At 36.3% G+C, this 69,905-nt stretch overlaps 10 protein-coding genes across 13 annotated transcripts; 7 read left to right on the top strand and 3 right to left on the bottom strand.

Annotated features, from left to right (window-relative positions):
* LOC18789721 (nodulation-signaling pathway 2 protein) lies at positions 6,780-9,045 on the top strand. The gene has a single exon (XM_007226685.2). The coding sequence runs from the start codon at positions 7,047-7,049 to the stop codon at positions 8,592-8,594; it is 1,548 nt and encodes a 515-aa protein (XP_007226747.2). The 5' UTR covers positions 6,780-7,046; the 3' UTR covers positions 8,595-9,045.
* LOC18793089 (probable N-succinyldiaminopimelate aminotransferase DapC) lies at positions 12,836-15,714 on the top strand. The gene is made up of 2 exons (XM_007223216.2): positions 12,836-13,164; positions 14,414-15,714. Exons 1-2 carry the CDS (start codon positions 12,943-12,945, stop codon positions 15,560-15,562), a joined length of 1,371 nt encoding a protein of 456 aa, XP_007223278.1. The 5' UTR covers positions 12,836-12,942; the 3' UTR covers positions 15,563-15,714.
* LOC18788881 (inorganic phosphate transporter 1-4) lies at positions 18,780-20,528 on the top strand. The gene has a single exon (XM_007226680.2). The coding sequence runs from the start codon at positions 18,780-18,782 to the stop codon at positions 20,382-20,384; it is 1,605 nt and encodes a 534-aa protein (XP_007226742.1). The 3' UTR covers positions 20,385-20,528.
* On the top strand, positions 23,939-26,464 carry LOC18790776 (MORN repeat-containing protein 1). Its single transcript, XM_007222320.2, has 3 exons — positions 23,939-25,156; positions 25,746-25,974; positions 26,075-26,464. The coding sequence occupies exons 1-3, from the start codon at positions 24,252-24,254 to the stop codon at positions 26,237-26,239; spliced, it is 1,299 nt and encodes a 432-aa protein (XP_007222382.1). The 5' UTR covers positions 23,939-24,251; the 3' UTR covers positions 26,240-26,464.
* On the top strand, positions 33,980-35,911 carry LOC18793818 (E3 ubiquitin-protein ligase RING1). 3 transcript variants are annotated; one of them, XR_002269881.1, is made up of 4 exons: positions 33,980-34,460; positions 34,605-35,285; positions 35,559-35,681; positions 35,822-35,911. XR_002269881.1 is itself a non-coding variant. In XM_007224305.2 (3 exons), exons 1-3 carry the CDS (start codon positions 34,091-34,093, stop codon positions 35,591-35,593), a joined length of 1,086 nt encoding a protein of 361 aa, XP_007224367.2. In that variant the 5' UTR covers positions 33,980-34,090; the 3' UTR covers positions 35,594-35,843. The 3 variants fall into 3 exon arrangements, 1 of the variants encoding a protein (XP_007224367.2); XR_002269882.1 differs by having other exon boundaries at positions 35,825-35,870; XM_007224305.2 differs by having other exon boundaries at positions 35,559-35,843.
* Positions 36,003-40,267, bottom strand: LOC18790218 (prolyl-tRNA synthetase associated domain-containing protein 1). Of its 2 annotated transcripts, none has more exons than XM_007227415.2 (12): positions 40,050-40,253; positions 39,362-39,421; positions 39,208-39,261; positions 39,017-39,077; positions 38,778-38,854; positions 38,522-38,571; positions 38,043-38,125; positions 37,351-37,421; positions 37,118-37,274; positions 36,664-36,806; positions 36,488-36,586; positions 36,003-36,271 (listed from the first exon to the last, which is right to left on the bottom strand). In XM_007227415.2, the coding sequence occupies exons 1-12, from the start codon at positions 40,086-40,088 to the stop codon at positions 36,197-36,199; spliced, it is 969 nt and encodes a 322-aa protein (XP_007227477.1). In that variant the 5' UTR covers positions 40,089-40,253; the 3' UTR covers positions 36,003-36,196. The 2 variants fall into 2 exon arrangements, with proteins under 2 accessions (XP_007227477.1, XP_020411227.1); XM_020555638.1 differs by lacking the exon at positions 36,003-36,271 and adding an exon at positions 36,283-36,402 and having other exon boundaries at positions 40,050-40,267.
* Positions 43,080-44,338, bottom strand: LOC18788771 (ethylene-responsive transcription factor ERF012). Its single transcript, XM_007223741.2, has one exon. It carries the CDS (start codon positions 44,135-44,137, stop codon positions 43,412-43,414), a length of 726 nt encoding a protein of 241 aa, XP_007223803.1. The 5' UTR covers positions 44,138-44,338; the 3' UTR covers positions 43,080-43,411.
* Positions 49,524-52,725, bottom strand: LOC18792444 (aminoacylase-1). Its single transcript, XM_007222202.2, has 4 exons — positions 51,732-52,725; positions 51,499-51,636; positions 50,123-50,362; positions 49,524-50,036 (listed from the first exon to the last, which is right to left on the bottom strand). The coding sequence occupies exons 1-4, from the start codon at positions 52,581-52,583 to the stop codon at positions 49,947-49,949; spliced, it is 1,320 nt and encodes a 439-aa protein (XP_007222264.1). The 5' UTR covers positions 52,584-52,725; the 3' UTR covers positions 49,524-49,946.
* LOC18789548 lies at positions 58,491-61,433 on the top strand. The gene is made up of 3 exons (XM_007226033.2): positions 58,491-58,840; positions 58,940-59,029; positions 61,214-61,433. The coding sequence occupies exons 1-3, from the start codon at positions 58,568-58,570 to the stop codon at positions 61,289-61,291; spliced, it is 441 nt and encodes a 146-aa protein (XP_007226095.2). The 5' UTR covers positions 58,491-58,567; the 3' UTR covers positions 61,292-61,433.
* LOC18789801 (WAT1-related protein At4g08290) lies at positions 64,452-67,261 on the top strand. Its single transcript, XM_007223035.2, has 7 exons — positions 64,452-64,857; positions 64,951-65,013; positions 65,306-65,422; positions 65,519-65,756; positions 65,863-66,021; positions 66,165-66,316; positions 66,824-67,261. Exons 1-7 carry the CDS (start codon positions 64,658-64,660, stop codon positions 67,047-67,049), a joined length of 1,155 nt encoding a protein of 384 aa, XP_007223097.1. The 5' UTR covers positions 64,452-64,657; the 3' UTR covers positions 67,050-67,261.

Here is a 69,905-nt window from a genome sequence, read left to right as displayed (position 1 = left end):
TCAGTTTAATTTATTTATCAATTATATATAAAGCAGCTGATTTTTTTTTTATTGGATGAGCAAGGGTATGTAATTTAATATCTTTTAAATGCACAGCGAAGCTCAAACAAAGACAAACTGAAAAACAAAAAGTTCAAGTTCCCCAATGTCTTCTTCTAATTAACTAATCAAACCTATGAGCTTGTTTGCGCTGATGATCTGCTGGTTGTTTGAGGAACAGTACCCGATTTATGACTCATTCATTCCATCCATTGAAATCATCAACACCCGTGATTAAGCTAATCAGTCCACCTTAACATGTTTAACTAATTCAAAACTTAATTAATATTTTGGGTTCAGGAATTGCTTTTGAGCTGGCTGGCCATATATGACCACTTGGTCCTTCAACATTAAGTCAGTAGCATGTTTCTGCGTTATGCAGAAGTGTAACCCACGAGAAAAACTTGGGTCGCGAGTGCTCATATCATGTGTCAGGTATTGTCTAGTTAAAACATATCACGCAAAGTAGAGCTATCTTTAAACTAGGATGGGCTCTAGCCAAGTGCAGAAAATTTTAAACATTGAAATTTGATGCTAAATTTCAAGGAGTCCGCTCCATTTGTTGGAAATTAGGTCACCTCAACCAGTAAAAATTGGCAAACTCCACTCTAGTAGCTCTAAGAAAAAAGTCAATAAACCATCCATACATAACATATGGAAAAAAAAAAAAAAAAAAAAAAAAAAAAACACCCCATTTTGATTTTCATTCATAGTTTTGCGCTTGATGTCACTTTCAAATTTTATAATGCATGATAAGTTTTACTATACGGTACTTATCACTCAAATGGTCGGTGCATGACAAAAACACTGTGACACAAATTTTTCTCATAACCCACATATCACAATGATTTAATGATGCATATGAAAAGCTAGAAACAAAGTTATATTTCGAAGAACACAAAGGTTGGCCTAAAAGAAAGGGAAAGAAACAAACATACATTTTGATGTGCTCAGAGGTTGACCTGGGGTCTTCCTAACCAAAAAAACTAAGGGGGAGGTCAGATTTTGCCACCTGCATTGAAGTAAAGAACTAAAATGGATGGATATATCATATATGAACATGCTATATGCATGTACTAGTATTGTACTATAATTTGCTTCTTGATTGATATATTATTGTATTGAAGGGAATCTCATGCCATGGGAACCGACAAGGAATCTACATCTCTCCAGTATAACTTGGGGTATATACGGTTGCATATTTGTATTGGGTGAATTGTTTAATTATTGGATCGGAGTTGACAATAATTAAGTTCAAGAACCAATATATTATTCCGTATACGTCCATATATATTTGTGTAAATCGGCCAATAATGGAGTGCTTTGACTTGGGTTAATATAAAATGGCTCTTACCATGTTGCTCTCGTCACCCTCCATTCTCCATCAATGTACAAAGCCAAATTTTATGAATTGGAAAATTTGAGTTCATAATCTCTTCCAATATTGAAATCTAATATTGAGAAGAGAAATATTATTAGACTGTTATATTACGAATTAGTGATTGAATGAATTTAAACCATCTAAAGAAAATGAGGATAGTCAAATTTGGACGTTTGGGTATTCATGCATTCAACATAAATATGCACAACTCTATTGTATTTTGGGCCAGTTTAGGATTGTTGTCACTTTTTTAAAAAGATGTTTTTGCTATGTTTTGAAAATATTCAACTATGAAATAAAGCAGTTTCATGTTTGGTAAATAATGTTGTTAAAGTATTGTTAGTGTAAAAAGCAGTGTCAAAACCATTTGGTAAATTTTATTATAAAACTATTGTAACTGTGAATGATGACAAATAGACATGATGCTGAAAGTGTTATGTGCTAATCATATGGTGGTGGTGGTCTAACTACAAATACTAATTAACCTATTTTGTCAAGTACCAATCTCTACACATGTCGCAATGGACCCCAAATAAAAGAAAAACTAGAAAACAAATTGCTTAATAAAATGATATACGTAACATAGCCAACAAATGCATGACTGGTATTACCACTTTCAACCTTTTATTTACATTTGCTTGTTCCCGCTTGACCCAACCTTGGTTTCACATTGTAACGACATCATTTCCAACTTAATACGTTACGATATCCAATTTAACTTGTACTTTTACATTATACCGATATAATTTTCAATTTAATATGTTACGACATTCAATAATGTAATTTTAAGTAAAAAATTCAATGCAACGTAAGATATTTGTTTTCGACACTCAGTCCAATTTGACCATAATACTATTCAAAAATGAACAATGAAGCTTGCAACATTAGCAACTGACAATTATTCATATATGCGCGTAAAATTTTTACTTCTTAAAAAATCAATACAACATAAGATATTTATTTTCTACACTCAATCCATTCCGACCCTAATACATATTTGAAAATGAACAATAAAACTTGCAACATCAACAACTGACAATTATTCATATATATATATATGCAAATAACTGTGTCTCCAATTTTATCTTGAACTTGCCTCTCATTCAAAAACACAATAAATAAATAAAACGTAGAGAGAAAAACTGATGTTTTAACTCTCTTTGACCTATCTCTCTGCCGTCCCGTAGGTCTGAGATTAGCGTCCCCGAAGAATGCGCGTGCTTCTCTTTCAGAAACATGCAGGCCTCTGGATATTATAATAGAATTGTGATCCAATCATGCAACTGTTTATTAGGTCACTTATGACGTAATTCATTGAATCCGTAATTTATGCTCTCCATCAAAGTAACATACACTTATAAGAGAAGGGTCACTGTCTTTGTCAAAGGATTGCCATGCTGACTTTCCACATCCATCTGTTGACTTTCTGCTTGCGACTTCATCTACAAAAATCCTGGCCATGGATTTAGTTGACTTTATTGAGCAACTATCACTTCCATTCGTTGGTCATGAGGGATTTACAAATTGGAACAATTATCCATACGAAGAGCTTGCAGTTAAAGTGATAAAGAGCAGTTATTCATGCATTTGAAGTTTTGTGTTCGAATTTCTTTATCTCAATATCGCTTGTATATAAAAAAAAAACCAATTCTGTTTTTTCAATCAATAGGGATTCTTTTTTTATGTGTGACTTGTAGGTACACAAAATGAATCTTTAGTGGGTCTAATTAAGAGGTAAAAATTTGCTTTGAAAAAAATAATTAACAGTACAAAGTTAAGGCATGCATTGGTAAAGTAGTAATGACTTCTAAAATTGCCTGGTCATGCTGTGTTTTTTTTCTAATCCTAAAACTAAAATCATAGTTAAATGCGTTAATTTCTGTTTAAAAATGGGTATACATATCCTTAATCATACAAGTTTTTAGTACTCACATATTAGTAATGATTCACCATCAGATACAACAAATTAATAGAAAATAAAAATATGGCATGCACCTCACATGCAAGTTATATAAGAAAATAAAAATATCTGTCTCAAAAGAATATATAAAATGATAATAATTGTGATGAAGATCAAGTTTACCATTTGAAAGCTATTTATAGATGTAAACATGTCTCTTCGCTTGCTTGAAGTTTTCTAATGCTAAATTCTAAAGTGTCTGTTTAAACTTTAAACCAACAAATTCATCCTTTTAACTATCACCACATCTTAAATTAACTGTTCGTATGTGTCCTTTCTTAATTTAGCATATATAAATTTTTGTTGTTGTTGTTGAAGTTAGGAAGGAGAGGAGGAAAACTCACACGCACGAATACCATGTGGGCTTAAACCGAGAACCACTAATAAAGTGCCAGAAAACTCGTGATCAAAGCCTCTGTGCCATGTTGAGAGACATGCCTTTGGTGTAAATTTTTTTAGGGCAACTCTTTGTCTTATTTTTATAGTGAGTAATATATATAATTATTTGTATGAAAACAAATATACACTTTCTAATAAAGATGTGGCGCCTATGATACAAATATAGTTGTGTATTTGATTCGAGTACATTTGTGTGTGCTTGGATTGATGAATCACAGTGTTATTTGTCAGTTCATATAACATGTTATGTTATCGAACTCGAATTTAGACAATCCATTTAAATAATAAGGTACCTAATCAACAATTTACAATTCAAATTCATAAAGTAACAACATAATATGTGAAATTGTATAATAGGGAACCAAAGGCCGGGTGCCCTAAATGAACTCACCCAACCATGTTTCTTTGCCCTAGAAGACCCCATGAGGTGGTGAAGCCTTTTAGTGTTATCCAACCAACACACAAGACATTCTCAGTGTAAAATTTGCAATTGAAAGTGAAAGAAAGCGAACGTAGTGGCTCAGTGGGTAGCAAACAAATCAAGATTGAGCAAGCCTTAATTTATTTAATTCAAATTAATAAAAACCCATCTCTCTCTCTCTCTCTCTCTATTTTTTTTGTTTGTTTTGGACTGATTAAATCCCATCTCTTTCTCGCCAAAAAAATTTGAAGTAAGTTGAGCTGAGCCGGTCGAGCCGGCAAGATTGAGGTGGCAAGGATGCTGATATGGTGAAAAAGCAGGGCAGTCAAACTCTGAGAGGAAGCTTTTGAACTGTATGCAGCAGCTGAATCGTAAGTGACACAAACAAAGGCTTCATGTGTTGTCGAGTTTAATCTGTATATGGTTAAAGCTTTGTCCAAAAGCCCTTTTCGCAACAGAGCTTTCACTTTGATGATTTCTACGCGAATTTAAGTGGTCGCTCTCCTGAAGTAATTGGTTGTCGGGAGCTTCATTTTGCTGCCATGCACTTGTTTTCTCTCATATCTCCACTTTTTTCCATTATACTTTTTTATTTTCAACACTTTCCCAATCCAAGATTTTTATTATTTTTATTTTTTTGTATTCTCACGGAGGATGAATGTACGTGAGTTTAATTACGTAATACATGTAGATTGCGTATAAAGTTTTAATCAATATGAGAGAAGAGTTTTGAACTTCTTCTTTTTTAGTACAAGCGAAGCAATAGTTTAAACTAGATAGATAGAAAGAGGATTTCTCATACACACACACAACTATGATGTCGTGAAGATTCAAACTTTAAACATCTGGTCTGCAAGTTAAAACTCTTTTTCATTAAGATAGACCCTGTTGGCAAAATAGTTTTGAACTTAATATCTCATCAAATATTACAAAGAAAATATTACTAAACTACAAATTAATTGAGAATTTACTAATGACAGTCCCGATCTCTTGGACCACAAGAGTCCAAGAGATTGTGGTCACTCACCGTTGGATATTAATCCAATGGTTCAAAAAAGTTTTTTAAAAGGAGTGCAAGAGTGAGTGAACCATTGAATTTACATCCAACGGTGAGTGACCACAAATCTCTTGAACCCCTGTAGTCCAAGAGATCAAGACTGTTACTAATGATTATGTATATAGGATTTATCCTAAATCTCTTTGTACCCACTACTCAAATTGGCCTGCCGTTGGGAAGCACATGTTGTTGAGTACATAATCTGACAGAAAATATCTGTTTTGTTTATTGGTGGTACTTTTATCGAAGTTTGAGGAAAAATGTTTTCATTTATCTTGTATATAATACTAGTTAGCTAGACTCCATTGACTGAAGAAAAAGGAACTTGCTAGCTAGACTCCCTCGCACACGGTTTTTTTCTCGGAATTTGAAAAAAGATAAGAAAAAAAAAAGTACACGTTTTTTCTGTTATTGATCTTCTCTTTGTACACGTTTTTGGTATGCTGGTATCATAAAAAGGTACATCATTATTTAAAAATATTGAAATGATAAAAGGTTATGTTATTTTATGTAGAGAATTAGGATTTGAACTGAAGAAATACAGTAATATTTGAATTAGGTAAATTAATTTTTTTGGAAAAAGAAAGGGTTCATTTGATTTAGCTAGTCTCAATATGCAATCTTCTCAACTTCAATAAAAAGAGTTCTTAATCTTAGTTTGAATAAGACATCATTAGTTTCGTGTCGTTTTTTTGCTTAAATTGTCAAATGATGATCAACTTTCTGGAGACTTTTGACAAAAAATAAAGAAAATAAGAAAATAATTATTCAATAAATTAACAAGTACATCTTCACTGTGAATTCACAATGTATACAAATGATAATCATAAGTCTAATGTTCAGTAGAAAAGATGAACTTCCAACAAGTAACAAGAGTACTATTCAAATTAAATGCATGTTTGCATTGTACAACTTTGCGAATGAACATCTAATTTCAGCATCGTTGAAACCCATTTAATATGTGAATATATTTTGTAGAAAAACTAATTGAACCTAATAATGAGTGGAAAGGAAAGAGTTGTATTTGGTGAACATTTAACCTCATCCAATCCGATTACATCAATCAAACCAAAACGATGTCATGAATTTGAATTGAAGTTTAATTCACTAAAAAAAAAGTAGAAAAAAAACTTTTGTTTTCACAAAACCCTGGAGGAATTGTAATTCGCACTTTTATTGTTGCATCATAATGTTTCTCAAATTTTCTTTCCTTAAATTGTGATTGAAAACTATGGATGCAACGAATCTTGTGTTGGCCACACGCATTAATTCAGTAAACTTGGGAAAGAGCCAAGGATTCTCTTATCACTGATTCTTGAGCTATCCCCTCAGCAAAGTGAATCAAGTAAAAATAAATAATTTAATTAAACCAGCAAAGTATCTTTTAGTTAGGCTGCTAGCTAGGAGAGAGCCTATATAATACGTTGAAGTAAAAAATAATAATATTAAAATGAAATGATTAACTAAAAAAGATACTCAAAACCCAATTACTTAATTAAATTAAATTAATTAGGAGGTTGAAAGTTAAGAATGTTAAAACTTAGGGGGCAGCAGAGCAAAAAGTCTTTAAACATATAATTAATCAAGCCTGATTAAGACCTGCAGTGTATAAAACCAAACTGAAGCTTGGGTTGATGATCAGATGAGCCCATCAATTAGTCGATGATTAAACTCTTAATTATTAGCTTACATACTCCAAACTGTCTCTTGCTCTATCTCCTTCTCTCCAATCCCCCTTTAAATCTACCACTTTTTCATCACCCAACTAAGACCCATTAACCCAAGTCGCATGACCCAGTTGCTATTGAGTTCAGCTATGGCTATGGCCATTGATCAAACACTTGGTGGGCATGCGTTCGATCTGGATTTATCTGGGTGCAGCACCACCACCAACAACACCATGTCCTCCGATCACTGGTACGACTGGTCGCCTGTGGTCGACTGGGACGCGCTGCCTCCGACGGACCAGCTCGCCGGCGACGACTTCCACGAGCTCATTGAGTCGATGATGGAGGACCAGGAAGGCACTGAGCTGAACTCGTCGTCGGCGCAGGACGAGGTTCACGAATTAGAAGCGTCTAACGATACCACGTCGTCGGGCGAAATTATGATGCTAACGGAAGAAGACGGAGGCGCTAACGGCGAGGACTCGAAGGGGCTTCGGCTGGTCCATCTGCTGATGGCGGTGGCTGAGGCCCTGACCGGCGCAAACAAGAGCCGAGATCTGGCTCGGGTGATATTGGTTCGGCTCAAGGAGTTAGTCTCTCCAACTGACGGTACTAACATGGAGAGGTTGGCAGCGTATTTTACTGAGGCCCTCCAGGGTTTGCTAGAAGGCGCCGGGGGTGTTCAGGGTAAGCATTTGATTGGGAATGGGACCCACCGAGATCATGGACACCATCCGACGGACGTGATCGCTGCGTTTCAGCTGCTCCAGGATATGTCGCCATATGTTAAGTTTGGGCACTTCACAGCCAATCAGGCGATTCTAGAGGCTGTGGTCCATGATAGGCGGGTCCATGTTCTGGACTATGACATCATGGAGGGGATCCAATGGGCCTCTTTGATGCAGGCCTTGGTATCTAGGAAGGATGGCCCACCAACCCCGCATCTTAGGATCACGGCGTTGTCGAGGGGTGGGAGTGGGAGTGGGAGGAGATCAATCGGGACCATCCAAGAGACGGGCCGCCGTTTGACCGCATTTGCCGCCTCAATTGGTCAACCGTTTTCGTTTCATCAATGTAGGTTGGATTCAGATGAGACATTTCGACCGTCTGCTCTCAAGTTGGTCAAAGGAGAGGCCTTAGTGATCAATTGCATGCTAAACCTCCCACATTTTGGTTACCGGTCTCCGGATTCGATTGCTTCCTTTTTATCCGGAGCCAAGACCCTAAACCCGAGGCTGGTAACTTTGGTAGAAGAAGAGGTCCGGCCCACGGGAGACGGAGGCTTTGTGGCCCGTTTCATGGACTCATTGTACCACTACTCAGCTGTATACGACTCACTCGAGGCCGGCTTCCCAATGCAAAGTCGTGCTCGGGCCTTAGTAGAGAGAGTGTTCTTGGGGCCCCGAATAGCCGGGTCATTGGCCCGAATATATCGTGCCAACGGGGAGGTGGGTTGCTCTTGGTCGGAGTGGTTAGGCGCGGTAGGGTTTAAGCCAATGCCAATAAGCTTTGCCAATCATTGTCAGGCAAAGCTCCTGTTGGGTTTATTTAATGATGGTTATAGGGTGGAGGAGGTGAGCAATCATAGGCTGGTTTTAGGTTGGAAGTCCCGTTGTTTACTATCAGCTTCTATTTGGACGTCACCCTCAGAATCTGATTTTGTCAATTAGCTTCTTCGACTTCTTTATTTGCTCTTCAGCCCCCTTTTTTTTTTTTCTTTTTTTTCTTTTCTCTCTCACTGATCTTTCTTCTTTCCAAATTTAGCTCCCAGTCCCTAGAACCCTCAACTTGGTTTTCAAATTGTAGCAAAGTTTTGAACCAAATGTTGGTCAAAATTGTAACCAAACATAATTTTGGGATTTCGTTTCAAGCCAATGTAGTTGAGCTCTTTTAAGTGTGTCTTACGTTGTTGTGTTTGGGACTTTTTAAAGTTTCAAGAAAAAGAATATGGTTCTCTTGAGAATGATGTGAAGGACATTTGTAAATATAAATAAATGGCAGTTGCCCAATGTACTTGTAAATATAAGGTATGTTTTCAAAGCTTGTTATACATGTAGCTTCGCAAGTTAGATATGCATGTTCAATGTTATTATTAGTTGTTCACGTTAATAAAGAACTAATTTGTTAGTCTCTGAAAGGAAAGTAAATAATCTTTGTCTCTTTAGTTGATTTTCCTTAAAATACTACTAACAAACATTCCCACACACAGATCTTGCAAATAATTAAGCTAGTAAAACATTGCTCTCCATATTCTATCATCCCAATGGGTTAATATTCTATTTCATTCCTGTCAGCTTTGGTCATTTACTATTGACTTCAAATCTCCCCGTGTACTTCCATGTTCACATTAGGGCCAGATAACTTATCCCCTGTGTTTGTGTGTAAGTATATCTGTGTTTTTCTTTTTCTTGAAAAATTCATTTTTGATTTGGCCTTTAGCCCACAAAAAGAGTTTTTCTTTAGCAAACACATAACTAAGAACCAGTGAAACAAATTTATTTATTTATTTTTAAAGTACAAGCGATAGTTTAAATTATAAGGCCAAGTAACCATGGGGGTTCAAATCTGAAACTTCTGATCTACAAGTTAAGACTATTTTCCCATAGACTGAACTGAACCCCATATTGGCCATATTTTAAAAATAAAAATAAAGAAAAGTGAGCAAGTGGGATGAAGCTTCAAATGGCAAAATTTGAAAATAAAACTGAGTTTTGAACCTAGACACACAAGAAAATAAAAGTAAATAAAGATTGATACAACTAACATAGGTGCTGGTGGTTGGCACATACCAATCTCTTCCATGTGTAAGCCATCCCTAATTATGGGACAAATAACGTAGGCAAAGGAAGATTATTCTCCAGAATATGCATTTAAACAAATTTAACTTTTGGATTTTCATGGCACTTGAGTAAGGTACATGACAAAAATAGCTTGAGATGCTCTCTTAGTCTCTCACCATCCAAACGTTATATTTTATATAGGCCGATGTCGTAAGACGTCACCAGAAAATTGTTCACCTGGACAATTGTTCAGAGAGCCTGAGACATTGCAGTGCGCAATCTCCATAGATTAATGGCAAGTAGGGGAAGTTAAATAACATATATTGTTGACGTCAAATTTTCGTCAACTGTAGATGACAACAACCCTAAAGTACAACGTACATATAGCCCTCTGCCCCCATTAACAACTCAAAAGATGTGTGGTGTAACTGACATTTAGGTTTTGCATGCAAATAAGTATCTTGAGAGCATGGTGACAAAGTGCATAGTACCAAAGCAAGGGGGAAATTGGTATACAAATGATGGGTTTTGATGCTGTTTGTTTTGAGGGAATGCATGTGGATTTCACTCCAAAACAAGGCTCCAAGTGTGCTTCCGACTTGGGGGGCTGAGCTCAAACGGAGGTTGAGATGCTAATATATGTTATGGGGCTGAGGTCGATGAAAGTTGAATGACTAACGTACCGATCTAATGCCGATGTCGATCTATAAAAGTGATCTCAGTACTTTTTTGTTTGGATGATTCTTAATACGAAAGATATAATACGTGTAAGGAAAATACAAATGGTCTTATTTTTATATAAATGATAAAAATGAAGCAAATTCTTTTAATCACTAGAGCTACAAATATCTTGCATGAACCTTTTGTCGTATTAACTATTTTAAGTTAGAATATAATACCTTATTGAAATGATGATGTGTAAATGCCTTAAACATTACCTTTTTTTTTTTTTCTTCTTCTTCTTCTTCACATGTTCAAGTGAGGTGGAGGACGAGGATCGACTGTATAATGAGTCATGTGGATGCAATTAAGTATTCTATCATTAATGATATAATCCCCACATCTTAACATTAATGCTATGCAAAACATAATAAAATACATGCGTACACTTGGTTATGTATAAAGAAATAAATTATACACATCCTCTTCAATAATACACAAATTAAGTGATTCTAATTTCTACACACGCACCTATATTACAGGCCATGAGCCCAATGTTTAAAAATGATCTAATCTATCGAGAAAGACAAATTTTATATTCAAAACCCAATATTTATAGATTATTTTAGTAACAAATTGCAAGATTGTTATTCAAATCTAATTAGCTATGACGTTGTTTGGGCTAGATACACATGATGAAACTCGTTTAGGCATTAGAGAAAATATAAAACCCAATGTAGGGACTGTTCATTCATATATTATTGGGCTTTGCCCTCCTTTCAACCAAAAATAAAATAAATACTTAACTCCATCTATTCATTATTAGGGCCTAGCACCGCAAGAAAGATAGAAGAAACCTTTTTATGTGATAATGAAACGAACTTTGCCCCTTTAAAATGCCTAGGGAGAGAGAGATACCATTAACGTCTCACTGCAGAATCGTAGTAGTACCTACTACTTACTATATATGACTAGTTATTATTGCAGGGTCAGTGACGGAGCTAGGATTCTTAGTATTGAGGGGTTAAAATTTTAAAATCACTTACATATAGTTTTTTCATCTTCAACTGGGAAGGGCATCACTAATCTAATTGCAATAATTATATTACTATATCATATATTTTATAATATATTATAAGAGATTAAAAATTAAATAGGGGGCCAAGGCCATGATAGGCCTTGCTATGGCTCCGCCCCTGACAGGGGCCACCTTTTGAGAGTTGCTGCTAAACAAGTTTTCAAGGTCACTCTCTCCGATCGAACGGACGGTTGACGAAGAAATTTTAATCTTTGTTTCGTTTAATACATAAACATGATACTACTAAATCAAAAATTAACATAAATAAAACTAAACGACTAAGATCGAGCTAATTATTCATATGGATTTAGTTTGGGAGGTTATATTTTGTTATAAATACTTTGCTTCACTTGTAAACTGATTAAGAGGAAAATGTCAGAGCTAAGGATTCATCTTCTCTCTAATTTTCTATGTATGTATTTTCATTTTGTTCACTTTGCTTACCATATCTGTCATCGTTTCAGAGCAGGAACTGCTTGCGCCACGTACCTAGGAGTCTAGGACCTATCCATCAACAATTTTGAAACAAGACAAAGTTGCCCAACCAAGTCCAAACAAAACTAGACTTGCCTGTGCTGCCAGTCTCAGTTGTAGGCCGTCGTAGGCCAAATGAGTTCGAGGCCTATGACCTTGTCTTGTAAATGGTTGGTTTTCCTTAATCTCAGGCCCAAAGAAAAAGAAAATGGACGCTTGTCATTTCTTGGCTTTGGGTGGGCAGGTGAGATTTCCTAATCATATGAGATATGCGTCACTAATTTTGTACAAGAAGAAATTTTAAACAAATTTATGTTATTTTAAGATATTGTTTAAAATTGGATTGACATTTTGCTTTTAATTGGGACCACATACTACAACCCTATACTGTTTGCCATAGAAATTGAAGCCTTGTAAACTAATGTTCTTTTAAAATAACCTAAATTAAATTGTAATCAATTTCGACGATCCATGACGTTGTTTTAAAAATATTTTATTCTATGAAAAAAAAATCGAGCCTAGCAGCATCGGCTTGCAACTCCATAGAGCATTAAAATGGCTGATTTATATGAGTGAAATGTAACTAACGGTATATTTGACAGGAAAAACAAGTCATTTGGGATTATAAAAGCATTTTCTATCTAAAGTAGTGTCGAACGGACTCTAAATGAGGTGTGATAGTCTTCATTTTGTTCGTTTTGGTGAAGTCGGACAAAGTACGCTCTTGTATTGTACCCGCTTGTTAGAAGGCCCATAACCACAATGGGTTGGTAGCAAACCTCAAAAATTGAATTATCTATTCACGCATAGCAGCATGATCCATGCGTACCCAATAAAAATTCATAATAGTCGACTAAATTTACGGCATTGGATTTGGGCCAGTGACTATGAAACCATTCCCGGCAAACCCAAAAATCTCTCTCACAAAAATAGTCGTTCACCTCTGACTCTCACCGTCGCTTAGAATAGAAACCCTTTCACTTTTGGAGACTCTGTTTGCCTTCATTGCCATTGTGTCTTTTTGTCATGCAGATTCAATGCACCTGGCCAGCCAATGAAATGCGCTTCGGCTCTTCCTCGTTGATAAATTTGTCCAAGCATTTGTACGCAGACTTTAGATTCGTTAAGACTAAAACAGGAGCCACTCCTCGCCCATCTTTCTCAGCCGCCATGTCCACCGTTTCCACCCAGAACGATGTCGTTTCAGGTCAAAGCGAGTCGATCCAGAAGACCCAGCAGCCTTTACAGGTATGTCATGGACCCAATTTGTGCTTAATTTCATGGCGTACTGTAAATGGTAGTGGTTTGAATGGAATTGGGTTTTGGGGCATTTAGTTATTGGGCAATTTACACATGGCCAAAAGGCTTCATTTTTAGTTTTATTTTTTATTTTTTATAGCTTGGATGAGATGCCTTAGGTATGTAGAAATTCATAGGTTTTCTTATGATCTGCAGTAGGATCTGTCTGGTGAACTTGATTTTTGTTTACAATTTACTCAATGCTTGTAGAATGACTGTCAGGCTGTAGCCACTGTACTGCAATGTCTTACTATTTTTTGTTACATTTTCTTAATTTTCTTAATTTTGAGTGTTTTTAAAAGAAATGTAGAGAAAAATAAGTGATGTGAGGCTGCTTAAGAAACCACCTGAAACTCAATTGTAAGGAATTGACAGCAATCCAAGTATGTTTTGTAACTTAATCCTGCTGAAGCAATGATAATAAATAATAGTAATGTAATTACATGATGCACTTATATTATAATATAAGTTTACCATTGGATAATGGGTTATAACTTATCAGTGATGTATATTCTTAATGTGACAGAGTCGAAGACTCCATTTTTAATCCCAAGTGAATGAAGTGCCTGTTCTGTCAACTGTAAGGTCAAATGTGTTGAGTAAAAACTAAACAGCGTTGGAAATAATAAAAATAAAGCATTAAGTTAAGATGACAATTAGTGGTCACTAATTAGAGTTATAGTGCCGTCATTCTGGGTTTTACAAATACGTTATAATACAGCTGCTTTGATATTAGAGGGTGGAGTTTTATGCCTCCTAATTTGTTAGTATGCAACTTGGTGAGTTTTTATCTTCTTTTGCTTATTCTTATAGGCTATCCCTCTTTTTTTCCATCCCTTTTTCCTGCCTTTTGGACTTCAGTTGTCCTCTATGAAGACTTTAGTCTTGCCTCATACAGTATATTCAGTTGTTGCTTTTTCTATCTATATATCAGTCCATGGCTGCTTCCAAAAGCTTTTGACATGTCTGTAGTGCCAAGTAATTGGCTGGGGATCCTGGGTGACAATGTCATGGGAAAAGTGGTATCCAACTGAGGTGAAAATATAGGCGGTGATCATTGACTTATACCATGTCTGTTTTGATCCGGCATGTTGCATATTCATATATGATTGAGCTACATTTGTATGTACTACATCCTCAAGTTGATCAACAGTTGCAGAGTGTAAGTCTCCCTAATGTTTTGGTCTTTGTTTGTCAGGTGGCAAAGCGCTTAGAAAAATTCAAGACGACAATCTTCACACAAATGAGTAGTCTCGCCATTAAATATGGAGCAATAAACCTTGGGCAAGGCTTCCCCAACTTTGATGGTCCTGAGTTTGTGAAGGAAGCAGCAATTCAGGCCATCATAGATGGGAAGAATCAATATGCTCGTGGATATGGGGTTCCGGACTTAAACTCTGCCATTGCTGAGCGATTCAAGAAAGATACTGGACTTGTTGTGGACCCTGAGAAGGAAATTACAGTTACCTCTGGCTGCACCGAGGCAATTGCGGCAACTATGCTGGGCTTGATAAATCCTGGTGATGAGGTTATACTCTTTGCTCCTTTTTATGATTCTTATGAAGCCACTCTATCCATGGCTGGTGCTAAAGTAAAAGGCATCACCTTACGCCCTCCGGATTTTTCTGTCCCCATTGATGAGCTCAAGTCCGCAATCTCAAAGAATACTCGTGCAATTCTTCTAAATAGTCCTCATAACCCTACTGGAAAAATGTTCACTCGAGAGGAACTCAATGAAATTGCATCTCTCTGCATTGAAAATGATGTGTTGGTGTTCACTGATGAAGTTTACGATAAGTTGGCTTTTGAAATGGATCACATTTCACTGGCCTCTCTTCCTGGGATGTATGAGCGCACGGTAACCATGAATTCCTTGGGGAAAACATTCTCCCTGACCGGATGGAAGATCGGTTGGGCTATAGCTCCCCCACACCTGACATGGGGAGTGCGGCAGGCGCACTCTTATCTCACTTTCGCTACGTCCACTCCAATGCAGTGGGCTGCTGCAACAGCTCTCAGAGCCCCAGACTCCTACTATGTGGAGCTGAAAAGAGATTACCAGGCAAAGAAGGCGATTTTGGTGGAAGGATTGAAGGCTGTAGGTTTCAAAGTGTATCCATCAAGTGGCACCTACTTTGTGGTTGTAGATCACACTCCTTTTGGACTGGAAAATGATGTTGCTTTCTGTGAGTATCTGATCAAGGAAGTTGGGGTGGTGGCAATCCCAACCAGTGTGTTTTACTTAAACCCAGAAGATGGAAAGAATCTAGTAAGATTTACCTTCTGCAAAGATGAAGGAACTCTTAGGGCTGCAGTTGACAGAATGAAGGAGAAGTTGAGAAAATAATTCAAAGGCGCCCGGTTAGAATAAGTGAAAACTCAGATTTGTAATCAAGTATTTGAACTGAAAGCAAGTGTCCTTCTGCCCTGCTATTTGAACTCATGTTTTCTAGACATCTGATTAATAAGATTATTTAGTTGTGTAGCGTTTTACTGGCATATGTGGTTTTTTCGCTGGAAATTTGGTATTTTCTTTTATACAGAGTATAGGGTGTGTACAAGATACCATTTACAACGGGCAAATATACCACAACAAAACTACACTAGCACTAGCACAACGCTGTAATTAACTACCTTACACTAATGGTTGTGAAATCATTTTTTAAAATTGTTTGTTTGAAATCGTCACTTTAAATTCGTTAATTATTTTGAAAAAGGAAAATTGTATACAACCCACGGTAGTAACTCAAGTCCAACACGATTCCAAACAAAAAAAAAAAAAGAAAAAAAAAAAGAGTCCAATAAGATTTCAAAAATTCCAAATATTATTGTGATTCCGTCTCATCCTGATTTTGATAGGATAGAAATTTCGTCCAAAAGAACAACTCCAAGCCCAAGTTTTCGAGTCCATAAAAGAATTTAAAAGAATTAAATACTATTTACTAAGTAATTTCTGAAATTAATTAAAGTATTTAAATACTAATTATTCACTAAAGAAATAATAATTAAAAAATAATTTCTAATTAAAGTAATTAAATAAAGCTAAGATATTACTTAATTATAAATATTAAACTAAACAAACTAACCAAAAGTTTTTTTAAAAGCCCACAAAATAATTTAAAATAATTAATTACTATATATATTGAGTAATTTGTGAAATTAATTAAAATATTTAAATACTAATTGAAATATAATTAGTAATTAAAGTAATTAAATAAAGCTAAGATAAAAATACTAATTTTTAAAATAAATAAAAAATAAATATTCGATGTATAACCGCACGGCTATACTATTAATACTGGAATATATTTAAAGAATCTGGCCGAACTGCTATACTGTTAAAATATTGGAATATATTAAAGCGTATAGCCGTGCGGCTATACTATTACAATATTCGAATACATTTAACGCGTATCGCCGCGCGGCTGTAATATTTAAATATTCGAATATACTTAAAGTATATAGCCGCTCGGCTATACTATTACAATATTCGAATATATTTAAAGAGTATAGCCGGGCGGCTGTACTATTTAAATATTCGAATAAATTTCACGCGTATAGCCGCGCGGCTATACTATTTAAATATTCAAAGCGTATAAAATGGCAGCAAATAACAGCCAAATAAAACTTAATCAACCGCAGCTAACCCGAAAACAGCATCTCATTCCATTCGCTCTTCATTACAACTTTCCTTTCCATTCCATTCTTTTCAAAAATCCCAAAATAATAAAATAATCAGGAACAAATCTCCAATTACAGATTTGACAGCATTGAACATTGCTTCTAAAGCATCTGGATTATTAGACTTTTGGCTCACACGTCGTATAATTGCCAGCGCCCCAACCCTTCTGCCTTCATCTGCATGCCCAGCCTGTGGCAATGCCACTGAAATAATTTCGACCGCATACTTGCTTAAATCAAGGTTGACTGAATTCAAGAGAATCCCAACAGATTCCAGTACAATCCCAGGGTTACGTTTCAGCATTTTAACAGCAGATGGAGGCACAATGTTTTGGAAATCTTCATGTAACTTATGTCTAAAAAGTGGATGAAAAGCTACACTAAGAGTAAGACCCTTAGCTGGCTTTTCCCTTGCATTTAAAATTGCCCTAAGATATATATCCAGAAGCGTTGGCTGTGAAAAGCAAAGGATCAGTTAAAAACTTTGGCACATAAAAATTACATCAAATCAATTTGAAGAAGAAAAAAAACAGAATAAATATCCCCTTTCATACATGATCATGAGACAAATAATCTCTCACCTTGCATTGCTCAAACAAAGAAGATGATTTGCTTGAGGTACTGGAGAACTCCATCAACAACCATACAAACTCAGGACTATCTTTGTATGGGATACGTGCATCTTTAAGTTCCTCTATGTACATTTTGTAAATGTCTGGTGACCGGAAAGGAAACAAGAAATATGAAATGCTATGAGCAAATAAGAATGTAAATTAGAGAAGGTTCAACGGGCTAAACCTGAGAAAATAAGTGACCAAATGTCTTCTTGCAAGCCCTTCGCTCACGGAAAGATCTTTGCATAACAATATGAATTAATGATGCATGCACTGTGGCAACTTTACACAATGCATTCTTTGAGACTGTAGCAAACTTACTCTTACTGAAAAGAAGACATGACCACTGGAGAAGTCTGTAGCAGCCAACATGTGATTGCACCCTTACTTGTCGTTCCATGACCTGAACAAGGGCTGCTGCAAAAAATTTCATTGTAAACCTTTTGTAATGATGCCATCAACAGGTTTCCTTGACCCACGATCATCATAAATGTACAAAAGCAATGCAGGCTCTGTATCCATTTCTGCAGAATTCAAAATGACAAGTAATTTAAGAACATGTGCAAATGATCAGCCCATATCAAAACTGAAAAATATTATGTAATACTCAGTAAGCTCAATCTAAACGTGGTATCGAATTATCTAAGGCCCAGTAGTTTTAAATGTCAAATGCATTAATATTCAAAAAGAAAACGTAACTTTTTGTTTCTCAAAGATATAATTGACATAAAAAGCATTAGTTCCATATAGCATTTCCGGAAAGAAACTATTATTTATAAAAACGAAGAAAATTGATGTCCCAAATTAACAGAGCTGATGAATTTTCTAGAGCAATAAGGAGGGAATTATGCATTACCTGATTTTTTTATATATAAAATAATGAAGAGGAAGGTTTATGGTTAGGGTTCGAGGGTTTAGGCTTATGGTTAGGGGTCGAGTTACGTGAAAAACAAAACCAAAAACAAAAAAATCGTAGGTTTATTTAGGGTAATTATATTTGAAAAAAATAAAAGCATTTTATTCAACTTGTACAGATTCTAGAGGCATTTTGACTCGAAATAGGAGTTAAAACCCTTATGTGCACATCCTAAAGGCAGTTTAAATCCAAATAGGAGTTAAAACATTTATATCCTAGTACTTATTGGACCTGGATTAATTTGCCTCCCAAAAACCCTTATAAATACATAAATCACAACCCACTTTTTTCAAGAAGTTATAAGATTAGTAAAGAAGAAACTTGATCGAGAGAGAAATTCACAAACTCCAACCATGGCGAAGGAACAGCAACCTGAGGTCCTAAAAGTGCTGGACGTAGCCAAAACCCAATTCTACCACTTCACTGCGGTTGTGATCTCCGGCATGGGCTTCTTCACCGATTCTTATGACCTTTTTTGCATCTCACTCGTCACCAAACTCCTCGGGCGCATTTACTACCACGTCGAGGGCTCAGCAAAGCCCGGCAGCCTACCGCCAAACGTGGCAGCCGCAGTCAATGGAGTTGCCCTATGTGGTACCCTAGCCGGCCAGCTCTTCTTCGGGTGGCTCGGGGACAAGCTCGGGCGTAAGGGCGCTTATGGCATAACCCTAATGCTCATGGTGGGTTGTTCCATTGGCTCTGGCCTCTCTTTTGGTAGCTCCCCAACTTCTGTCATAGCCACTCTTTGCTTTTTCCGATTTTGGCTAGGTTTTGGCATTGGTGGCGACTACCCGCTTTCGGCGACAATTATGTCGGAGTATGCCAATAAAAAGACTCGCGGGGCGTTTATAGCGTCGGTTTTTGCAATGCAAGGGTTTGGGATTTTGGCTGGTGGGATGGTGGCTATTGTTGTTTCTTCTATCTTTCGCGCCCTATACCATGCTGACCCCTACTCAGTTGATCCGATTGGATCGACTGTGTCTCAGGCAGATTACGTATGGAGGATTATTCTCATGTTTGGAGCAATTCCTGCCGCATTGACTTTCTATTCACGGATGAAAATGCCGGAGACCCCTCGTTACACTGCCTTGGTAGCCAAGGATCAAACCAAGGCTTGCCAAGACATGGCCAAAGTGTTGAATGTTGAGATCAAAGAGAAACAAGAACTAGCGCAGCCACAAAACAACAGGTCCTCGAAGTTTGCTCTATTTTCCAAAGAGTTTCTTAGGAGACATGGGCTACATTTATTGGGCACGGCCTCCACATGGTTCTTGCTAGACATTGCTTACTATAGCCAAAACCTTTTCCAAAAGGACATCTTCAGCGCTGTGGGATGGTTGCCATCAGCAAGCTCTATGAGTGCCCTAGATGAGCTTTACAAAATTGCTAGGGCACAAACCCTAATAGCCCTATGTGGCACAGTTCCCGGGTACTGGGTCACGGTCTTCCTAATCGATCACATTGGCCGATTTGCAATTCAGCTAATTGGGTTTTTCTTCATGACTGTTTTCATGTTTGTCTTGGCAATTCCATACCATCATTGGACTAGACCTGAAAACAACATTGGATTTATTGTCATATATGGCCTAACATTTTTCTTTGCCAATTTTGGACCCAATAGTACAACATTTGTTATACCGGCAGAGATTTTCCCAGCAAGGTTCCGATCCACGTGCCATGGGATTTCAGCAGCTGCAGGCAAGGCGGGGGCGATAATTGGGGCATTTGGGTTCTTGTATGCATCACAAAATCAAGACAAGGCTAAGACTGATGCAGGGTATCCGCCTGGCATTGGAATGAGGAATTCTCTCATTGTGCTTGGTGTGATCAGCATTTTGGGGTTCTTCTTTACGTTTTTGGTGCCGGAGTCCAAGGGAAAATCGTTGGAGGAGATGTCAAGAGAGAATGAAGATGAAGGTGATCAAGTGCAGCCCAACAGAGTTGAGGTTACTGTTTAGGAATGCAGTGTATTAGGGTTCGATATTTGTTCTTTTTTTCCCCCCTTAGTTTTGCTCTAGTTTCCTTTTGTTCTCAATAATTTGATTGCACAGCTAGAGTAGTATTTTTGAAGTTAGAATTAATGAATGCAAGTCTTTATTTTATTTTTTATATGATGTTAATTGTCCAACAAGTCATGAAATTTTTATTTTCTAACGTCAAGAACCAAAGTTATCGCTAACGAAAGTTACAATTTCGTATCAAACAATCTTGAAGCATCTATTTATTCGGTCAAAAGATATGGTCTATCTCTGAACAACCAATGCCAGATGAACCAGAGTCTAGCGGAAAGTACTATAGCTGATTACTGCTGCTCGCAGACTTCATAATGAAATGTCTGATTTTGTGTGTGTTTATTTATACACACAAATTTGGACCACCACAACCTTTGACCAAAAACAACCTTTGATTGTGTGTAAGTAAAATAAACCTTTTTATATTATTTGAAATTTCCTTACCCATAAATGAAATGAACCTCATAGACAAAACATGTGGCATGATACCTTCCTTCTTGGAACATCTGTCTATATGGTGCAGTACGGCTTATATATAGAGGAAACCCAATCCTACAATAATGGAGTAGCTCGGACCATTCTAGAAAGCTTAAGCTGCTTGTACTAGCCAACTAAGCTTATTATATGTATTCAGAAGATGGAAAGAGTTATAGATTGGTTGCATTTTAGTATAAATGATAATCTAAATTATTATGAATTAATTTATGGAGAGAGAGATTTGAATTTGAGTGTAAGAAGCAGACTCACTCTCTTAGGGCCTATTTGATAACTATTTTAATTTTTAATTTTCATTTTCCAAAAACTGAAAATTGAAAACTTGTTTGGTAACTAATTTTTGTTTTTGTTTTTTTTATAAAAAAAAGTGAAAAGTGAACAAAAGTTGTTTGGTAACTGATTTAAGTTTCCAGTTTTATGTGAAATTTAGAAATGTAATTTTTTGGGTCAAATTGTGAATTTAAGATCATAGAATAAAAGTGCATGTTACAAAGAGTTCGTAGCATTTTGTCGATGAATTTTTTAGAATTAAGATGATTTTCGGTGAATTTTGCATATAGAGTTCTCGAAGCTTGGTCTGGGTATGTGGCCAAACACAAGAATTGAGCGGCCAAGTCTAGGTTGGGAGGTCCCAACTACCGAGTTTTGGTAATTGGTTTGTATTCCATGTGTGGTGATGTGAAATTAATTAATGAAATATGAGCGCAAAAAAAATAATAAAAAAAAACTAAAACTAAAAACTAAAAACACTTTCAAGATGTTTAAAAAAATAAGGGTGATTTTGAAAACTACCAAACATGTTTTCAGTTTTCAAGAAAAGTAAAAATGAAATGGTTATCAAACAACTCCTTAGATTTTTCTTTTTCAAAATCTTTAATCAGATTGCCATTTTAAGATGAGGACCGAACACTTATATATCTTAATCCTCTAGAACATAACCTGATTTTTGTGTTTGTGTCTTTTTCTATGGTCAATAATTAATTACTATCGCTATTTTCTCAAGAAAAGGACCCAAGCGAGTGATATTTTTAATGCACCACAAAATTGATGAAAATATATGGTTATCGTTAATTTTATGTATTTCGGATTTTATAAGATAAAAAGGAAAATGATGTGTCAGGTGATAAACATTATCAGTTAATTATCTGTTGTAATTTTCAATACGAGATTACAAAGCATTTATTAATTTTCTTTGATAGTGTACAAGTGAGTGATAGGTAATATATGGCCGATTAGATGCCCATTTCTTCTTCCTATACACCACAACTAACAAAAAGTAATTTGAAAATAAGTCACAGATAAATACAATAAATACATAATTAATTGTTTCGTGCCAGATTAAATCGTGACCGTACATGTGATTAGCATGACGCCAGTTAAAGTAACATCAATAGTTGATTTGATGGTGATTTTTCGATGAGTTGTGGTGCAGGTAGCCTGCAAATTTTGACAAACAAGATCTGCTTACATAATTATATATACCTATAATTTTCGTAAAAAGTAAACAAATTTCACTATTTTTCTAGTCAACTAAACTACAATTTTCTACCTCGTCACTTGGTAGAAAAAATAACAGGAAAAGGTTGAAAATGTTATTTTTGATTATATAAGGTTAAACCCGATTCATGCGTGTGCAATAATTCTTTTAGGCCCGTGGACGAAAAAAAACTAGGTTTAAACAATTTGTTCTTGTATTTGTCCAGCGCATTGCATTGGTTACGCAAAAGGTTGAAATTCATCGTAAGCATATTGAGTTTCATATACTCTATTGTGAGTGAGAGCCCGACATAGTATGTCAAAATACACATGACAATTTGCAAAAGCGGAAATTATCTCTCTTTTCCAATTGGCTCATTTGGACCCTATTTTTATTTCCTTATTGGATGGTTCATATCCTTATGCCTTATTGTCATTTATGGCTGATTTGCTGGCTGATATATGTATGAGGCACAATGCTCAGCCTCGAATTGGCTGATATGGGGATTGGAACTTCTCTCTGTTAAACCTTTATTTAAGTTTGATTTGTAATATCTTAGTTGTTTTACAGGTTGTAGGTCTTAATTGTAGGTGGTTATTTTCTCTATAAAAGATGCTAAGAAAGAGAGAATGTACGAAATGGAAACAAAGCTTTTCTTTAGTTTTTAAGAAAGAAAGGCTCCGCAATCTATTCATCATTTTATTGGAGTATGTGTTGAGATGAATTCCAGATACGTGTGCACGTATCGGAAAATCACACGTATCAGGTAAATTAAACTGTTTGCATATTCTTGAAAGTTTAAATTCAGATTATTCGTAATTTATGAGTCATCCATTCCTCCATTAATTTAATCATGCAAAATTAATATGAAGAAACTATATATTTTGGGTATAAGGTAGATGCAAATTGGTCTCAATCCTCATAGGTTGGGGGCTTTTTAATTTAAGTAAATAACAAGAAACCTATATGGCAAAACTAGACAGGATTTGGGGGAATTTTACAAGAAGGGCCATTTTACATGCATTGCATTTGCAAGGTTAAATATTTTGGTGCAGTCCATTCCATGGAAAGAACTTAGGTTGTGAGTTGTTGTGACAGATGTCAAATTTAATTTACTTTTCTTTTTTCCTTTTTATGCAAAGTAACTTTAACACTTTAACACTTGAAGCAGTGATAGAACCTAAACCCCATGCATTGCATCTCCAAGAACCAGTAACATCAACAAATTAATAATTCATCAAGCCCTACTCTAACATTTCATGGGACTGCGTCACAGGGGAACATCGCTCAGGTGAATGCTGACGTGGAAGTGGCACGTGCCGGCCTGCACAGTAAAGCGAAAAGGAGCCGAAGCCGAATCTATATCCGACGACCACATCTTCCCCGTCTAGACCGGGACTTTCCCAATCCAATCCAACGGCTACTACCACATCCTCATTCTCCACCGCGTGATGAAAATCCAACGGTGAAGATTAAATGTCACCCCCCCCTCTCTCCCCAATGCAGCATCAATAAAACCAAAAGCCCGAAGCCGGTCCAGTTCTCCAGACAAAATCTCCAGACTCACTCTCTCTCTCTCTCTCTCTTTCCGCTCTGTTTTGAATCTTCAGAGAGTTGGTTGTTTTTCAGTTGGTGCTAACCTGGGCCGGTGGTGGGGCCCAGAGCTTAACTTACGCAGGAGGTGTCTTTTGCGTGTGAGATGGTTCCGGTGGGCTCGCGGCCAGCGACGTTGGTGATAAGAATCTCGCGATACAGGAGGTCGGTTTAGAATAACCTGAGAAAGAAAAAGGAAGACTCGATCATCGGACGGTTGGGGTTGAATCAATCAATCATTCTCTGAAATGGACGGTCAGAAAAGCCAGGCGAAGCTCACGAGGACCCAGTCGTCGCTGCTGCGGTCGTCGCCGACCATCCGATCCTCCATTCATAGCCTCTCTTCGGTGACCGAGGAGGACGTCATCGCCGCCCAGCAGCAACAATACGACGAAGAAGAGCAGAAGCCCAAGAATTACAACCCCGGTTCGACTCAGAAACCCGGTTCGAACCGGATCAGCCACCAGCACCTGGCGATGGCTTTTCTCACTGTCTTCACCCTCTTCAGCTTCTCCGGCTTCTTCTTCTTCTTCTATCTACGAAGAGAAGAGATACCCACTTCCGAAAATCTCCTCCTGGCTCTGGTCTTCGTCGCAGTCACCCTTTTCTTGGCGAACAAGAACAGGGGCCTGATCAACCACAGCGTCTCCGTTCTGAAACACTCATGGGACGAGAATGCGAAGCGGTTCCGGTTCTGCAAGACGAACGGTGGGTCGAAGCCGGTCCAGTGGTTCATTGGGTCCGACCCGAACCCGAACAAGGCCCGAAAGGAGAAGAAGATTATAAGGGAAGGGGTCGAATTTTACAGCAATGGCGATTTCTACGAGGGGGAATTTCACAAGGGCAAATGCAATGGGAGCGGAGTTTACAATTATTTTGTGAATGGGAGGTATGAAGGCGATTGGATCGATGGGAGGTACGATGGGTATGGGATTGAGGGGTGGGCTAGAGGAAGCAGATACAAGGGTCAATATAGACAAGGATCGAGGCATGGGTATGGGGTTTATAGATTCTACACAGGGGACTCTTATGCTGGGGAGTGGTGCAATGGGCAGAGCCATGGCGTTGGAGTGCAGACTTGCTCTGATGGTAGCTGCTATGTTGGTGAATTCAAGTATGGCGCTAAGCATGGCCTTGGTTGCTACCATTTTAGGTAAGTTCTTCAAATCTTGTTTTCGAAATCTTTATTCGGTTGCTTTTGGTTGGATTTGTGGTAACTAAATTTGGGTTACTTTCCTTTTTAGTTATAATACAGTAAAGATTCATTATTTTTCCATTTTCTTGATGAGAATTCTTGGGTAGCTTCAATTGGGTTTTCTTGGGTTGCTTGAGGTTTTGAATTTCGTGATTTTGGTTTGACCTGTATTCTTGTGGGGTTTACTATTTGTGAACTGTTCATGATGAATAAAACAGTGGAATTTGGTTGTTGTGTGGTTGGTTGATTTGCAATTAATACATCTAAGTAAGAATTCTTACAGGTCTCTGTTTTTCCATTATGGCTTCCTTGATGATTTTGTTATTATCATCTCGAGAATTTCATTTTGTTAGCCAATTTATTTCCTTATGTATGCGTTTAATGGTGTGTTTTCGTATTCAATTGTGCACCTCAGTTGTCTGGCATTCAGTTGAATTTGATGCTGAAACTACAAGTTATTTAATACTATGCGTCTTTTCTTGGTTAAATTATTCATGTACTTTGCCGGAGGAACCTGAAAATGATGATAAATTTGATTTTGCTGCAGAAATGGAGATAGATATGCAGGAGAATATTTTGGAGACAAAATCCATGGATTTGGGGTCTATCATTTTGCTAATGGTCATTGTTACGAGGGTTCATGGCATGAAGGCCGGAAGCAGGGCTATGGTGTCTATACTTTTCGAAATGGCGACACAAGATGTGGTATGTGGGATGGTGGCACCCTTAAGCACCCTCTTGTGCCGCTAACGGATGCAGTTGTTCGAGCAGTTAAGGTATTTTATGACTAGTACTTAGCACATTCACCATTACATGACAAAAAAAGGTTTGAATAACTAATTCATTGTTCATTCTTTTGTTGTTATGAAATTGCAGGCTGCTGGGAAAGCTGCAGAGAATGCTGTTAACCTCCGGCGGGTAGATGAACATGTGAACAAGGCAGTCATGGCGGCAAACAGAGCTGCCACTGCTGCCAGAGTTGCTGCTGTCAAAGCTGTTCAAAACCGAATGGATGGAAAATTTTGTGATACAAATGTCTAAAAGACATCTTTTGTTTTGGTAGTGTAAATTTTACTAATTTTAAGTGCTTTCGAAATGTCAACCCGGTGAGCAAAAGCTCATCGGAGGTTGAGAGAGCGAGAGTGAGAGAGTGAGTGAGGGAGCATGTGTTTGAGGCTTCGATCATCACACTGTAACTTGTAAATACACCATGTAAATCAATGGAAGATGAAAATTTCAGAGAATTTTTGGCCTTTTCCCTTTCTATTGTTTGTGTATTTGGAATCAGTAGTGGCTTGTGGGGTTCTTCTTTCTGCATGAAGTTACATTATTGTGCTCTCTAGACTGCAATAATGAGATCAATTGCTTGATCCCCATTTGTCTCTTATTCTGTAACATCATCATCATCATCAACTTATCTGCAACAAACGAGAAAAAAAAAAAAGGCCTTATCTTCAATTTGGGGACCTCATAACCATTGGAATGCAAACTGTACTTGCTCACCCTAATGTATGTATCTCTGTCTGTCTCTGAGCCTCAGGAATGTATCTGTCTTTCAAATTTTGATCCACTGAACATAAATTGGCAGGGAAAATAGAGCTGAAGAACGTATCTATCTGTCCTTCAAAATATTAAATATTAGATATTGTAAATCTAAACAATATTTGACTTTCACTTGTTCTAATTCAAATAGTTAAGAAAATGATAGAGTCATGGGTGGGTGAATGCTAGTCGTTGATACATTGAATGCTCCACGAGCAGCGGTTAAGGTTCTCTCACTGATCCATAACAACTCACTTGTTCACTGATCTAAAGATTATAAGTCTCAGTGAGAGTGTTTGTCTGGTAAGAGATTTCCTCATATGCATATATTCCTTTCTTTTCAATTTATAGATATGTTTGTGCTTGCTCTACCTTTTCCGTACAAAGAAGTTCCCGACCAATTCATAGACAGAAAATGTCAAACAAAGAAGTAACGTGAGAAGATGGGAAAGATCAAGGCACCATAACTTATCACACTATTCCACTATGCCAAGTTGCCAACACCACCACCCCACATGTGGCCAAAAGTGACCCTTACTCAAAACACCTATCTCAACCCTCATCTAAAAACTCTTTTTTCTCTTTTTAAAATACTCGGTTCGTTATTTGTAAATCACAATTTGACATATATTCTTATTTAATTATAATTTATAAGTAATAAATAATCGATTTGTACATGTAAAGAGCCAAGCAGTATTCGGTTTATAATTATAGGGGTCCCAAACAATATGTGACAAATAGATGAGTCCCTATTTGAATTGGCCGGACTATCTTTTTGATCAAGAACATAATTTACTAGAATTCCGATAGGCTCAACACAGATTTGATTAAATTAATGCTAAGTAGCCATGTGCACTCCTCATCCAGTAGGATAATGTTAGGAGATTGCAATATTTTTATACGAAAATAGCACATCATGTGGGGGGTGGTGGGTGGGGCTCTTTGTCCTGGTGTAAAAATCTTTTAACTTTTCATGCTTGCTGGATCCACAATCTCTGTTGCATATCCAATATAAAAATGAACCCAAAAGACCAGAAGAAGAAGAACTTTCTCTGTTTCTTTTTATTTCTTTTTTCAAATTTTAAAATATAGTATGTGAGATTCTTTTTCTCTTTGCTTTGTTTATTTTGGTCACAGGGGGGAGTAATAATACCCCCTCTCCAGATTCAAATGTCTTCTTAGGTTAATTTTCTAACAACTCCCACATGCATTTTTTCACAAAAGAGAGAAAAAAAGGTACTTATTTTCTAATATTTTTAAAGTGGTTGAATTTTTTACAATCTTTGACCAATCCTCTAGGGTTTTGGTTTTTAAAAAAATCCCAATGGATAGAAGCTACATCATCCCTGACCTAACATATATGCTGCTAGCCTGGTTTTCGTTAATGGTGGGGATTTGGGAGAGAGAGAGAGAGCTGCATTAAGATTATGCTTAATTGTTAATTTGTTGTGTTTTTTTATGTCTCTTGGAGTATGTTATGTCTCTCCATTGTTATTTAATAGGCTCCCATCTGGGTGTGTCATAATTTGGTCCACATATAGTTATAAAATTGCAAATTTTCTTCTTTTGGTTTCCTTGGGAGGGCTCAATTTCTGACCCACTGTGGGAAGAGATTGAAATATTATATATGCATCTCTAGGCCTTTGTTTCTTCCTTCATTTTGAACCAATAATCTAGACTTCTATAGTTTCCAGTCAAATTTTCTTTGGATGAATCCCCAAAAAAGTGTTTTATTCAAGACTGAAGTGCCTGTGTAGTTGGTGGGTTCATGCCAATAATCAAATCACAGAAAATTAAAATGTTAAAATTTTGAATGTATCGTGAAACCGTTATCAAGTTGAAAGTTCGAATTTTTAAATCTCAACTGATGTGATAGTGTTTTATTTATTATATATGAACTTATTACGAATCAATTAAATATGTTGTTAGTTAATTAAAATTTGAGAAAAGTTGTGATGGATATTAGATTTAGTATCCTAGATCTTCCTTTTCTGTTTTACTATTTTCTCTAGCTCGCTTGTTGATGTTGAAAGTTTAAATAGTAAAGATGCATGTGGATCTTAACTATTAGCTTTATTATATTCTAACATTTATTCTTTTGTATCTAATAAGACATGGGTCAAGTCTTGTTTTTGTATTCTAACAAAAAGATATGTTCAAATCTACATCTCAAGATCATATATGATCTCAAGTACATTAACTGGGTAAGAATAGGACATAGAAAACCTACAATGCTTATAGAGGAAGGGAAAAAACTATGAGATATTCATAGGGAGAGGGACCCCCTAAGCATGGAGTGGTGTTCATGGCAAAACTTCCTCTACAAATAAAAAAGGTTCAAGCATTTCAGAGATTTTCCCATCAGATTCTGTAAATTTTTTATTTTTTTAACAATGGACAAGATATGAAAGGCATGTCTGGTTCATGCATTGATTATCCATTATCACACTGAGCAATCCTCAATGTCCATGTCCCCCTCAATGTCATGATTTCTTTATAATGTTTGAATAATAATCTTGGTAATAAATTCCTTTCTGATCAATTTGACCTTTCTTTGGGAAATTGCAACTTCGATTTGGTCAATCAGTCATCTCATAGGTAGCTCATCTTTAAGTATCACGAACTTATTCTGCAAACCGTACAATAATACAAAATGTGTGAACCTTTTTATTTTATTTTTTTGTCTTTGGAAACACACAATGTGTTTAAACATCAATAACATGGATGGTAAAGTATGATTTGTGAGATGGCATCATCATCTTGGTCCAAACTCAACAGAACTTGAACAAATGACTTTACACGTACAAACTTCATTTTTCTTTGTTATTTGTTCAAACATTAGAATGGTAAGAGTTCAACTATTTAGGGTAGGTGTAGGCGTGAAGCTATAAGTCACAACTAACTTCAACATCATATCTTACTTGATCCTTTAGTTGGGGAAAAATTTATCTCTTTCATGTTAAACCCTCTTGTTCATATTTTACACATTTCAACGACATGGTGTGTGAGATTAGACATGTAAATATTTCTTCTTAATAAAATAATTGATTTTAACGAAAAAACATACATATCTCGGTGCATATATTCCTCTTCTTATAGCACACATTAATTAAGTGACTACTTAAGTAGTATGTTATGAGAAGAGGAATATATGGTAAGTACCGCTGTCCAAACTTGAGTCTTATTTTTGACCAATTAGTGACGGGTTAGCTGCCCACCTGTTGTAGCAAAACTATTAGATTTTATCTAAATCTTAATGATTAAATTTGAAATACAAAATCCGTAAATATAGAAAAGATTTGTGCACATAACTTTGTCTTGTAATTTTATCTACATGCAAATTGCAATAGCAATTGATTGATTTGAGAAAGTGCCACGTTCAGCGAACCCTCTTTAGGTCTAAACAGAAATTTCCAAAACGATGTATAAGTCATACGGCAAGTGGTATAATTGCAGTGACAAGGAGAAGAAAGAAGAAGAATTATATAAATTATAAATGAATTAATGTCCATATCAGCTTCTCCTTTCTTGTTTGACTCCAAATCAACCACACCATGATGTAACCTACATCTTCTTTTTGGTAAAGGACATTTCTATAATGGAGTGGCCAGCTAGTGCGTTTGGTTCCACAATTAGCTTAGCCTGCTCTCAGAACAATTTCCACACAAAGTAATGTTTCCAAGGATAGATTGGAAACCCATGTTATCTTTTTGCTGGTTTTGTAACTTTGCTGCCATATATAATCAAAAAGTGTATTTGTTGCTTTTATTAATTTGAAATGGCAAACGGTATCTTTGCCATGCAAATGACTTAATATGACAAAAGCTTATATACTATCACCTTTTTTCTTTAAAGTTTTAAACTAGTGGTGCTTATGTTAACTTTTTTTTTTTTTTTTTTCCCTTGACCAAATATTGGGTTGCATGTTTTGTTGTTGATATAAGCGATATTGGGGAGAGATGGGGTTTTCTAACACATACATTGTCAAGGTATTATAGAAGTTCGAATATGAGACCACTAGTCTGCAAATTAAGACTTTTTTCCACTTGACTATACCCATTAACAATATTGGTTGCATTTGATTTCTAATTTTCTACCATAAATTTATACACAAACAAAAGTACTTGTCCTTATACACCAAAAGAGAGGAAATTAAAAGAAAAAAAGATTTGAGAGAGAGAGAGAGAGAGAGAGAGAGAGAGAGAGAGAGAGGGAGAGACGTGACGAACATATCAAAGCACTCTAGTCTCTTAGAGTTGCCTTCAAATTTCAAACACCAAAAAGGTCCTGAGTCTCCCGACCTTCGATTTTCAAAACAGACTACCGGGGTCCCATGCAAACACCTAAACAAATTTGACTTTGAAACCTCTCTTGTGATTTAATTAAATGCTACACCTGAAAAGGAAGTTGCAAATATATATATATATATATATACACATATGCGAACACCTAAACTGTACTTTTTCATTGGCAAATTTATGAAACAAGTTGTGAGAGGTTTTAGTCACCTAATCCCGGTCTTCTTTTTTGACCTATTAGTGCCTTTTTTTTTTTGGGGCTCAGAATTAGTGCCTATGTTGTTTCTATTTGTTTGGTTCCAAGTTTTTAAGTTTCTTTGACTTTGGTCATTATCAAAGACAAATGTCCACATCAAAAAATCTCAAAACTTAGAGTTAAAATTTGTAACGTACACGTTAGTAGGAGGATACAATGTGAGATATACACTTGTATAATATTGTGATAATTCGTTTTTAGAGATATGATGATATTTTTCTATGAAAATGACAAGTTTAGAAATTAAATATTTATACGTAGAATATAATAATATTTAAAAAGGTCTTGAACTACACCAACTTATATATTATCATTACTTAGTTTAGTTAATTGCATATTGTAAATATCGCACACGGGTTCAAGGGAGTTTGCAAAACCTAACGCACACCATTATGTCATCAATGGGGTGTTAGTCGGATGATTCATGCTTTTTAGTGTGCTTTCAAGTGGTTTTGGATTCAAATCCTCCATGGTGGTACCCGTGTGTGTGAGTTTTCCCATCTCCCCCTTTCTAACTTTGACCCCCCAAAAAAAAAAAGCAAGCTATTACGTCATTTAATATGTATATATAAATTCAAGAAATACTCTCAAAAAAGAAAAAAAGAAAAAAAGAAACATATGACATGCATATGTTTTTTTTAATATTATTTTCTATTTCATGTTGAAATTCATTTCTCCAACTATAGGATTGAATGAAATGAAAGGGCACCATAGGTGTGATGGTCCTGCCGTCCAACTTGAATAGAATGATTGATTGAACATTCTATATTTAAATTCAAATTATCTATTGAATTTTATGAGAAATTGTATTCAAAATTTATGGTGATCATGAAACTTTGTCAAAGGGTTGTTTTGCATTATTCAAGTGTACCTTCATTAAAATATATATGTGTTTCCTTGGTGTTTACTTGGGAAAGAAGCTATACAGGGCCAGTGGGAATATATATAAATTATTTATTGAATTTTTAACTGTAGAGGTCCTTAAATTTTATCTCGAGTTTCAATTGAGTCTCGAATTTTTTTTTTTGAGGTAATTACATCATTTAACTCCACAAGTAGTTGCAATTAAGTTCTACCGTCAATTTGATTGTCAATTTAAGAGTTAAAATTATTCATTTAGATTAAAATATTTTAAAAAAAGTATGCAATATGAAAAATCAACTAAAGACATGTTGTCCAAAGTCTGAATTACCCTTCAAATAAACATATTACGGAACTCAATTGAAACTTGAGATAAAATTCAAGAACCTCTACAATTAAAAACCCTTATTTATTTATAATGATCATGCATACACAAACATGCATGAGATTGTATGATAAAAATAATTATTGCAGGGAGCGGCAGAATGGGTTACTAATCCTTCAGATTTCTCACATGATGTTTTGTTCATTGATGCTATGTAATTTCCTTGTTGTGTACGTTTTTGGGCATCTGTGGTATTCTGTCCTATCCTGGGGTTTTTCCCTTGTGGTTTTCTCCAAGAAGGTTTTAACGAGGCCACGCATTACATGCCTACTATTCCTCCCTTCTAATGGAATGAAATCAACCTTTTCAAAAAAAATAATTATTGTTCCCAATGAATAGAAAGATAATTATCTTATTGTCGACCATTCCTCTACATGTTAAATCTTCTTTTGGTAAAAAAAATAATAATAATTAAACAAGTTGGGGAAAGAAAAAGTAAAATAATAGAACTGAACCAAGAGCAATGATACTCGGTTTGGACAGGACTTCATATAATCTGTACAGATGAGTGCACTAGTCTCTAATTATGCCATTGTTTGGGTTCATAATTAAGCTCACTTTTATCTCGTGGTTGCGAGCAGTGAGGTGAGCATGACTTGTAACTTCTTTTCCACTGAATAATGTGATTATTAAGGCTGAATTTAATTAATTAATTAATTTTTTTGTGGTGAAAATGGGGCTGAATAAATTTGTGACCTAATGAAATTAGCCCCTTCTTTTCTGGGCTTGAGATAAAACAATGAATTCATCATGGGCCTATGGCCCATTTTAATGTGATTAAAAAACGAAATGAAATTCGAATCAAGATATTGGGATCATATATAAGTTAGGCTTATTGTGTTATTCACTTGCACGCCCAGACCCAGAAGTGTTACAAGTCTTCTCTTTTTCCCTATTACCTTAGCATGCACAAACATTATAAAATCAAAATCAATATTAATGTAAGTTGTATCCCTTGGAGAATCGAAATCATGCAAACATTCCCACGTTGTATCCCAACCGTAAATTTTTGTTTCTTACGTATTAATAAATGTAGTGAAGTCAGGAATTAGAGTATGTGTTAGTAAACATCGGAAAGATTAGGACTCGAATAATTTTACTCCTAGGAGGCTAGGCCCCATAATATAACAGAAGGGACTTAAAACATAAAACAAGAGTCCCAAAGCTTAAGAATATCCAAATTCCCTTCAATCCAATTTGATTGTTTTTATTTTATTTATAAGAATCCCCCCTCTCTCACACTAGGAAACCTCATTTGCGTCATTTTGCATGCATGATATTGAATTGATAACCAATATCTCACTCATCCCTTTCTTTGTTACAACGAAAGTCTGAACCCTATATACAAACCCATAAAGAAGCAAACTTGATGCATCAGAATGCAGAGAAAGAAAGAAAACAAAGAGGATTGCTTTGTGTACCCTAAAAGCCATTCTTTGTTTTCACTTCTACTCATTCATCTTCAATTTCCCATTTGATAGTTCCAAATAAAACCCTATCTGAACAGAACCATCTAATACTTTTCAATCTCCAACCTCTCCCAATCAAACATGTCTCTGAGCCCACCTCGCGAAAGAGACATTGACATCAACAATGGCAGCACAACCTACCAGCTCTACTGGTGCTACCAATGCAATCGAACGGTGAGGATCACCTCCACCACCAACCCATCAGAGATAGTCTGCCCTCGTTGTTTTGGACAGTTCCTCTCGGAGTTTGACATGTCAATCAGGCCTAGAGATCTCCTAGACTACACCGACTTCGATCCTTCCCCAGAAGCTCGTTTGCTGGAAGTACTTTCTCTCATGTTCGACCCTCCTATGGGTGCTTTCAACCATGGATTGGATGACCCAGAAGCAGACGCAAGAGAACGTCCCTGGTTTTGGCGACGCCAACTTGGTCAAGAGGGAAGAGGCATGGGTACGTAAAGTTTGAATATGAACAAATTCAATGGTGATCATGCACCTACTATGAAAACGTGCGTTCCACAAAATAAATTGAGAATTGTTTCATGAGTTTGTTTAAATATGTTTGACTACAATTTAATTATTTTATTTTAAACAGAAGCAGAAACTCAAGAGTCGAGGACAAATAGGCGCAGGCGACGCAACCCTAGCTTTGATGGTAGAGAGAATTGGGACCCAGAACCCGAACCCCGTGCTCGAAATCGTCCTAGGACTTGGATTATAGTCCGTCCCATCGAGGATCCTCCTAGTTCGCTGGGCCCCATTCCCAGCTCACAAGAAAATCCAATACTACCAGTGCCACGTGGAGTCGAACTTGGAAACTACTTTTTTGGGTCGGGTCTCCAAGGACTAATCGAAGAGCTGACCCAAAACGACAGGCCCGGCCCGCCTCCAGTACCGGAAACAGACATCAACGCATTACCAACAGTGAAAATCACAGAGACCCATTTGAGCAACGACCCTTGTTGCCCAGTTTGCATGGAGGAGTTTAAAGTTGGCGCAGAGGCGAGGGAGTTGCCATGCAATCACATATACCACAGCGACTGCATTGTTCCATGGCTGAGGCTGCACAACTCTTGCCCAGTTTGCCGGGTCGGGATTCCGGTTTGTGGCGACGGGTCGGAGGAGTCGGAGGGTTCGAATAATGAGAGGAGGAGTCAGAGGTGCTTGAGTTGGAGTAGGCTGAGGTCTCTGTGGCCATTTCGAGCAAGGTATAGAAGAATTCAACCACAGGGGGATAATGAGCAACATAGTGCTGCTACTTCTGCTTCTAGAGTTGGTTAGTGTTGAATTCCCCCAAAGCTATTCTAACAAAACATAATCAAACTACTGAGTTTCATACATGATTGTGATGTGCTTGATTTCTATATTGTTAGTTTAAAGTATCTGTACCTGTTACCACCAAAAAAATAATAAAGCTATTGCAATTTGCAACTCTCATTTCTTCGAGTCCAGAATGCCTTCAATTTAATGATAAAGGTGGCCATAATTCATTCTTTACGGAAGCTTTGCATATATTCATTCTTCATGCTGAATTCTAGTTTTGTTGCAGCTGAGCCATGGTGGCGTTCTTGCACTATCCTCTAAACCCCCAAGTGGATCTGGACAACATTACATCAGAGATTCATGTTCCAATAATTTTGGAGGCTCTTAGGCGCTCACCTCTATCCCTCAGGTGAGCAGAACAATATAACCACCAGCACACATTTACGTTTCAGAATATTGGAATTATCACATACAGCAGAAGCAAGGGCTTCCCAAAACTTGCTTAAAAATCAAACTGGCCCCATGTTTAACCTATAATAACTTATTCAGCAGGAGCAGACTGGTCCTTCACGTCGTAACTGACACTCAGCACTGCAGCAATAACCTTAAACTTTTCACCTAATTACCCTGTATCTAAAGCTCTGACTATTTGTCTGATATTGTTGTGAATGTCTTAACTATGTAAGTAATTAGATGTACATAAACAACTGAGATACATAGATTCATGTTCTAATCCTCCAAATACGCTGATTTGTAATTGAAAAAAACATAAATAATTTTGAAAATGAAGCATCCCAGACAGTTAAGATGGTTATACCTATTCCATCGAATGTTGTACAGAATATTTAGTATATCAGATCATAAAATTGATTGAAATCTGGAAGGAACATTGGAACAGTTTGACGCTGAACTCTAAAACAATCATCAATATGTACGCTTTGCATGATGGTGCACACCAGCATGAAACCCTTCAGTATATGCTGAGTTTTTGAACGTCATCTGCCAAAAAAAAAAAAAAAAAGATCTCGTGATCATGGATTGGAACAATTCTTTCAAAAACTTCAGAATTGGGCATGCACCAATGACAGTAAACAGCCATGCCTCAACATGTAATCCATGTGCTCTATAAACTGCCATTACACAGTAAGAGCTTTCAATTAATAGGCAATAAATGCTTCAGAATAGAGCATTCAACCATCAAAGCAAAATACATACAATGGTGCTCTCCAACTCTGCACGAAGATGGCTTCTGATACTATTTGATATCGCAGCTCCCAGCTGTGCTCCATGTTTCTTAATAGTCTCCTCAGTGGTCTGCATGACCTGATTTCATGAGCCTAACAAAGTAATGCAAAAGTTGAAACTCAAGAGAACCATAGTATTGTTCTAACCTCTGAAAGCAGTAATGCAGATGTTTTATCCAGTAAATCCTCAACCAACTTTCCAACATCTGTTACGGACTTTGATACATGAACACCATTGACTGGTTTGTCCTTAGTATTTTTTGCATTAGTGGATGGCTTAGTAGCATTTGCTGCAGCACGAAAGAATATTTTACTGGTTAACATGAATAACAAAAAGGAAAAACAATCTATCTATACCCAGAATCCCTTAATAAGAAAATGCTAATATTTTTTTAAAAAAATCTTAGTAATTTAAATAAGCAGCTTAAATGTATAAATAAAATAACACAATGTCAGTTTTATCATAAAGAATCAATAGAATAGAACAATATTGACAAGTATAATTCATCCGGGCCAGCCTTGCTGAGGAGAAGTTAATCTAGAATCAATTCTCATTCTATTTCTACATATCTACAATGAATTGCACTTTTTCTTGATATACCTGTACTTGTCGTTGACTTGTTACTGACCGAAACTGGATTTTCGATGGAATCTTTTGAGGAAGCTGCTGCTTCTGGAGGATCAGGCAACACTGTGGAACCAGATGGAACAAGAGAAGCAAGATCTGGCGGTTGATCTTTCCCAACTGAAGGGTTAGCCTGCATGAGCCGAATAATGTTTGAGGAAATGATCTAGTGTTCCTTAAACATTACTGACAAGCTTAATTCTAATTACCTCCAAGTCAACATATGAGGGGTCTCTCCCAATTGATTTAAGGAACTTATCGAGATCATGGGTGCTAAGTGCTGGAAACAGAAAATTTTGTCATGAATCAGGGATAAACTTATTAAGAACAATAACATAAAATACTCATACTGAGTGCAGTTTCTGAAAAATCACACTTTCTTTTTTCTTTTAAAGATGTGGATGACATGATTAAAAATTAAAAATTCAACAAATTATACGAGAATCAGAAAGTCTTCACAAACAATATAAATTTTTTTTTTTTGGAGTAAAAAATGAAAATCCTGACACACAACATAGTAATACAGTGTAAATTCTAATCAAGGATGAAAAGCATAAGTTAACAAAAATGGAATGTTTCTCTAACACAGGAATTCAACCACACTAATTAAAACAATAAGATCAGGAGAAACTTTACAATTGAAAGTGTGTTCCTTGCCTAGACTATTCTTAACCTATCCCAAATAACTACTCATCCAGCTAATTTCCTGCAATTGACTTGGAACATCATGCTCAATCTATAAAAGACATCCAAGGTAAGACCATATGCATAATAGATATGAGGTTTATAAAGTGAAGAACAAACAACTAAATTAGTAAACAACATGAAAGTTCATCAGAATATACGAAAGAAGAGAAGACAAATATATCATTTTCGCTCATCAAAAACCTTTATCACTTACAGATTGATGTGTCATTCGACAATGGGTGGAAGAAGCAATGTTCCTGACTTTTAAATTTTTGATCCAACAACAGAGAGACATGCCTTCACCAAAAAAAAGAAAAGAAGACAGAAGTCAACAAAAGAAAAAGATATGAAAAAAAGGAGTAAAGTATCAACATGCAAAGGCTAAATAACATTAACTCCGCTGGAAAGAAAGTTATTCCCACCACCTAAAATGGTAATGCTGGTCATGGAACATTTTCCCACAAAATCAAAATGGTCAGAATTACGACTTTTATTCAGTCAATTGTTGATTAATGTAAAATTACATAGGCAAAACAACATCAATCAAATGGTAAGAAGTAACTGATTCAAATCATTTCACAAGCTTTATAAGTTCAAGGCCAAGAGTAACAAATGATAATGCGTGAATGAAATATCAAGAAGAGAACCATATATAATTTTAATATCTTAATTAAATGAAAGAGTAATGTATACCGTGCAGATTCATTCACCAGCGAAAACGGAGTAACACAACCCAGTGGGACCTTGCAATAAGAAACAGAATAGGAAAGGAAATTACATATTACATGACATTTTTCGTAATAGCATATCTCTTTTTGTTTTTTTAAATATACATATGAAATATAGCCAATAAATTCGAAAGCATAAGCTGACATGCCAGAAGATCTTAGAAATCAAAGAATCAATATCATTTTTAATCTTATTAAATTGAAGATTAGCATATGCCAACCTGAAGTAATTCTCCGAGTGCTTCTTCAGGAGCCATTCTCAAACCACCTTTTCCCAAACCAAGCCTTATAGATAGAACTGCTCAGCTTTCAAGTTGTAAATAAAGCTTAGAGATGTTCAGGCACACTCCAAATGGTGCATAAGTAAAAAATCATTTATATGATAGCTCAGAACCACTAGTTTGTGACATTCAAAATGCTGATACATAACACAATGATCAGAATCAGGAAACGTGCATACCTTTCAGATCTACTTTGGTATCTGCCAAAGCGGAAACAATATAGAACCTGTTCTTCTTGTCCTGCATTTAATTAAGAAACAAAAAACTGTAGGTGCTGTTCCACACAGTGGAGAATGGAAGATAACAAAAACTGCAAAATTTACTATTATGCAATGCAAATGCTGTTTCCCAAAGTATTAGAATACGATACCTTCAAGAATAAATTTTTACTCAGTCCACCTCCCAGATGTCCAACATATTTCGCCTGATGGAAAAATCATATGCTTGCCTCAGAATACATAAAACAATTGATACAAAAAGATGGAAGATAAATTTTTTTTCCCTTTTCTTTTATCTTCTTTTACCTGGGCCTCAACTGTCAAAACAACAGGATGTTCATACTGGGAAAAACCAATTTGAAGCTCCTAACAAAACCAACAGTATAAGTTAGTTCCAGGAAATTAAAGAGATGCAGCAGTTCAAGTTTAAAAACATAGCCATACGCGACAATGCAAGCACATTCTAGTATCAGAAAACAATTTTCTCTGTAGTTTCAGAAATTCACTACTTTAGATTTTCATTCACAAGATGAACCAAATGCAACTCCAATATATATAAGCCCAAATAGTTGCTACACTAAGTATCACATTGTTACCAGATGATTATATCTTATGATTTGATATACTCTGAAACTCAAAGACCTTGAAGCAACCAAAGTAAATAGAAACTATTGCAAGCTATGAAATTGTTATCATCACAGCTAAACAAGGCATGGAAGAGTGCTTAGCAAAAATATGGGATTGTAATAACTTTCACTATTCTTCACAAACTTCATCTGGGTTCCTTTGGTTAACACTCAATATATGGCTTATCACATAAATTGTAAAGAATCAAAGACGCCCATCAACGACTGTGATTATTCTAGTTCACCTCCAATATTGAACTCTGACGCAAAGCAAAGAATTCCAGATCAAATTCAATGGCATAGTCCAATATACAGAGAAGTACACCAAAATGAAACACCCAGAGAGAGAGAGAGAGAGAAGGTAGAACCTTTAAACGAGCAAGCAACTGTTCCTTGGAAAGACCCATAATTGCTTCACCGGTTTTGCAGAGCCAAAGGCAAACCAGAAAGACTTTGCAAATAGAAGACGGCGATGAGGCGCAGGACCAGATTCTGTGCGTGAAGGCTTCTTCTCTTTTTCTTATTCGAAAAACGGAGAAAGTAATTGGTGCTCTTAACTCGGACTCGGGTTGTCAAGATTAATCAAATGGGTTCCTGGGTTGGAATTTGATGAGAATTTAGACCCCCAATAGGCTACAATGAGGAGGGTGCGCAAGCCCAATACAAATTCTGAGTTATGGTTTTGTTTGCTTAACAAAGGCGTCAAAGTGTGTGGGCCTTGGAGCTAGAGCTTGTTCATCTCATTAGAGCATCTTCAAGGGAGACGGAAGACGTCAAATACAAAATACCAAATTTAAATTTAATGATTGATGTGGCAATTTATCATTTACACAGTTTTACACTCCACCCGATATGTCAAATAAATAATTATTGTAACAGTCAAATTATTTAAGATAAATAAGAAAAAAATAAAAAAATAAAAAAAATAAATGGAAGTAACAATCAACTATCTTTAAAAAATAATAAAATATTCATTTGACATCTTGCTTTTGGAATGTCAAAAGTAATAGCTGAACCTCCAGCCTTCATTCCGCATCAGCTTTGACAATTCGGTTAGAGTGATGTGAGATGTTATTTCTAACCGTTAAATGTCTATGTGACACTTTTGACATATCAGTTGGAGATGCTCTTAGATTCAAGCAATATTGGAGAATTGAGGATTCAAACACATGACTTCAAATTCAGGGACAACTGCTCTTAACTACTTGAGCTACAAACTATTTGTTAGATCATTGTAAGTAAATAATTAATAAAATATTATTTCTCACTTGTTATTACTTGCTTAATTTCTTTACACTCAATCCCTCAGATTATTAATAATCAATGTGTTGTTTTGGATGCAAAGAGACCTTCAACAGAACGCGTTAATGAGCTGGGCTTAGGGGTGAAAAGCTAAACATCATTTTCAACGCGTCAAATATATCAAATGAGCTGTAAGAGTAAGCCATGTAGGCATTGAGTTTAGCTAAGCATAGAACTCCAGTAATTAAATGCGCAAGAGATTTATAGTTCAAGTGATTAAGAGCAGTTATTCTTGCACTTAAGATTATGTGTTCGAATTCCTCATTTACCAATATCGCTTGTAAGCCTTGTATAAGAAAAAATTGGTAATGAAATGCCACATCTATCGGTCCAAGTTTAGAGCCGTTAAAAAAATTTGTATGTGTTTCTGGAATTGCAAAATCTGTATAATGTCTTGTATATTTGTGGCTTAAACAAATCCTGGGATTGATTCTCCAAAACCAAAAAATAGAAAAGAAAGAGACAAACGCTGGAATTAATCAATCAATTATCAAGCTTCATTTGGTTTTGTCCTAATGAGGCCAACCCTAAATCATTGAAGTCATGCCAATGTTGGATCTAACCCCCATGAGGCTACATATTGAGCAACATCATAATTAATTATTCTAATTAAGAAAAACAAAGGGCATCTCCCTCAATGATCATTAATTAGGTTAAGATTTTCAGAGCCAATGAAGGATCAACCAAAACAAATCTCAAATTATATAAAATGGAATCAATTAGAACGAAAATATAAACAAAGGACAAAAACGACAAACTTATTGATCAACATTCAACACCCAAATTTTGTGTCATTAGTTTTTAATTGTTTTGGTCTAAAGTGTCATTAGCTCATATAACCCAAAACAACAAAACTTTTTTTTTTTGTTTTTTTGTTTGAAACCATGAGATGAGATCACATGTTGTGCCGTGAAATGTAGTTCTAGAGAATTGTCATTTAGGGCTGATCATGTGCCTCAAATTTTTATATAAATGGGTACAAAACAATGCAGTAACCCAATGTGCTGAATTTAATTTTTGAAGGCCCAAAAATGCCCATATTATAATTTCTAATAATATTCAGAAGTTATAGCAAAAAAAAAACACATATTTCCAAAATGGTTATGGCCCATTGAGAAGTTTGTGAAGAGACCAAATACAGTGTAGAGGGAAACAAATGAGGATGGGACCCCATGCTGTGATCTCTCTCTCTCACTCACCCACTGCTCTTTTGGACAGATCATGTGCAATCTTGGGTTGAACCACTACCTCCAAACACTTGACCAGATTCAACTTTTGCTCACAAAGTGTCAAATTTGTCGATTCATTCTGTTTCGATTAGACACTTCCTTTTTTGAGAATAACTTTTGTAAAGTTATCCGAGTAAGTGCTAAAAAATTCTGGTTAAAAGATGACGTGTTACAGCTATTATTCAAACGAATGTTCAGTCGGTCGATATTATCATATAAAAAAAAAGTTTCATACAAGTTTTTCTCGATTTGTTATGTTTTCATATTGTTAACTCCCGAATATAATTTCAAACATAAATTCACTTACTCAATAGTAGTACGGTAATATTAACATGTTAGATTGTGTGAGAACAAAATTGGAAGGCAGTTTTAAATGATCATTATGATTCTCCAATTGAAACTTGGGCATAATAAGCTATGACTCAGATATTATGGGTTACCACATTTCACATGTAGTTTGACTTATTCTTTGAATCAAAGTAGCTTAAAGTTCACAACAACACTGTTTATCATATGACTTGCATCAGAATTTTTAAGAATACCAATACCCTTTTGCAGGTGCTAACTGGTGAAATCCCATCCTTTTTGGCTCTGTTCTTAAGGCCATGGGATTGGGTCTCTCCCTTTTCTCATGAGATTGATTTCCCCAAGGAGCAAAATAAAAGAGAAAGATATTGTTCCTTCAAATGAAAACAAATTCAGATGGTTTCAAGTTTCCACAACCTCCTCCTGCTCCTCTTCTTTAATTTGTTCCCAACTGAGATAGGCATATCTGAGCTGACACTTCCATACACAATCAATGAGCCTCCCATATGAGACAAGAGACATAACATGGGAGGGGGTACATAGATGAAATTGGAAAGAATAAAAAAGAAAAAATTTCCACTTCTTATTCAATATTAATGTATATGTAAAACCATTGACAACAATTGCATAATATTACACACTTAATTTGCATTAATTGATAATACATAAATCAAATATAATACAATATATCTTTTTATATAATAGAAACCCATGTGAGATAGAGTCCAGAAAAATGTCTCAATCTCCCTTTGGAATTTCTTCACCTATCTCACTCACTCATATTATAGAATGTAAAATTTGTGTCACTGTCAGTAAAATCTCCAAGCAAATGGCTTCGAAGATCATGAATGAATTTGAATTGGATTAAAAAAGAATAATATCAATTGGGTGCATCAGCAGAAGCTCCACAAGGGGATATCACTTTCCTCATAGAAGTCATAAATCATGGGTGGATCGAAGAAGGCGCCATTGAACATTTGGTCAATGTATTTTGGGGATTGTAGGCCATCATCAAAGTTGTTCCATAGTTCCATGCTAGACATTGGTAATTGATCAATTGCCTGATCGTGATGATCATAAATAGGAGTGTAGGGCTCAAATGACCCCATCAGTGATGACATGTCGTCGGACGGCGACGATGACATTGATGGGGAGGAGACCAAGGATGAAGATGAAGAAGATTGAGGAGGGGGTGAGGGTGGGGAGGCAATACTTGTGGTGGTTGGGGTGGTGGCATTATCAATGGCAAAACTATTGGCAGCAGCTGCAGCCACTCTCTGGATGGACTTGGGGGACATAACGGTAATTTCTTGAGGGATAAAATGAGAGGAGGCAGTGGATGGGAAGTTGAGGTTGGCTGAGGAGCCCTTGAGGCACAAGAGGGCAGCATCATAGGCTCTGGCTGCTGCCTCTGCTGTAGAATATGAACCCAACCATATCCTTGTCTTCTGATTTGGGGCTCTAATCTCTGAAACCCATGAGCCCCAGCTCCTCATTCTCACTCCCTTGTACTTCTTCTTCTTGCAAGCTGATGAAGATGCTGATGTTGATGATGTTTTGGATGATGGCATTGGCTTTGATGTCTCTGTGAGCTGAACCCTTTGCTCTGTCTTCACCATGGCTGATAAGAAAACACAATGCCTTTGTTGATGAACTTGGAGATTTGGATCAAACCAGTGTTTTGCTGAACAAATTAGGGCGCAAGATCAGTGAACAAAGGTGTTTGATATTTTTGTTTTCTGTTTCTGTGACTTGTTTTTGATACTTGTGCAGCTGAAGAAATGAATGAATGCGATGGGAACTCAATGGGATGAGGAAAGGTTGCTGCTATTTTATAGATGCGCGTTTGGGGTAAAAAAGCTAACACACAGCCAGGATCTCTCTAGCTAGTCAAAGAAAACAGTATGGCTCTAAAGTGCTTTAAAAAAAACTAACCTCTTCGCGCTCGTGTGAGAGATTTTTTTTATTTTATTTAAATTTAAAAAGATAATGAGTAGTTGTGTTTCATAAAAATAAGATTTATTATCTGAATTTTCTTTTAATTTTCTTTTTTTTTAAATATGAAAAAGTGTGAATTTACCATATTATCCTAATTTAATTAATAATTTTAATTCTTAATGTTTGGATTAACAAAAGGCAATTTTTGATATTTTGAATGTTTCACCATTTTTTACCTTTTGCTTTATATATATAGATATAACAAAATGGGTGACATATTATCAGTTTTATATAAAATAAAAATTATTATTTATCTCTGAATTTACTTTTCTGTCTTTTTTCAGTCAAAATAATTTATTGTGGGTAGTGAAAGATTGTTTCTTAAAGATTAGAAAAAAGAAAAAGAAAAAAGATACTTACATTTACATTTTTAATTTGCTGGCAGTTGCTTTCTTAGGCTCAAATCAGAAAAGCCATCGACTTTAAAAGCGTAAATTTTTTCCATTGTCAACGAATATGGCAACCTGGCCTGGGATCCATAGGCTCAAATCAGAAAACCAGCATGGAAAGTTTTCTTAATTATTAAAAGTAAATGACTGTTTCTTTCTAGAGAGTTTTTGACTTAAACAACAAGTCACCCCTTCAGTAAGTTGAAAACCAACAAATATTGCTTAGCAAGTTAAGGAACCACTAGTGTAGGTCCTAGTTTCGAGTCCTAATATCGGTATAATGTGTAACGAAATCGAGAACAAAATGGTAATTGTACATCCATGTTATATTATGTTACTCTAATGTCTTAGTTTCTACATTTAGTTTTAAGGAATCATATCTTAATAGAGTGAGCATGATGTAGGTGATGCAATAATAACGCATAGAGAAGAGATCAGGGAGAAAAAAACATAGGATTCTTTTTTAAAAGGCTTGTTATCACAAAACGTCTATAAAATTTTCAGGATCTGCAGCTGATGCTTATAAACAATTATAAAATAACCAGTTTCATAATTTGGGCTGTGAAACACCGAACAAAATGCTCATTTTTTTTTTTTAATTACCAAAAAAAGAGAGTACGTAGTTTCATTATATAAATATTAAACACAAAAACTAAAAAACGTACGCGCAGTCTACTGTAAGTAATTCATTGCAGATGTAATATATACAGACACACACACACACAGCTGTAACTTGTCTGTCTTGCATAGCTCTGAAACCGCGTCCCATGGTCCTCCTCCTCATGCAAAAATATATAGAATTAAAAGTACAAACTTGAATTTAATAAAATTAATTAAACTCTCTCTCTCTCTTCTCAACTGTTTGATGGCTACACCTGCATGTCTTGACTTTGCTCTCTCTCTCTCTCTCTCTCTGTGTGTTTTCTTTGTTCAATGCCTAAAATTTTGAGTTATTCGATTTGGTACGGCCACAAACCAAAAACAGCAACTACAACTTTATTTTACTTTGGGCTAAGATGCCAGCATGCACACGCCACCACACCACATGCATGGAGTGATGACGATGCGGCAACCAAACACACGCTCTTTTTTTCTTTTTTTGAAACAAACATTTAACTTTTGAAAGGGCTAATAGACCAAGCAAGGGCCATTTGCCCCCCTTTGCAAAGTAGTGCTCTTTTCTCTCATGCAGCATGCAGATACTATTTTATTAGCTCTTTCCAGCAAACTTGTCTCCATTGTTGTCAGGTTATATCTCCAGTCTCTACTCCAACAATGACTCTTAATTTGCAAGAATTGTAATAAGCAATATATCCAATAATCCCTTTTCCAAAGTTTAACTAAGATTAATGTCAATCGGGAGTAACCGCGACACACGTATTTTTAATAATGTTATTTTATTATGTTGTTATACTGTCAATCTGAGTCATATATTCGAACAAGAAAAACTACACAAAAAATAATAATTTTTAAGTGTTGTAACTTGAAAAAGTCAGGGTCAAAACATAGGTCCAAATCAGGGTGCAGTTGTGTTAATTAACTGCCCATATGTAACCCCTAACATCATGTACAGTTAGTTCTAGGTTATATATGCGACTATTGTGAACGGGGTTTTCATGCTTTTCCACAAACCACCCTGTCCATGTGATCTCTAAAGACTTGTCAAGTTATCTATGCAGCTAGCTACTTTTCTCATTTGCAGAAACTAAGGAGACCAAATTAATTAATATACTTCCTTCTAATTCTGAAATCTGAAATATTATTAGAGAGAGAGAGAGAGAGAGAGGCTCAGGCTTTCTTGAATGTTGAGTTGAGCAGCAGAATTGGTTTGTCCAATGATAATACATGTGTGTGAAAAGAATAGTGTCGTCAATCCGTACAAAATCCCCCTCTCCCTCCTCCCTCCTTCCTCCTTCCCCTTTATTTATTTATTTATTTATTTTTTTGAGTCTTTCACACACTTAACATAATCATGTTAGCATTAAGGCATCTCCTTTCTTAAAATGGAGAAGCGTTTTATTTAATTTTAATATAAAATGTATAATTTACCACTCACGAAAATATTAATTAATTTTGATAATATTATACAATTATATATGAGGTGGGGTGACAGTATGATTCTCCATATTTTTAAATGACGACTCTCACATGCCAATCCCACACCCTCTCATCTTTCTTTATTTTCAATTTGTCAGAAATCCTGGAAAAAGCATAGACTTATTCGTTTGGTTGGAAATTAGAAGGAAGTTTCGTCACTATTTTAAGCTCATCATCCCATGACTTAAATTTGTTTTGACCCAACTAGGTTAATCGGGGTTTACTATTCCACCAAGTTCACCTACTAATTATAAATAAATAAATAAATAAATAAAAACTGAGAATGTCAAAGGTAAATTTATTTGACATTATATATGATCCTCTTACTAGGAAGCTGCGTTTCAGATGGGAAAGCATCACTTGACATCAATTTCGTTGGTCTGGATGTGAGTTGTCTTCAATATTCATCATCATGGAACGATGTGACTTCAAAACAAGCATGCAGATTAGATGAGCAAACACATGACTTCATACTTCAATTATTTTATTTTGTTTTTCATTATGGGAGACTGGGAAATTTTTTAATTTTTTAATTTTTTACTTTTTAAGGTTATTAAGTACTAGTCAATATTTCTATGTTTGGAACTAAACTTTTGACGGCCGAAGTCAATATATGGAAGACAAATACATCTATCAACTTCAAAACTTAGCTTGGAGCTCGCTACCCCTTTGTAACAACACTGCTTAGCTCCTTACATTGGTATACATATACAGTATTAATTCATTAAAAGTATGAAAAGAAAAGTTTCTACGATCATATCAAGTATCTGTAGGTAAGCATAAACTTGTCTTTCCAATAAGTAGTTCAAGTGATTAAGAGTATTTACTCTTGTATCTGAGGTCCTAATTTTGATTCTTCTTCTTTCAATATCATTTTTGTATAAATAAATAAATATCTTATCTTTCAAAATATATGAATGAAGATTCATTGCTTCTTTCCTTATCTATATTCTATCTAGAGATCTCTTAACTGGCATACACCGTACCAAATGGCTCTGGCTTTCCGTACTTTGAATATCAATGAAAAAGACATATCTAATACAAAAATCCCGCATTAAATCGATGCAGGTCGAGCCCTGAGGAGGTAGGGACCAATTTGGTTGGAGGCCAAGTGACCTATTGGCCAAAAGAGTTAAACATCACACTATTGTTGGTTTAATATATATAAACTACGAAAAATGATGTATTGTTTAATTGTTTGACGAATTGTGAATCTGAATTATCGATCGATTTTTGTTTGAGTATTCAAATATGTGTAGTCGAAATTCATAGTATAACAAGATAATTAAATATTTATATATTTGACATGAGTCTGTAAACTATAAAGATATATAATATGTGGGAAGAGGAGTGGGTTTATGATGAGAGGAGGGATGGGCATAGCCGCATAGGAAAGTGCAGTGAAGGTTTGCAAAGGTGGGAGTATGTTGGATAATGAAGAGGCAAGATCCATGTGGGTACATAAGGTGTAAATCAAAAGAATCAAATCCCCTGTTTTGGTATACATATGAAAGTTCCAGGAAAAGGATTCAAATTCAATCAACCACCATATCCACAAAATATATAATACAATGGCTTACGTACATGAGTAATTAAATGTTTGGTGGATGTTTTTGAGTGCACCAAATTTTAGTCCAAAGAGAGAGACAAAGTTGTTGACTTGATATCATATTACAGCTAGATAGATATAGAGAGCATGATAGCAACTAATCTTTGATGAGGTATGCATGTATGTAAGGAAGGGACTGTGTGATCCAAAAAGGCATGAGGTGTGAGGAGTGCAGCTTTCAATTTCAACTAGTGCCTTAAATTTATTTGAGCATGGCCCAAAGTCTAGATGTGATGTAATTTGGAGCTAAAATCCTTCGTGTACTAGTAGCAGCATTATTCAAGTTGCTATCCCATTTAAATAATTTGTAAAGCGAACTTGGTTGGAGCCTTGGTGGAGCTATAAGTGACCACAATGATCACTCTGGCCTAGCGGGTTTGGCAACTAGTCTAGTCTCTTTTGATCGAGTCCTATGACATTTATGGGTGGTGGTGACTGAAGCTTATGGGTAGAACTTGCTCCATACTTGTCGGCTTTTGAATTTTTGACATCTATGGTTAAGAGATAGAAACTTGTCCGTCCTTTAACCGTCTTGTAAGAGAAGGGTGCTTAAGAGCTCGTACACTACTCTTCCAAGTAGCTTGGGAGTTTCCGTGACAGCTCGAGTTTTATTTTCTTTCTTTAACATATTAAATTTGTGTTTTGAAATGAGCATTTTGGAAGTGGTAATAGAAACACAAGTCTAAAAACTGGGGAAAGACTCGCCTTATTAATTTTATCTTTCATTTTCATCTAACCCAGGTAATTGAAAGAGTGATGAAGATGATAAAAACGATCCAGCCAACACTAGTCGAATTTCCCCTTCATCTAGAAAGACAAATAAAGTTGAACCAGCAAATCAACGATTAAAAGATGTCTTCAACAGTTCGTATCACTGTCTAATAATGCTAGGCATGACGAACGAACACCATCTGCTAAACACTTATTTAATTTCCAACCAATAATAACACAAGCTGTGGTTCATTGAACAAAGTACAAACGCCATACTCCGACTGTGACTTCAGCAATATTAATTTGTAATCCCTCTTATTCAATCATATACATCGTTTCAAGGAATGTACACTAAATGACATTACAGCAAGACACAATCAATGCAACAACAAGAACGTCCAGGGCATCTAGATTGGCAGATTCAGGACTTTTATTCAGTGTGGACAATTTATAGAAAATATTTGCAAAGCTTGATGGGGACGATTTGTAACAATTTGTACCCTTCAGATGACGCTCGCTTTGAATCCACCCCGGAGTGCAAAACACCACTTAAAATGGTGCAGCACTACTACCATGGCAAGTTTAATATGCAATCATTGTTCTCTCCATTTAATACTGTGGTGGCTATTCAGATGTTTCCACTACGGAACTCAAAGCACTGATTACGGATTCATATACTTTTATGCCCTTCAAGAATACGGTATCCTTTAGGAACTGCAAAAGAAAAGAGATGAGGGGAGTCAGGAAGAGAATTTGATAATAAGCGCATGTTAAAAAGACTGGTAACAACAATACTGAACCTCGTTATGGTCATGAAGTAAGACGGGAGTATTCGTCATTGGGGAGAAACCAAGAGCAGGAATGCCCTGCTGTCTCATGTATCGTGCATCAGTAGTTGATGCCAAGATTTCAGGCTTTGCAAGTTTGCCTCCAGCCGATGCTATAGCTTGTTTGAAAACAGACCACCATGGATTGGAATCATCGGTTGGTGTTGCTAAAGGGCGACCCCTATAGTCGCTATTCGGTCCTTTCTCAATTAGCTGCCATATAAAGTAAGTCATAAGCCATTTTTCATTTATGCGCCTGTTTTCAGAGAAGATAGAGGAAACGAAGAGAATATACAGATCAAAGAAAAAAAGACAGCACAGTGGTCATCAACAATACATTTGAAACTCGAAACCTATTTTTGGCGCTCTGAAAAGATTATGCATATGGATTTGTAAGTACAGGAAAATATGCAATGACAAAAATAGAAGGGTTCGGCTCCTATGACCAAACCCCATAACGCAAACCTGATTTAGTGATTTAATAGTAGAGCAGAATGTTATAGAACTGGTCTCAGATGATATCTTCCAAATAAGATAAATAAATAAAAATGGCATACCCAAAATGTTTCAGGTAGATTATTAAATGTTAACAGAGACCATTATACAGAATCAGCTCTCTTTCAAGCTGATGCAACGATGACAAGTAGCCATTTACCAGCCATAGGAAAGTTGTAATATTGGTAACCGCATGAGGAAATTACGATAAGTAGTTGCCACATTTGTTGTTTACCCAAATCAAAGTGCAGCACATTTTCTAATTTGACGTCCGACTTTAATACCGATTTCCAAGTGAAAAGCCTTAGACACGGTAGCTCACTATCAGTAAAAATGATAAACAGGGACGAACTGCTTGAATTTCATAGTCCGAAAAAATGGTTTTGAAATTGAGCATATCAAATCTTGAGAATCAATGTACTATAACTTCTTATCATCCTACGTGAGGAAAATGTGCGGCACAGTAACTGAATATGTATATATAATGGGTTGAGGAGTAGAAAGTTTATATTGAGGATGCACAGAAAAATCAGAAAACTATGCAGATAATTAATATTACCATTACAAACTAATAGCCTGCATGCAGGGTTTATCTTCTAATCAGATTCATGCGAACTAATTTGCAGAGAAACATATAATTAAGTTGATGGAGTAATGTATTTAACAATGGAATTAGAAATTAGGTTATCTACACATAAATTCCTAACTCCTATAATTTCACATTATACTAAATGAATGAAAAATTCCTAACTCCTATAATTTCACATTATAGTAAATGAATGAAAACACTGAAGAATCCATCCACAAACTCAATATACAAAATCAATGAAACTGAACAGAGCCAAAAAGTTCACCTGGTATGTCAAATTCCTCGCCTCCGGTGCCCACTCCTCAGCAATCCTCTTCCTAACAAGCTCGGGGTCCACAGTAGGCGGTATTCTTATATTAAACCCGGCCTCGGCCTCCGAAGGCTGCATATTCATCGCAAACCCCTACACAAGCATACAATCAAACACCTTATGATCAAAACACCAAATGACCCATCACAACACAAACAAACACACAATAACCAGTACTTCAAACTCACATCGCCAGAAGCAATCCCAGATTTCAAATAAACCGGATTGACCGAAATAACCTCCGAAATGGCGGCCTTCCCGGCTTTGACCACATCGAACTGGGCCGCCCGAAATCGAGTCATAACCTCAACGCTATTCATCAAATTCTCCATCGCTCCATTGTCGTACAATCTGGACCCGTGCCCGGGAGCGCCCTTCGCCTTGACGATCAAACTCCACGGAGTCCGATCGGCGTAGAAAACCCTAAACTCGTCGCCAGGGTTAGCCTGGCCTTCGTCCAGCATAAACCCGACGTTCAAATCCCGAAACTCCTTGGAAGCCGCGAACTTGGCGACTCCGTCCAGGCCGCCGATCTCCTCATCGGGGACGAAGGACAGGTGGACGGTGCGGATTGGGACAAAGTCGGCGGCTTTCAGGTTTCGGATGGCCTCGAGGTACTGGATGGCGATGCACTTGTCGTCCTGGGCCCCACGGGCGAATATGCGGCCGTCTGCGGTGCGGTGGGCGGAGAAGGGGGGGTGGGCCCACTTGTGTGGCTCGGCGGGGACGGAGTCGAGGTGGGAGTTGAGGAGGAGGGAGGGGAGGGAGGGGCGGGAGCCAGGCCAGGTGAGGAGGAGGAGGGGCTTGGATTTAGAAGGCGTGAAGTGGAGGGTTTGGATTTGGAGGTTTAGGGTTTGGGCTATGGCGGTGAGGAAGGAGACCGGGGCGGTGTAGTTCGGGTTCGGGTGGGCCGTGTTGATCCGGAGGTAGTTTTGGAAACGACTGATGGGCGTGTCGTGTTGGTGTTGTTGTTCTGAGTGGGCCCCTCCGGTGGCGGCGAGTAGGAGGACGATTGCGAGTGTGAGGAGATGGTTGGACATGGTGGTGGTGGTTGGGGGGATGTGGCCAATGTAACAGTAATAATTACCGGTTTTACTCGTTTGAGTTCAGTGACTCTACAGTTCACTTCAGCTCCACATTTTGTGTTTTTGGTTGGCGCGCTTCCCGACAAAATAATAAAATAATAAAATAATAAAAATAAAAATGCAAGAATTCTGCTCCGATTTTTCATATTTTAACGTGCTTAAATCTTGGGATTAAACTCTTTTCATGTGTAACGTTTGTGGTTAAGCAGATAATACAAAAATTTAAGGTCCATATTTATTGGTTAACGTTTTTGGCACTTTCATTTTCCCTTATAACACGCACGTATTTAGTACTTATACAAACACTATATATAATTTTCCCTTAAGAGGTTTATAATTCAAGTGGTTAAGATTATCTTCAATTATGGGCCATATGGGTTAAATATAGCTCTAAAATAATATAAAATTCATCTTGAGCCATGGGCTAAAAACAAATTTGGAGGGCCACATTTAGCTATTTAACCCTCTAATCAGGCCTTGTAGCCCAGCTATAGCCCATACCAAATTTTCTTGTGGTACATGTGCTTTTCAAAAAGAGAAAATATCACACATGAGTGTGAGCACATAACATCTTGTTTAACTGCATATTTAAAAGTTAATATTAAAGGTGCAATGACGTCATCGATGACACCAGCTAGCCTTTAGTTTTTTTTTTTAAAAAAAAAAAAATGGATTTGAAACGTTACCTTTTTTAGTTTCACGTTTCTTACAAATTCTATCACATTCTCTACTTATTCACAGCTTTCCACACTCTTATTTTTTTCACACTCATTTCATCCAAACATTTTCTACAAATTTATTCTCTTTGCTTATTTTGTTATTCACATTGTTTGAAAAATGTCCCAAACTTTGAAGGGATGAAATTGGTCACGAGTGGAAGATGAACGTCTTTGCAAGGCTTTCAAAAAAGTCTTCGAAGATAGCGTAGTGGAATATTGTCTCTAAATAGTAGTTTAATTAAATTAAACAATACATAGTAGTGGAATGTATGAGCGTGGTACCATAGTTTTTTCTCAAATTAATAAAATATGAAGGACCCTAAAATATAGTCTTGCAGTCTCTAAATAATAGTTTAATTAAATTAAAATACATAGTAGTGGAACGTATGAGTCTTGTACCATAGTTTTTCTCAAAATAATAAAATATGAAGGACCCTAAAATACAGCCTTGCATGCCTGGAGATGGAAAAATTTAACCATACACTATTCTTTAAAAAATTAATATTTCTAAGGGAATTTATAGCCCTGGACTACATTTAGCTGTATAACTAGAGATGGCCTAAGAGCATCTAACTTTACAGTTTAGGTCTTAGATTCGGTTTTCCCTTCATCTATGTATTTTGTATTAGAAAAAAAAAATTATATATTTCAAATCCTCAATTCATAAAAATGAAAAACAATTTAAAGTTTTTTTTTTTGGGGTAAAAAAGGGGGCCAAAGCCCAAACAACACAAAAAGAACTACAAAACACTCATCCTTGGACGAGCCAAACTTCTGGCATCAGCAGCAAAGAGCTCAACAACCACACCATGCGCTGAATCCAAAATATGTAAACCCAAGGGAAGATCATGGCTCATAGCAGCCAAAGAATCAGCAGCAAAATTCTGCTCACGAAAAATGTGATTGACAGAGCAACACCACTCCTTCTGAATCAGCAGATAACAACAATTGGTAATGCTAAAAAGAGGATGAGTATGGCTGGGAGGATTCAACATAAGATCCACAGCAGACTTAGAGTCACATTCAACCTCCACAGTACGAAACCCATCTTCCCAAGCTAAATGGAGCCCCCAAAAAATTCCCCAAAGCTCAGCCTCAATCACAGACCCAACACCCAAATTAACAGAAAACCCTTTAATCCAATTACTAGCATGATCTCTTAACAAACCCCCAGCTCCAATGTAACCACGAGCATGCTTACGACTACCATCAGAATTAACTTTACACCTCCCTGGCAAAGGGGCTGGCCAATGGAGATAGACTACACCCTGATGAAGAGGAGCAGAGATAGACTTAGTGGCAGCAAGCCAATCCTTAACATACTGCAGAATCACCTGCTGCGGCTCAGAGGGGAGCAAGAAACCATGTTCAAAAACAAACTTACAACGCCATTTCCAGATGAACCAAAGGCTAACAGCAAACACCAAGTTCCAAGCCAAACCAGTCATAAAAGATCTCTTGGAATGCAGATTATGGAAGAGCCAATCATCAAAATTAGGAAACAAGACACTAGAATCCTCAAACCAACTGCCAAACTGGCTCCAAATTAAAAAGGAAGAACTACAACCTTTAAACAAATGCTCAACAGATTCAACAGGATAAATGCAACGAGGACAAGAAGTAGAACCTGCCATACCTCTACGGTGCCTTTGAGCATTAGTAAGGAGTTTCTTGTGACAAAGAACCCAAAGGAAGGTCTTAACCTTCGGAGGCAAATGCAACCTCCAAATAAACTCCCAATGCTAATTAGAACCAGCCTCAATTGGACAAAGTAATTGATAGGCATATTTAACAGAAAAGTTTCCATTAGAAGTAAACCTCCAAATGCACATGTCAGGGCCACTGTCAATGAAGCCAGCATGAATACTAGTAATCATCATCACAATATCAGGAGGGAGACACTCTTGAAGGCAGGCGACATCCCAAACACCCTCCTCCATAAAATCACTCACATTCAAATGGAGCATTTCGCCAGACAAATCAATAAGAGCATGACTTATAAGAGTACCACAACTCAGCCAAACATCAATCGAAAACAAAATGGAATCACCAGAACCAACTCTCCATTTAACACCAGAGGGAAGAAGCTTGGCACCAAATAACACACCCCTCCAGCTGCTAGAGCAACTACGAAACTGATGCTCATTAACAGACAACATATCACAGTTTTTTAAATATTTAGCCTTAAGAACTTTGGCCCAAAGCCCTTGGTCATTCTGAAGGAGTCTCCAACCGGATTTAGCCAACAAAGCTTGATTCATCCAGGCATCCTTTTTCACTCCCAAACCACCAGCGCATTTGGACTTACACACAGTTTCCCAGTTCACAAGATGCACCTTAGCCTTGTCAACGGCATGCCCCCAAAGAAAATTCTTATTTAACTGATCCAGCTTGGAACAAACAGAAGCATGCAATATAGCAGTTTGCGTAGAATATATAGGAATAGCAGAGGTGACTGATTGCAATAACGTGAGCCTGCCAGCCATAGACAAAGTGTGGCTTTTCCAAGAAGAGATGCGTTTTTTAACTTTATCAATAATTTCCTGATAAGTATCTTTGGTAACTCTAGTGTGAATTATCGGAACACCAAGATACTTACCAAGGTTATTAGATAAAGGAGAACCACTAATAGAGGCAATATTCTAAGCCAAAACAGGACAGGTATTAGGGGAAACACAAACCATAGACTTTTCAAAACTGACCTTCTGACCAGAAAGGGAGCAAAAATCATCTAAACACTGCTTCATCACTACAGCCTGCTCAATAGAAGCCTTCCCAAACAAAACCAAATCATCAGCAAAAAATAAATGAGAGATAAAGGGCCCTCCTTGACAAATCTGCACAGTCCTCCAACTCTGGTCAAGAACCTTTTGCTGAATTATATGGGAGAGCTTTTCCATACATAGAACGAAAATGTACGGAGAAAGAGGGTCTCCTTGACGTATACCACACTTAGGAGAGAAATCAACTGTTAACTCACCATTTAAAATAGCTTTATAGGGCACAGAACTAATACAATGCATGATGAGCTCCAAAGTTCTCCCTTCAATACCAATTTCACAAAGAACCTCTCTAATAAAAGACCAACTTAAACGATCATAAGCCTTGGAAAGATCAATTTTCCAAGCAATAAAATATATAATGTTTCATCAAAGTAATAAAAAATATATAATCAAGTTCAAATCCTCATTTCCCCCAATAATGAAAAACAATCCAATATTTCATTAAAGTAATAAACAAAATTACCAATATATCTTTAGCATCTAGGTGCTCATGTAGAATTCTATAGTAAGGAAGAGCAATATCTAAGGCCCTTAGATGATGTTATATCTTTCAAATTGGTTAGTTGTTAGATCAAATTGGTTAGTTTGATTTTGTAACACCCCGACTCCAATTAAATTCCCTACTTAAATTATTTAATTTAATTAAATATGAAATTACGAATTTACCCTTAGAGTAAGGGTATTTTAACCCGATTCCATTTCAAAGTTCGCACGAGACGGGCTTCCCCTGTCTCTTAGGATTGACTAACCCATGTGCAAGTGCCGTTCACATGGAACATTTCCCTTATTCGGCCTTCAAAGTTCTCATTTGAATATTTGCTACTACTACTAAGATCTGTACCGATGACCGCTCCTCCCGGGCTCACGCCTCAGGTTTTGCAGCGACCGTTGAGCCCTCCTACTCATCGGGGCCTGGCACTTGCCCCGACGGCCGAGTATAGGTCGCGCACTTAAGCGCCATCCATTTTCGGAGCTAGTTGATTTGGCATGTGAGTTGTTACACACTCCATAGTGGATTTCGACTTCCATGACCACTTTCCTAGTATCTTAATCGACCAACACCCTTTGTGGGTTCTAAGTTAGTGCGCAGTTAGGCATCGTAACTCGGCTTCCGGTTCATCCAACATCGCCAGTTCTGCTTACCAAAAGTGGCCCACTTGGAGATCTCGATTCCAAGGCGCGGCTCAACAAAGCAGCCGCGCCGTCCTACCTATTTAAAGTTTGAGAATAAGTCGTGGGCGTTGCGCCCCCGATGCCTCTAATCATTGGCTTTACCCGATAGAACTCATTCACGGGCTCCAGCTATCCTGAGGGAAACTTCGGAGGGAACCAGCTACTAGACGGTTCGATTAGTCTTACGCCCCTATACCCAAGTCAGACGAACGATTTGCACGTTAGTATCGCTGCGGGCCTCCACTAGAGTTTCCTCTAGCTTCGCCCCGCTCAGGCATAGTTTACCATCTTTCGAGTCCCGACAGACATACTCTCACTCAAACCCTTCTCAGAAGATCAAGGTCAGTCGACGGTGCAACCCTCAAGGGGATCCCGCCAGTCAAATTAGAACCGAATTCGATACTATTCATCCGATTTGGTTCGGTTCGATTTTAACAAAAAAATTTCAAAAACAGTTTGGTTTGGGTTGAACTGATTCCGGTTCGATTTTGAATCGATTTCGATTTGGTTTTGAACTGGATTATTAAAATTAATTTTTAATACAAATTTCAACTAAAATTTTATTTTTTTGACTTGAAAATTAATAAATTATTTAATTTCATTAAAAAAAAATATTAAAGCTAGAAAAGAGAGATGTTTTGAAATTGAACTTGGATAAATATTAATTATGAGATAAAAAATATAGCATTGAATATAAATAAATATTGAAATTATAGTTTTTAATTTGATCGGTTCGGTTAGGCCCTATCCGATTTTTGAAGACATAGAATCGAATCCAAAATCGGTCCAAACCAATTCGGTTCGATGTTTTACCGGTTGTTGACTTTTTGACCAACTCGGTTTTCTTCCCTTTTTGTTCAGTGCAGTTCGATTCGGATTTCTTGTTTGCCTGTTTGAATGCCCACCCCTAATGGTGAGGGTGTCATATATGGACCATAGATGTGAACCTTCATATTAACCACCTGATTCATCTGAATAGTAAATTCACTTAAGTTTAATGAAATGATCTTGTGGCTAATATGAGGAGTCCATATAGAGCACTCTCAATATAGAATTTCGCGTGAATACCATTATTTGCCTAAATAGATGGGCTTAACAAATGTTGGGCCAGGCTGATATACCTATAGATCAGGCCCCAGACCGTAAAAGGAGCCGCAGCCTCATCGCCCGACCCTGCGATACAGAAGGTGAGAGAAATGGGCCTTGTTCCATTTTGCAAAGGATTGATTTGGTGTTTTTTGGTCGCAGGATTGATTTGGTAGCCATGGCCATTGCCGCAGCAGCAACAGCGACAGTGACAATGGCGCTGGCGAGGCCAACGTCGAATGTGTTGCTGACAAGACACAGGGCTAGGTGGGTCTTCACTCCATTTGCTGTTTCTTCTTCCTTTACTTCGTCTTCTTCTTCTTCAAAGCCTTCAAGAGCCCTCATTCTCTACTCCAAGCCCGGGTGCTGTTTGTGCGATGGCCTCAAAGAAAAACTTCAGGCTGCCTTCTTACTCGCTGGCCCTGATTCTCTTCAGGACGTTGATTTACAGGTAACCCCATGACCTTTCAATTAGTTTTGAACTTTTAACATTTGTATTTCAAGCGTTTTCTCTGTTTTCAATAAAGTTTGTTGTATTGGGTTTATTCAGATAAGGGATATTACGGGCAATCCAGAGTGGGAAAGAGCTTACCAGTATGAGATACCAGTGTTGGCCAGAGTGCTTTCTGATGGTACTGAGGTTAGTTCCTTCCATTTGGTTTTCTTGGGTCGGCTTTAATTTCAACTTTAATTCCTGTAATGTGCTGTTTTTTCATCGTGAAAGCTTCCAATTTCCGTAATTTATTGCTGTACCAAGCGACTTGGCAGCTTTTTCTTTATTATTATCCTTTGAATAGAATACCGCTAATTTCACATGTTGAGGGAATGACACCCAAATGAGACTCAACTTAAGCATAAACATATTCTAAGCTTTATATTTGTACTTCTGAACTTGACCCTGTGTTGGAGCAACCCCATTTTATGTGAAGCATCAACCCCATTTTAAGAGTAGCGATAACTTTCAGAATAAACGAACTGCAAAATGAAATGATCACACAAGCAGTTTAACATATTTTGAAAAAGAATTTTATAGAAAATGTCCAGTGGCCAACTTAGCAAGGTGTTGCCTCATCCGAGATCACTAGGGATGAACTTGTGCAAGCTATCCTGGCCAACCCAAAATCTAGACTGGACCATAGAAGACTTTGGTTTGGAATTTTATAAATCGGTGGCTGCTTTGGTTTGAACAATCCCATCCAGAATTTAGTTTGGGCTGAATAGGGGTTAAGGTACCTACTGCCTAAGCCTGATAGGCTGATGCATAGCACAACATGAGGCCTAGTTCCAAAGTATACCACTTCCCTTGTGTAATAAATTGAGTAAGGATTGTATGCATTTTCTTATTAGTTGAATTGCTGGGGTTTGATATCATTGTATTTTGTTCTATCCTATTTAGTAATACAATGAAAAGCCTCCCATCCACAAAAATCATTTGATAATGCTACCTTGTATTGGATTATTGTACCCTCTATATTAAACTTTGCTTTGATAGTAGTTTTCCAATAACCATGTGCAATTAGGCGCAAGTTCTAAAGAGTTTGATGGCCATCTTGACACCAGAGACAGATTTAACATTCTTTTATTGGCAATGATTGATTGAGTAAGTTCTTTGAAGATGAAACTATTTTATTGGATTGGCTGTATAATGCAGTCAATCGAGAAACAATAAAGAAGGCATTAAGATAATATTATTATAATGCCTGGATTTTGGCTTTGGGTGTATGTGATTTGATGATTCTTATTAAACTGTCTTATGAATCCTAGGATTAGAAATTGTAGGAATCATATTGCTCCTAAAGACTGGACATCCCATGAAATTGCACTGTAAAGTTATCAAGTGAACCATGTCACATGGGAGTCAGTTGTGTCATGGCTTGTAGGCTAGCCCTTATAATTGAGGCAAAGGCTCCATTGAGTTTAGTTGGGTCACTGCTGTGCTGAGTGATGGGTGATTGTAAATGCTACCTATGATTCATTCTTTTTGTTGTGGAACTTAAATCTAATTGACTTTTCTGTGTAAACATTGCATTCAATACCAGCTGATTAAACCAAGTATCCTTCATTTAGATCGATTAACATTGGAAAAGGCTTTGTATGCACATGCCAGAATCATATAATGTGTTCCATTATCCTTTGATATTTGTCTTTTGAATCAATGTGGACATGCCTTTATGTTTCCCCTGTTATTTGTAGTCGTCCTTCACTGCATATTACCTTTTCTAATAAATTCTAATGGGATGATTTTCAATTTTCATGCTTTATTTTTGCTTTCTTGCTTTTCTCCTGCTCATGTGAACTATCTTGTGGCACATACAATTCTGACTCTAAATGCTTGCTGACAGATGCAGATCCTTTTTACATATCTAGTGGCGCAGATTTTTTGTTTTTTTTGTTTTCGTAATAGCCACGAACAAATTTTCCCAGTCATAAATATCTGATTATAGTTTTCTTTTTTCCTTGTGCATCATTGCGAGGATATGGTTTCAGTTGTTAATCTCTTTTAAAAATATACTTTTTTTGGTGCTTTGCCATGTATCAAGCAATTACTTTGCTTTAGATGGTGGATTGACAATCAAATAAACAGCCAACGCAATTATTGATGGGATTGTGTCTATGAGGTGGCCTATCATGCTTGAAGCATCTCAAGTTTTCTTACCCTTACTGTTTCCTTTTAGCATGCTGAGAATTTGTGTATATGGTACATGACTTCAACTGCATTTCCTCAGTCTGAAATCTGAAAGAATTCAAGTTAGATCTTTTTTGTTTTGTTTTGATGAATCACATTTGTGGTTTCATCTGACGAAAATATCGAATTATTTTCCAGGAAACTCTACCTAGGTTACCTCCTCGTCTCGGAGTGGAACTGGTTCAGAAGAAAATAGCTGCTGCCTTAAAACATTAGTGGGTTTTGGACCCTATGTAGAAGTGAAGTTTTGTGATTGGCTATTTGGCATGTATCTTGAATTATAAAGGAATTTGTAGATCACATCAACTTTGTAGCCAACTTTTAGTGAATGGCCAGACAAATTTTCTTTTGACCCTTCTTTCTTGATCCCTTTTTGTTCTTCTGCCTTTATTTCCTTTACAGTTGACTGTTTTCTATCAATGAAAAATGTAGATGAAACTACGTATGCAAGATGGACACCTACCCCCTTCCATTCTCATCCTTTCTCAATAATTGGTCTCTCGGGGGTCTGTGGAAGGAGACATTAGACTAACCCGCAATTTTATATTTCTCAAAAAAAAAATAAATAAATAAATAAATAAAAAGTTAAAAATGTATCATTGAGAAGGTGGTCCATTATCTATAAAAAGAAAAAGAAAACGTTTTGAAAGTTGCAAGATTTGTTTTAAATCACAACCCTTAAACAAGTTCCACAATTAATTCACTCACTTTTGTTGACGCAGATGTCTTTGTAGTTTGTTCTAATGTTCTGCTTGACTTTTGTTTTCGCCTCATTGAAATTTAATTTAAGGAATTTCAATTGGATACATCATCCTTAAAATAAAAAACTCAATTTAATCCTAATTAAAAGTGAAAAAAAAAACCCCATTTTGCATTGGAATTAAAAGAAAGCAAATTCTTTAATCTTCAAGCATTATTACAATTCATGGAAAAGTTTTCTTGTCCGCTTTAATCTCTCCTCTTGCTTTCTTGTAAGAAGACAGATTTCCATCACTTTATTTTCCTTCACTCTCTTTCTCGAAATCTTTATTTTCTAAAACATTACAAGGATCAAATCCGTCACCCTTTTGAATGAAAATGAGTTATCCATTTTAAATGCATTTTTTTTTTCAGTGGATACTAAAGATAGGATACAGTATATGTCACTCCAATATTTTGACATAAAAAACTTGTAAATAAATATTCATAATTAATACATTATATTGAGAAAAATGCCCTATTAAAATGAGAAAGAAAAAAAAAATTTTGCTTTTCAAGTTGCTACTATTATTTTTAAAAAGGAAACATGACAATGATACTTATACAATTAATTAATTATGAAAATATAAATTATTATTATTCAAAGGGAAAAAAAACTAAAGGAAAAGCAATCATTGATTATTGCTTATCGGAAGATGAACTCAACTTTGCCATTAGCACTTAAAAAGATGAGGGAAAAGGGGATTACACGCAAAGGTCCTTTCATCTCATATATTATGCAGAAGAGCAGGAAAGTTGTTAAATTTTAAATCACACCACAATCAAAAGTACCAAAAGTAATAGATATGCATTTATTTCTTTGACCAAACTTCTCTTCACTAAAACTCATGCATCTGCCTTCTTTCTTTGTCACTCACTTTTTCTTAAAGTGATGAGGAGTTAAATAGTAGTTGTTCCAAACACTTCACAACTTGATTTGCTAGCTAGGGGCATCTCTGTCTAGCATGTTAAGATCATTTTAAAGCTTCTTTCTTGCTGTTTATTTCCATTCTCATTAAAAATGATGAGTCAATTCTCCCTCCTTTAGCCGTCCCACATTATTTAGCCACGAATCGCTAAATGTTCACAAATATGTAGAGTCATCTTTATTGATGGATATATTCAATTAAGAAATTTCTTACATGAGTTCATCGATTCAATCATTCTATTTTTCAAGCATTTAGATCATTCTTATAATAAAAAATAAAATTTAAATTTAAATTAGTAAAATATAAGGTAAAGTGAGCCATATAAACATATCCCTAAAATAAGTTTATGTATATTTATATTGATTGACACTCCGACAAGCATGCCAAACATTTCAAACATAATGCTCTTTTTTCTACACAAGGTTTTGCCATGTTTCTAGCATGAAAACGATAAGATTTGAAAAGAGCGAGAGAAAAAAAACACTTTTCACATTGATCAAAATTCAGAAGCGGTGCATAGATTAGCATAGTTTTATTTATTTTTTTGATTCATGCATCTTCATGGTGTCACGATCTTCCTGATATTATTCAAGATACTTTCATTGAAAATCTGCGGTAATCTTTTTTCACTGAATACATTGCTTTTTCTCAATCAAAAATAATAACATCAGAAGGTTTCTTTGACCCAAGTCATATATGTATGCACCAGTTGCAAAGGAATGTGTTTATCCCATTTAGGTAACCAAAGGGTCCCTGCAACGACAAGAAAAATTAAATGGTAGGGCATTGTCTGATTGGTAATTTTGATCTCCTACAAAGAATTAAAAGGTTCCAAGTTTGTGCACAGAACTTTTTTGATTGATTAACAAATGTTTAAAAAAATCATACATATATATATATATATATAGTCAAGTTGGTTTGAGCGGATATGCTTCCCACTATGCACTGAGTTCGAATATCCCTTCTGGTATTTTAGATTATATTAAAGTAAAATATCGTTTTTATAAATAAAATAAAATAAAAGATATATAAGTCTCAATAATGGTACAGTTAAAAGCTCAATTACTTAATGGATTAGCATGACCTGTCCTCATCATGCATGCTGAATGGGAAGCAACTATATATAAATATGTGCACGCAAGATGCATGGCTCTTTTCACATCCATCAACTAGAAGAAACCTTATAAAACTTAGCTGTAGACATCAGCTTATTGCTAATCTTATCCAAAACAAAAATTTGATCCCTACCTTCCTCTATCTTGCTTAACCAAAAATTACACTGATACATATTTAGCAAAACCATTAGATATAATAGTTGGTGTTTACTGTAATTTGGTTTAAGAACTTTTGTGATTACAAAAAAGAGTTGGTGATGGTTTGTTTGCCCAAAATTTTCAAGAAATATCTATGAGTTCTTTAAGATGAGATCGACCCCTCCTGAAAAGAGACAGACAAGATATTAAAGCAGCTACATCTATTTTCATTGTAAAATGAAACTCCCATACACAACCAACGAGCACAATTGAAGCACAAAGACACACAAAAGCACAATTGCACATTTGCCTATCAGTAATGACCGAAGCAAGCATACTTTCAAAGACAGGGCCATGCATCCACAGAGATTGCAAAATAAAACCCTTTTTCTTCAAGTGGGTGTTGGTATGAGTGGCTCTGTACAAGCGATAATGTATACGTCTCATATCAAAGAATCTAACAATAAACTAAATACAGTATAGGTGGACATGATAGCACAATAGTGGGTTTATTATCCTATCATAATTAATATTTTTTTTCTCTATAAGAAGGCCATTGCAAGCACCTTTTAATTTCATCCCCAATCAACAACCAGTTCCACTTCTCACAAGGAAGAAATTAAGTTAAATCAAGAGAGAGAGAGAGAGAGAGAGAGAGAGAGATGGCATGTGGGCAGTTTGGTGTTGTGTTGAAGAAGCTGAAACCTTATTTGCTTGTTGTGAGCTTGCAATTTGGGAGTGCAGGGATATACATAATCAGCATGGTTACTCTCAACCATGGCATGAACCGATTTGTTCTCATCGTCTATCGCAATGCTGCTGCAGCCCTCTTCCTTGCTCCTTTCGCCTTGGTTCTTGAAAGGTATTTCTATCTCTAATTAGTCACATTTAAGTAATAATAATCTGAAATTAATTCAGTTTTTTCTCTGTGAATTAATTTTCATTTGTTTTACAGGACAAAGAGACCAAAAATGACGATTTCCACCTTTTTGCACATAATGGTGCTGGGATTCCTAGAGTAAAGATCTCTCACTAACAAGCATACTAAGTATTGCTAATCGTATATGAATTTCACGTCTGTAACGAATGCAATCATTAAATGTGGTACATGTAAAGTTTTAAACTTATTAAAAATAAAAAAATAAAAAAAGTTGTACAGCTGTCCCACAGGTTCCCAATCATGTACAGTTGAATGTTGATCGTGACTACTAGCTAGCTAGGAGCAAACAAAGATAGGGGAGACCAATGCTAATGCGTATGACTTGGTTTATTTTATTTTATTTTAAATACGTATTCACCTGATTGTGCAGGCCAATTGTTGATCAGGGGTTTACATACTTGGGGATGAAATACACATCGGCATCATTTACATCTGCTATCATGAACGCCGTCCCGTCTGTTACCTTTGTTATCGCAGTTATTTTTCGGTAAAAATCAATGACTTAGATTCATTCCTAATTCATAATTCGGAAAAATAAGTATTCGTCTAACAACATAAGTTCGGCAAAAAAAATTTATTGCAGGGTAGAAAGTGTAAAGATGAAAGAGGTACGCAGTCAAGCCAAGGTGATAGGAACCCTAGTAACTTTTGCCGGCGCCTTGCTGATGACAGTGTACAAAGGCCCTGTCGTTGACCTCCTATGGTCACACAAAACCAGCAGCCACAGCAGCACCACTACATCCTCCGACCAACACTGGGTAACCGGGACACTCTTCATCCTCATAGGTTGTGTTGCTTGGTCCTGTTTCTACGTATTGCAAGTAAGTATTAATTGCATGATCAGTAATTAAATTATGCTTGCATGCATGTAATATGAAGCTTAATATATGTGACGTGATTGACGTTAATTTACGTATCGATATCCAGTCCATAACAGTGAAGAAATACCCTGCAAACATCTCACTTTCCTGCTTGATATGCTTGGTGGGAGCGTTGCAAGGTGCAGCCGTGGCAGTTACTGTAGAGCGTCGTGCTAGTGCGTGGGCGGTCGGCTGGGATTCGAGGCTCCTAGCGCCTCTCTACTCGGTTAGTTCCATACAATGCAACGGGAACACGACCTGCTAACACGAATTGCCATTTTTAAATGTGTCTAGTACATTCAATTGTAGATTGTGATTTTTTTTCTGTTCATTTTTAACTAATTAGAAGATGCACTGTCAATGATTTAGGGAATAATTGGCTCTGGAATTACTTACTACGTGCAAGGCTTGGTGATGAAGACTAGAGGCCCGGTTTTCGTAACAGCTTTCAACCCTCTCTGCATGATCATCGTCTCTATTCTGGGTTCCATTATTCTAGCTGAGAAACTTCACCTTGGCAGGTAAAGAAAAAGAAAAACTAAAATTGGGTTAACATCATATTTCCTCTGTCTTGAATTTTTCTTAATCCTAATCTTCTGGTATATGCCACATTTTGGTAAGTTGTGCACATTATTCCTATATTATGACAAATTCCAATCCTAATTAATTAAAATTATCGATAATGAGGAATAATAATGGCATGTACAAAGTGTGTTGTGATGTCGTACGTCTTGTGACGCAGCTTTTCTCAAGAACAAATACTTTAGAGAAGGTATATATATCTTTGTGATGTAATCAATCAACTTTAAGTATTGATATGATCTTTATCTGAATAGTTATACTTTGTATATTTAATTTCTTTTTGATAAAGACGTGAGTTATGCTAGTTGGTCAAGATAGTGAGCCTGCTCTGTTGCACCCAAGTTCAAATATTTCTCCCCATATATTAGATTAATTTAGACTAACGTTTATATATAAAAATTCCCTCTTTGTTTTTTGTTTTTTTAATTTTAAAACTTGATGTGTAGTATAATTGGAGGCGTGATCATCGTGTTTGGCCTTTATTCTGTGGTGTGGGGTAAAAGCAAGGATTATTGTAAAAGCTCAGCAGTGCCATCCAGTCCTGCTATGAAGGATGAAGCTCACGAATTGCCAATTTCTAATGGAAGTGCTATCAATGGGACTAAATTGGTCATTGACAAAAAGGGCAGCGACCAGCCATCCCAAATGCAATATATGACGGTCCAAAAATAATGCTAATCTTACTTTAAATTTGAATTTATAAAGAACCAGAAATGTCTTTTTAATCGCCCTTTTGAATTTGATTGTAATTATGAATCTATGATTAGCATGTAGCAATCCGCCTCTTTTCTAAGAGCTAGCTTCTTATTATCTAGTTGAAAAACGCTGTCAACAAGCCCCAATATATAAGAATATATACCCATGTCAATTCTGTATAGCTTGCACAATGTTCTCCAACTATTTTCTTCTTTCTTTTCTTTTTCTTTTTTGGGCATCTTATTAGATCTTATGAATAATGCTGCATATATTATATATACTCATCATCACATTTCTCGTATTAGTGGGATTCGGTGGATATTACATAAAGATACAACCAGTAATGTGATCTGTCAACGTGGAATAAATAGATTTATTCTTAAACTAACATAATTAAGATTGATAAAATTGAGAGAAATTGATGTTGTTTGAGAGAATGTAATAACTTGTCAAATGATCTCTTTATATAGTACAAGCCTAGAGTATCAACTATCAACAAGGTGCACATGTCATGCAAGAAAATTAGGTTGATTTGAGATAATTGTGATATTGTCAGTTCCTTTTCAAATTCTATCACATGTTATATATTCTATTAGGTAGCTAGGGGGCCTCTTTCTTCAAACCTATCTGATTTGTGGAAATTTGTATTCTGCCGTTTACGGTACGACACTAGAGCCAATATGACACACCATATATGGTAAGGACCTTCTTTATTGTGTGGTCTGAATAAAAAGGACTTGCAATTCAGTATGTTTTTTTCAATATAACTTTGTACATTGGGTTTTAAAAATAAAATTCAGAACATGTTAGACGACACCATTGGCTTGTAAACTATATCAGTTGGGTGGGGAAAAAGCAAGTACGTCACTATTGAAAAATAAGAAAAAGAGAAGTTTGTAGGTGTTGTATCAATCCTTAATATAAGAACTTTTGGTGGATTAAAATCTAAAAATTCTTACAAGTGGTCACTTGCTCTAGGGCCATTCGGAAGAATAAGAATATAGCCTTTGCAAATTGAAAGAAGAAAGAAAAAAAAAAGGAGATTTGCTTCATGCACATGGTGATTGTACTAACAGATCTGCTGCTCTCTTGCAATCTTCTCTTTTTTTTCTTTTTTGAGTACAAGCGATATCGAAACTACAGAGTAAGGGGTTTTTCACATACACAAAACTAAGATGCCTTTGGGGTTTGAACTTAAAACCTCTAATTTAAAAGTCAAGGTTTTTTTTCATTGAGCTAGACCGCTAACTCGATCTTCTATTTTTGTTCATCTCATCAAGATTTGAATCTCTGGCATATTCTTATCCATAATACGTAACTAAGGACATATTACATGAATAAACAAGTTTTTTTTTTTTTTTTCCTTCCTTCCTCTCATCGTAGTTCTAAATTAAAGTATCTTCTCTCACTGCATATCGACATACACTTACAAATTAGAGCATGAGGACAGTAAAAACACACTAGAAGTGGCCAATAAATTTCACCACCTAAAGGAAGAAAAAAAAAAGGTTGGCCGGTACTTTTGCTCTTTTTTATTTTTTATTTTTGGAATAATTCTAACCACATTCTCTTTTCAAAGACAGTATCAAGATTATATGGTGGGATTCCACCAACCTGATTAATTGTTTTCGTGGAATCCAAACACGAAACCACAAACTTTATATGTTTGGACTTTGTCTCCCCAGGTGTTTTATACTCATCCAGGAAAAATATATAGTGAAAATACAGTGCGATTATAATATCTATATACATATTTTAAACTCAATAGGTTATTCTTTTCTCTTCCCCACTATATATTGCTGTAAGGCAAAGACATTGTTAAAGAATATAAGTCACACACCTATTGAGCTTTGTAGGTGATTAAATTGAGGATAATATCAGTATTACTAGTAGTGAGCTGTTGATCCATCTCTCTGAAATTTAATAAGCATCTTTTCAGATGAAGCCACTCTAAAAGGGCTAGCTACTAAGCTTGTTATTTCATGAACATATAGGAGCAAAGCACACAGAACATTGCCAAAAAAAGAGAGTAAAATTTGCATAGAATGATAGGACATGCACATGGACGGTTTTTGTAATTGGATGTGATTAGCAATATTTCTTCGACTCTTTCGCAAGGCGACGCATAAAAATGAAGAAAAATTGTACGGCGGGAATAAAGAAAGAAGTTTGTAATCTTAATATATGTTTTTAAAAAGTGATGGAAGTGATTAACTAAATATTATGTGATTTGCAGTTTATGAGGAGAGAATCATTTCGTGGCTTGCTTATAAGCCAAAATGCCTGAATGTGGAGAATGGGTTTTCCATTAGTAGCCTTAATTTCCGCCCCTTGAATAATTAGTGGCTTGCTGATTGGCAAAGTTATATATAAAGTAGTAGCATGAAGCTAGCCCATGCTAGAAATTTAGCTAACCTTTTTCTAAACGAAGAAGTTTAGCTAACCTTAACCGGGATTTGGGATGCTTTTTAGGCGACAAAATTGAAGATTATCAACATGTAGTGCGTTGCCTAGACAAATCTTACCATCCATGTCAATCCCACTAATTATTTGATGAGGAGTGAGGTCATTAATTTAAAGTTCATATACCATGAAAACTCCCCAAAAAAGAAATTAGAGATTTAACTAGGACATGTCTTAATTAGCTTATTAGTTGAAGTGCTGTCCACTCTTCATAGCACCCACTTCCTCTCCCAAACTCCACATAAGCTTAGCCTCCCGCGTCTATCATGCTAAAGCACTTAGCCTAAATTTCATTTGGTGGTCAATGAATCGAATCCCCACTTCCAATAAAATAAATATAAGGAAAAAAGGAAAAGCATTATATTTTCA

The sequence above is a fragment of the Prunus persica genome, chromosome G1 (genome assembly GCF_000346465.2).
Source record: "Prunus persica cultivar Lovell chromosome G1, Prunus_persica_NCBIv2, whole genome shotgun sequence".
Taxonomy (NCBI): Eukaryota; Viridiplantae; Streptophyta; class Magnoliopsida; order Rosales; family Rosaceae; genus Prunus; species Prunus persica.
This window is presented reverse-complemented; position numbering and strand designations above follow the sequence as displayed.

Bases quoted from the DNA above. Each gene is read 5' to 3' on its own strand.
- LOC18790776 (XM_007222320.2), top strand. From the start codon at position 24,252: ATGGACGGTCAGAAAAGCCAGGCGAAGCTCACGAGGACCCAGTCGTCG. The intron at 25,157-25,745 runs GTAAGTTCTTCA...ATTTTGCTGCAG, and splicing joins CTTGGTTGCTACCATTTTAG to AAATGGAGATAGATATGCAG. The intron at 25,975-26,074 runs GTATTTTATGAC...ATGAAATTGCAG, and splicing joins CAGTTGTTCGAGCAGTTAAG to GCTGCTGGGAAAGCTGCAGA.
- LOC18789801 (XM_007223035.2), top strand. From the start codon at position 64,658: ATGGCATGTGGGCAGTTTGGTGTTGTGTTGAAGAAGCTGAAACCTTAT. The intron at 64,858-64,950 runs GTATTTCTATCT...TTTGTTTTACAG, and splicing joins TTCGCCTTGGTTCTTGAAAG to GACAAAGAGACCAAAAATGA. The intron at 65,757-65,862 runs GTAAGTATTAAT...ATCGATATCCAG, and splicing joins CCTGTTTCTACGTATTGCAA to TCCATAACAGTGAAGAAATA.
- LOC18788881 (XM_007226680.2), top strand. From the start codon at position 18,780: ATGGCGAAGGAACAGCAACCTGAGGTCCTAAAAGTGCTGGACGTAGCC.
- LOC18789548 (XM_007226033.2), top strand. From the start codon at position 58,568: ATGGCCATTGCCGCAGCAGCAACAGCGACAGTGACAATGGCGCTGGCG. The intron at 58,841-58,939 runs GTAACCCCATGA...GGGTTTATTCAG, and splicing joins TTCAGGACGTTGATTTACAG to ATAAGGGATATTACGGGCAA. The intron at 59,030-61,213 runs GTTAGTTCCTTC...ATTATTTTCCAG, and splicing joins TGCTTTCTGATGGTACTGAG to GAAACTCTACCTAGGTTACC.
- LOC18793818 (XM_007224305.2), top strand. From the start codon at position 34,091: ATGTCTCTGAGCCCACCTCGCGAAAGAGACATTGACATCAACAATGGC. The intron at 34,461-34,604 runs GTACGTAAAGTT...TATTTTAAACAG, and splicing joins TCAAGAGGGAAGAGGCATGG to AAGCAGAAACTCAAGAGTCG. The intron at 35,286-35,558 runs GTTAGTGTTGAA...GTTTTGTTGCAG, and splicing joins TACTTCTGCTTCTAGAGTTG to CTGAGCCATGGTGGCGTTCT.
- LOC18788771 (XM_007223741.2), bottom strand. From the start codon at position 44,137: ATGGTGAAGACAGAGCAAAGGGTTCAGCTCACAGAGACATCAAAGCCA.
- LOC18792444 (XM_007222202.2), bottom strand. From the start codon at position 52,583: ATGTCCAACCATCTCCTCACACTCGCAATCGTCCTCCTACTCGCCGCC. The intron at 51,637-51,731 runs GTGAGTTTGAAG...ATGCTTGTGTAG, and splicing joins CTGGGATTGCTTCTGGCGAT to GGGTTTGCGATGAATATGCA. The intron at 50,363-51,498 runs GTGAACTTTTTG...TTTATATGGCAG, and splicing joins CGAGGAATTTGACATACCAG to CTAATTGAGAAAGGACCGAA.
- LOC18793089 (XM_007223216.2), top strand. From the start codon at position 12,943: ATGCAGATTCAATGCACCTGGCCAGCCAATGAAATGCGCTTCGGCTCT. The intron at 13,165-14,413 runs GTATGTCATGGA...TTTGTTTGTCAG, and splicing joins AGACCCAGCAGCCTTTACAG to GTGGCAAAGCGCTTAGAAAA.
- LOC18789721 (XM_007226685.2), top strand. From the start codon at position 7,047: ATGACCCAGTTGCTATTGAGTTCAGCTATGGCTATGGCCATTGATCAA.
- LOC18790218 (XM_007227415.2), bottom strand. From the start codon at position 40,088: ATGGGTCTTTCCAAGGAACAGTTGCTTGCTCGTTTAAAG. The intron at 39,262-39,361 runs GTAAAAGAAGAT...TTTTTCCATCAG, and splicing joins TTTTGACAGTTGAGGCCCAG to GCGAAATATGTTGGACATCT. The intron at 36,272-36,487 runs GTATGTATTTTG...TTTTTTTGGCAG, and splicing joins CAGAGTTGGAGAGCACCATT to ATGACGTTCAAAAACTCAGC.